This window comes from Rhipicephalus microplus, chromosome 10 (assembly GCF_043290135.1).
Source record: "Rhipicephalus microplus isolate Deutch F79 chromosome 10, USDA_Rmic, whole genome shotgun sequence".
In the NCBI taxonomy this organism is placed as follows: domain Eukaryota; kingdom Metazoa; phylum Arthropoda; class Arachnida; order Ixodida; family Ixodidae; genus Rhipicephalus; species Rhipicephalus microplus.
The window spans coordinates 47345187-47417275 of NC_134709.1; the positions used below are offsets into that span (position 1 = coordinate 47345187).

Sequence of the window (72089 nt, forward strand, 5' to 3'; positions counted from 1 at the left end):
CTAGTTAAAGGAGGCGTTGTGTAGATGCATGTGGAGGCAAGCCGAGGGCCGCCTTCACAGCTGTCCGTAGAAGGATGTCCATCTTTTTGATTTAAGCTAGCGTGAGATTGTGAAAGGGAAGATGACAGGTGAGTCGACTAACTATGAGTGCTTGTACTAAGTGGACATCCTTCTCAAAGAGGCCTCCCTTGTGATTGGTGATGCGTTGTATCATGTGTGTTTTTGAGTTATCTGCTGAGCCAGAAGGTGTGTAGCGTGCGAGGCCTTGCCGTCGGACTGAAGGTAGAGGCCTAAATGGGAATTCGTGGTACCAGAGGGATAGGACGGCCATCAAGAAACAGCGAAATGTCAGGAGAATCAGTGGTTTCGCGGCGCCGCTTGTATACAAATAACAACTCCAACTTATCCACAGAGCACGTAAGGCTGCCGGCAGTAGCATAGTCTTGTACCACAGACACAGCTTCTTGTATGGCGTCCTGAATGGTTCCGTCTGATCGTTTGGTTGCCCAAATTGTAATGTCATCTGCATAGATGGCATGCTGGATGTTGGGAACCTGTTGCAATAGGGAAGGGAGTTTTGCCTACTGCTTGGCGTCTGGAAATCTCTGTTTTTTTTTCTCCGTTGCACGTCTGCTTTTACTTGGCCAGCTGTCACAACGCAACGAGGAGCCATGGCAGGGTCGCAGCGACAACACGGTGGTGCGGTGGGAGGTGGAAACAGACGCACTGCGAAGGCCTTAAGACGAAACGCTCGCGTGCCTTTCAGTCCGGCCGTAATATGGTCTACTGAGTACCCGGCAACTCCGGCAAATGTGACGAAAGCAAGGTGCGAGGTTAATTATCTGCATCAGTGAATCTTCGGCGAAGCAACATGGCTGAGCAGCTGTTTTGCGAAAGCGCCTGACGCAGTCGTCTTCACCATCTTCGGCAAGCCCCACGTTTGCTCATGTTCATGATACACCGGAACAATATAACGCTGACAAACTCGCCGGAAGCGTACCACGACCATCGCATGCAAGGTGTGCTGACAAGACATGCCATGGTTTTCACATTACTACTTGGCATTTATGTTATAGATGCTGTCACGTCACACAGTACCAAATGAGGTGCATACCAACAATGGGAAACAGCCGAGAGAGCACCATGGGCATGCCATCTAAATAATGTTGCACATGACATATATGTCAATATTTTTATTTTATCCTATGTCATTTACGTTCCCTCAGATTTTTCACGCAATACTATATGCAGTGTGTGTAAGTCTAGCAAGCTGGCCACAAGCGCAAGAGGAGCGTGTGATGTAAATCAATTTTTAGCTGACAAGGATACTATGAATTTATTTCTACCATCTTTCACTTATGATCGCCATACTGTCACGTAATGCACTACCAAGTTTTGTGGGCTTCAAGCTAGCGAAGTGGCCACGAGGGCCCCAGGAGCTTTACAAGCACGTCTTGCTTTACCTTACGGGAATGTCTCGATTTTCATAATACTACTTCTCATTTCTTTTAGCCGTAGAGGCTGGTCACACAAGCACAAATATATTGCATATCATGCAAATGGACTGGCCACAAGCCCACTATAAGTGCGGTATGCAGGTATGCTTACATGCATATCATTGCTTTTATACTACCGCTTGCAATTTATGCTCGCCGTATGTATATTCAAGAAATACCAAACTTGGACATCAAGCTAGTGAACTTCCCACTAACGTAACATAGGTATGGGATGTTAATCCTTTTGTCGATAGTACGGATGCCATAATTTTCATTTTAAAATCTGTTACCTATGGTCGTCATATAGACAGACATGCAATACCACATTTGGTTTATATCACTAGCAAACTGACCGCGAGCGCTCTATGAGCGAGACAAGCAAAAAATGCTTTGCAAGTGTGAATGTCATAATTTCCTTTATTCATGCAATTCAGGGTCGTCATACAGTCACGTCATGCAATTCGAAAATTGGTGTATACCGTTATAGTGAACTGGCCGCGAGTGCACCATGAGTGAGGCATCAAGTCATACTTTAGATGCCGTTATTGTATTGATTTTCGTATTAACACTTGTCAATTAGGTTCGGCATTCAAGAACGTCACGCAATACCCAATTTTGTAGATGTCAATCTATCGGAACAGCTGCTGATGCACAATGACTATGGTATATATGTCATGGAATACATTGCATGCAAACCACGATTTTTCGTTATTGTCAACTGTATTTTATGTAGTACAGATTTATTTCATACTACACTTACGCTAGACATTCAAGTTGAGAAAACGACCGTTAGCGCACAGGGGTCAAGATATGGAAACCGTGCAATTGATGACAGCAGTGGAATGGTTTTCTCTATATTGACAGTCATTTACGTTTGCTAAACGTTCATCTTATGCAATATTAATTTTGGTATAAATCCGATGAACGATACTTTCAGGAGAGCATGGAGTGATAGATAGATAGATAGATAAATAGCTAGATAGATAGATAGATAGATAGATAGATAGATAGATAGATAGATAGATAGATAGATAGATAGATAGATAGATAGATAGATAGATAGATAGATAGATAGATAGATAGATAGATAGATAGATACGCACGCTCAATGTCGCCGAGGTTCGCTAAGAAGTATATCGCATTTAAAAAGCGCGCACACCCAACATTCATGGATGCGAGTACGCGCACATAGAGACACAAACACGCACGCACGTAGGCACGCACACACGTCCGATCAAGCTTGCATCGAATGATTTTGTGGCAGATGGCCTTAAATATAGAAGTCACACTGGAAGATAAAAAGAAGCACCTAATCGAAAGCGATCGGTGTTAACGTCGCAGTCTTATTCGGCGCTTTGCCAGACAGAAAAACATGTCAATTTCTCTCTCGCAGGAATGTGCACCCACTGGCTCTAAAGCCTTGACCTTTCACTGACATCTCCCCTTCTCCCGCGGCTTGCCTCGCAGAACCACCATTCCTACTGCACACCAAGCAAGCTTGATCCGGAATCCAATATCCCGGGTGGCGATACGTTCGAGCAACTGATCCGTGACGACACGGGCTGTTGTCCGCATGGGTGCCTGTGGATAGCCTGCGGTGCCTGAACACACACTGTAATTCTGCAAACGAGAAGCAATTGCGTTTTTTTTCTTTAGTACCGAGAAGCATGTTCGCATTTTGCAGAGCCATGAACCTTCCTTTCGCATTGCTACGGTTTAATTTCTTACCCACTATGATATAACTAGTATTCTTTCCTCCATTTCGTAACTGTCTTTATGTCCGTCCACAATCACTTTTCTTGTTTTCGTGGCAGGAAACTAGAGTATAGGTTGACTGGTGCTTCTGGAGGTCAGTGCGAACAGAGAGAATCAGAAATCGAGTGGTGAGACAGTGAGCTCAACAAACTTTTTTCCCAGTACCACCCCGCCGGGTTGGTCTAGTGGCTAAAGTACTCGGCTGGTGACCCGCATCACGGGATCGAATTCCGGCTGCAGCAGCTGCATTTCCGATGGAGGCGGAAATGTAGTCGGCCCATGTGCTCAGATGTGGGTGCATGTTAAAGAACCCCAGGTGGTCAAAATTTCCGGAGCCCTCCACTACGGCCTCTCTCATAATCATAAGGTGGTTTAGGACGTTAAACACCACATATCAATAAAAATCATCAATTCTTCACAGTACCCTAAGTATATTGAGGAAGCTTTAAAGCCAGATTTTTTCGGTAACTGAAGCTCTCATGTGGTTTAGAATGACACATGTACTTTTGCCGTTGCAGACTCATAAATTCCCCAATAATTTCTTGCACAACTTTCACTCTTTCGTCCAATGCAATCTGCAAAAAGTCCTCGACGTCAAGAAATAGTTTCTCAGCGAAGCAGATGACCGTATTAAAAACCGCATGGCTTGCAAACAAATAGTTTAGCTGCGTGAAACCAGAAATTAAAGAGGCAAATGACCACGTAAATTTTTTCACATGAATAAAAGCAAACAAAACACAATCAGTCGATGGCCATGCTGAGGCTTCTCTGTGTTTACTTAAAGCACTTGTGTTATTCTTTGGGCAGTCATAGGTGTTTGTTCTTATTCTTGCCTGTAATAATTCTAACAGAAATGTGACGCCGATATTCGCGTCTTTGTAACGCTTCCTGCACTCCCCAACCTCACGTCGTGCTGTGTCGTAAGCGTGATACCAGCAGATGCTGTAGGCTCGGCCAGTCTTTTTTAAAGTCACTCCGAGAACCAAGACAAAACGAGTCACGAATCAGTTTAGGTAGCTGTCAGAAGTGTTGACCAGTACACACTACTTTGCATATACTGGCTTCAGCAGATACATATATGCTCATAAATGCCCGGACTGGTGATGTCCTTTTCGTGGCGTCGCCTGCATGGGCTACAATATTACTTTAAAGCACAACATAAACGGCCTACATAGCTGCATGTAAGTTGATGCAGAAGTGCTGGTATACTGGATAATGCTGCTGTCTCTTCATGTCTGAAGAAATAAAGCTGTAAGCTGGGTACTCTACAAATAAGGACAGTGGTTCCGGCATAATGCAAAGCTATCACAAGTTGAGCACATGCATGTAGTTTTACTCAAGGTATTCCGAGAAACGTGCCGGAAATTTCGAAAAATCGGGAAAATGAGATATTTCCTCGCGGCCTTAACAATCGCTTATGGAGACGATCAGGACGCAATACCATAAACATCTCTTCAGACAGTAACTTATTAGGTTCAAGTATTTAACTTTTTATCATGTGGAGTACGGCGATTATGTCAAATGATTAGGTTCTTTATGTGAAAATTTATCACAGGTTTGAAATAAAAGAAAAACGGCCACTGGTAATTATTCTGGCGTGATGAATTTCAACCAAATTCTATGGCAAAACTGAAACCGAAGCACTCACGAGTGCAACAAGCGGACAACCGAAACTGCGCTACTGTTCAGAATAACGATGTGTAGTTCTACCACGTTCATTAGCATATGTGAGACATGCATGCCATAATCACAAGGCCAGCCAGATCCCACAATAAGGTAGATTCATGGTTTTTACAATTAGGATCTTTCATTCCAAACGTCTAACACAAGTACGGCAATTGCAATCTGGCACGTTTAAGCTTCTCGGCTGAATTTGGTTGCATTCAGTTAGTTCACAATTATTACTACACGTTGCTTTAACAAAGCCTCAAAGCTGAAGCCCGTTATTCGCGTAAATGACTTCAATTCTCTCTTTTCACATAACCACCCAAGAGCACTATCAACGAAGTCAATTAAGCTACCTTTGTCAACTACTGCCCTTAGTGATGCTTTTGCCTGTCTTTGTAAGCCTGCGGTTGCAGAAGTAGTCATACGGTAGATATCAGAGAAATTTCGAATTTCACTCGTTTTGAGTATTTCACACACAATTCTTGAAAGAGCCGCTTACGAATGAATGGTATATTATTGTATTTGAAGTACGGAGACCAGTGCAGTTTTTAAATAAAGTATCACAGGGATTGAAGAGTAGCTTATCAGCAAATAACTATCCATTCATAAATAATGAAACTGCTTACGATGAGATATATTAAATTTTCTCGGTGCCATTGATAATCGCGTTCAAAAGTTCTATTAGCGAGCAGGCAGAGAGATTATCGGGATGACCGCAGAACAAAGAGCTGCACTTCACAATTCTGTCGTTTCATTATTTTAATTTCCTCTTGGGACACGTACACAGCTCAGTTCAGTTTTCGTCAAGCGAGAGGAGAGAAATCAAATAAAGTAATGTGTCTTGCTCTAAAAAATATTTGCGGAAAACACTAATTACACAGATGAAGAATCTTGCTGCAATAACTCGTGTAGCCACGGCCCTTGGTTTACGTCGGGTGTGAGAGATGGGAGGCGTTGACGGCATCCCGCCGTTGCCACCAGTTGTAAAAGGTAAGGGATGGGGGGTGTACGGCGAGTTTCTTTACGGTAGCTGGCTCCCCGCCGTCGTTCACATAGCTGATCTTTGCCAAAGAAGAGACGAGTTCTTAGAGATAGAACGAAGGTTTACTTACATGACGGAGGAGAAAAATACTGTACAGCGAATCCGCTCTTATGTACAAAAGGTCTTCGGCTTTTATAGCCCGTTAATTCCTTACAAGAATGTCCGAAAAAGCCGCTGACCCCTCTTGTCATGAATCAGGTCACGTGAAGTCTCAGTGATCCATCCACCAGAAATTGACTCGGTGGATGAGGAACGTATGGGCGAAAATTTCAAATGGGTAGCACGAGCGCACCACACCACGAAGCACCCGGCCCACGCCTTGAAGACATCGAAGGGTGAGGAGGTAGACTCCGATGGAGGGAGAAAGTTCAGCTCCTCCGGAGAGGTGACCACCGACATGATCCTCAGCAGCGGTCCATGGCTGCGTTCAGCTACAGTGTTCGAGAAGTTTGTTTGATATTACATTTATATGTGTGGTTAACGTCCCTAAACCACCATACCATTATGAGAGACGCCATTGCAGGAGGACTCCGCAAATTTAGACCAAGTGTTTCAGAAGTTTCTCGAACAAGGCAATTTAGCTTAACAATGGCCACATCAGCTACCAGAATGCAAAAAGGCGGTCGATATGCATTCACTGATTTCTTTTTTTTTCTCAAGGAGGCTGACGAAGGCTACATATTTTAGGGGCGAAGCTCTTTAAGGCGTGGGTCTTTCCATCCCTTGTATGTATGTATGTAGTACTACACGTACCAACCGGTGGCACATAACCACTCTAGAGCAGGTATGTGCCGCAGGCGATGCTAGACGGAAGATGGCGATACTTGGAGTGGTCGCTAGATGGACGCACGAATGGACGGACAGACAGACTAGCAGACGGATGGACGGATAGATAGACGCACGGACGTACAAATAGATGGACGCACGAACAGACAGACAGACAGACAGACAGACAGACAGACAGACAGACAGACAGACAGACAGACAGACAGACAGACAGACAGACAGACAGACAGACAGACAGACAGATGGATGGATGGATTGACTCAAGGACAGACCCACGGACAGACGGGTGGACGCATGGATGGACGCATGGATGGTCGCGCGGACGGACGGAAGCACGGACAGGCTGACAGACGGTTCGTCAGACTCATCATCATTCACTCCGTGGATGTGCTGTAATTTTTAATTAGCTACGTAGAGCATTTATTGCCTGTATAAAAAAATGTTTTGCTTAACACGTGTGAACAAGAAAGTGTTCTCTAAGTTGACCTAGCTCATTTCAGACAAGACACTTCGTAAAGGAGGAAAACGAGCAGTCTATGCTGAGCTGATTAGTCATACACATCAATTTGCAACACACTAGTTAACTGCATCAACCAGAGCGTAGCGGCTGATCACTAAGCAACTACGCAGTTTGGTACGGAAACAACGCACTGCCCAGCGCCATGCAAACGACCGAAAAGAAAGTTTGCGACAAATACCATGCCATTTAAAATCAATCCTCTCGCCCTGTTCTCTGGTACAAATGATGAATGGCGTATCTCATTACCAAGATGCCACTGCTGTAGTAGCATGGGAAAGAAATTGCGGCACAGAGGAGTTGTGGCAAGCTTTCCAAATGTTGACGCCTTTCTATTGGACTCATATGTATCGAGTATATGCATGATCTTTCTAGGTAATACGTCTGCACTGGAATTGCCGGTGTCGCCTGCGACAGCGGTACTCCGATAGCAGCTTCAGAACAGAAAACTGTCACATCGTTTTCTACCCTACGTATATAACTGACGTTTGTCCCGACGTGAAACTGCCGCTTGTTGCACTTTACTATAAGCTAGCCTTTATAGGCGTCACAGTGTTGTCAAAATGCCCTATACACACGCTTCACACCCACAACTACTCGACTTGACGAGCATGTTTGTGTCTTTTAGGAAAGGACCATGCCTGAGCTCTGAAGAATGTCATTTAATAGGCTCAGTGTAGGCTGACTGTTATTACATCAGAAGGCTGAAAGAGAATATGCATATCTATGCGTACGGAGCAGCCTTTCATGTTTCCTGTTTCGCACACGTCATGCGCCAACTCTTTGGGCAAGTGTTCTAAACAGTAGTTTTCTTAATATCTGTGATTACTGGAGTGCCTGTCAGAGTTCATTTGAGTTGTTCTTAAGACGGCACGGACGCAGTTCGGGCACACTTGAGTTCATTGGTATCAAAGCATAGTACAAAGCATCCATGGTGCGCTTAGATGAGTCCAACAAAGAAAACGCACTGATGCATGTGTATACTTCAAGAAACAATTGAGTATCTCAGGAGTTTGCATTTTCACCATGAAACTTCAATCATTTTCGTCACATCATTTTCATCACTTTTCATCCGTTCAATCATCATTCTCGTATGACAGCGTCGAGAGCCGGGTTTTCAAGAAACAAAATGAACAGTCCGAAAGACGATTCTTATTGTCGTGCATAAATACCCCCCTCCCCTCCGAATAATACCTTTATTTTGTATATTGTGAAGCGGTATGAGCCTTGGCACAGGAGAATAAGAAGCATAAGAGCACGGGCAGGAAAGAAGAGAAGGATGATATAGAAGATTAAGATGGACGCCAGTTTTGTACTGAAGTTTTAATGCTGTTCCGTTCATTTAAGTAGGAACACTATATTATTTTGGCGCAGCCGGCCAACGAAGCCAACATGTGGGTGACGTTCTTTGTTGACGAAAGCTCCGCGGACAAGGTCATCTTTTCGAAGTACCAAGTTCAAGATGAAGCAGCGGTGGACCTACCTCGTGAGCTCTGCTCGGAAGAACTCGTAAACCTGGTTGTGGGAAAGGCAGCTGTGGGCACTACTGAACTACGACGGAAAGGTGCTGTAAAAGTGAACTTTCGTGTGGTGACCTTTTACAAACTAGTTCTTGAACCAGCGTGTCGAAGGGACTCAGGATCAAGGTGTTTGATGGAAGAGGTGAGCTTCGTTTTGAAAGCTCTTCAGCTGCAACATGAACAGGTTGTGCAGCAGAACCAAATAATGACATTCCTTGTAAGCTTTCTAAATGCTGAGAAACCGGTGCCTAAATGCGTAGAGCCTGATGCCTTTGACGGTATGTCTTCAGGTCCAGAAAGCTGGCTTGAGTTGTACGAATATTACGCTGAGCAACAAAAAAAAAAAAAAAAAAACAGGTGGCTCTCTGATGAGGATAAAAAAGAACTAACATTCCTATTGAAAAAAAAAACAAAAAAAAAAGTCCGCGCCACTGGGTACCAGCGTCTAGCGCCATGCCTGATTATGGGCCCAGTATGGCGGTGGTACCAGTGCCTCCCTGCGCAGGTAGTGGGACGCTGGAGTGGCAGCTTTCTTGTACTCTGTGCGAAATGGCTTCACAGGGTTAAAACGGGGGTGCCAATTCACCATAAATAAATATATATAAAATTAACATAATGAAACATACCTTGACGGGATTTGAACTCGCCACCTCCTGATTTCGAAATGAGTACGTTACCCATTACACCACGCCGTGGGTTTGTAAAATGACTATGTATCCGAAGAACACGCCGTTCAACTTCATGTTTACAAGTCGCTGAGTCTAGACTGACACAATATTCCTTTCCAAATAACAATTGGGTCTTGATTCCACAGTGATGAACGGCTTCCGGGCACCGAATGACGTGCGGATATTAGCAACAGCGCAAATTTTTTTGAAGCAATCACATCTTAACTCTGAAAAATCTCAAGTTAACTGGAGGAGCAGCCACAGATTGTCAGCTGTTGCTGCCGATTGTTTTTTTCCTTCGATAGTTGGTTCTTGCACTTGCTACTGGTCAACATGTACAGATGATATAAAGGCCTCTTTCGGTAGATATCCACGCACAAGAGTGAATATTGAGTATTTTTTTTTTGCGCAAGCGACGACTTTGACAAGAGGCATCGAGCAGACATTCCAGACATTGAAGTCACCGACCTCGTACAAGTGAGGAAAGGAGTAAGAGATGATGGTGCCAAATTTTACGTTCCTTACTATGTGACCAAGACAGCCACCCAGAACGAAATTTCGAAGGCTGTCTGGTACACTGGTGAACGTGGATCAGTTGAATGTGCTTCAATTGGAAATGTCTTCAAATATTAGCCCAGGAGGGGTATTTAAAAGAAACCGGGAAAGGTGAAGTGGTATGAGCCTTGGGACCAGAGAAGAAGCACCAGAGATGGGGCAGGAAAGAAGAGAAGGATGAAGTTAGGAATAAAGCACATTAAGATGGACGCCAGTTCCATACTGAAGCTATAATGCTGTTTCGTTCTTATAAGCAGGAACACTACATATTGTAGTCAATGTTATAACACTCCGTCGCTTCCCGTAATAAGCGGAGTCAACACGAATCGTCATACACATGCCGGCAGAATCACAATGGCGCCAGATTCTCTATAATACATTAGGAAGTAACACGTTTTGATTTACCACAAAAGGGGGCTCTTAAAGTAATACTTGCCGTTTTTTAAGTAGTGTAGCCTGCAGGTCTGGCAAACATAGAAAAAAATTGTATTTGGGTATTACGATTGCTTTAAACAGGAAAGAATACATCATTGTTATAAGTTAGGCTGAAGCAGAATAAGTTACTAACGAAAGTGTTACATTGTGGGTTTTTCAGTTCTGTAACGCCTAGGCTTAGTTGCGGTTTTATTTGGCCCAGAAGGCATATCTTATCAAGTGTATTTTTTAGGCACGGATATTTTATGTCTCAAGAATAGTGCCACCCTCGGAAGCAGTGTTGCAGGCTCTGGACTGAGCGAGTTTTTCTTCCTTCGAGACCGAAAGATGGAGCGCCTGCAGCGAGATGCGCTCATTCTTCCTCGGAACCTTGGAGGCTTCGGTCTCCCGTGTATTGGTACGACAGCGCAGCTGCTCGCACTCAAGACAGTGCTGGGAATTTTAGGCGACGCGAAGGCTCCAACAAGGCCACTCGTCATGTGTTTTTTTCTCGGCCCGCAGTGCAGAGTGCTGGTCGCCCGAGCACTGAGAAATCTGTACCCGAGTGCTGAGTGCACACCACCCTACTACAAGGCGCTTGTGGCGCTCTCTCAGGAACTCACAGCTTCGAACCCGGACCTCTACCTGTAAGAAATTGCCCCAGCACGGTTGTGTGAACAGCTGGTCTCTGCCAGGGGTACACTAAGACGCCCGCCACCCACGTTCCCATGGCCTGAGTCAACGTCGGGCAAGCTACCAAAAGGGGTAGCTGGCCTGCAATGGCAAAGAGGCTGGTGAATCCTGCCCACTCTAGAGCAATTACAGCGTTGGGGGATGGTGCAGTCCACCAGGTGCCCCAACGGCGGCAACACGGAAACCGCGACACACGCGGTCTCAACTTGTGTGGTGGCAAGAACTTTCTTGCTGCTTATCCACACAACCATGCCCAGCCTGCGTGTCGCTCACTATTATACGAGAAACCGATTCCCCCAGGATAAACTTGGTCGATTAGTGATCGCCGCTGGTGAATTTGTTTTCTGGCGAATCGCTGCAGGATGGTCGTCCGACGGCAACGCCTGCGGCTCCAGTGGCCACTACTATCTCGGTTTCGAGAGAAGCTTGTATGTTTTCTGGAGTCTCAGCTTGCTGAGATACTGGCCTTGCCCTTTCTTGGGAGTACCAGGAGACAAGGTCAAGCTCTCCGTCAGATTCCTCGACTGTGAAGTATAGTGATGTGTTCATTGTAGCTGAGACTGAGGCAAAGAACAACTTATGGAAAGTTTCCCTGCATTTTTGAAAGCTATGATTGTTAATTTGTACAGAATATTTGTCAGTTTTACGGGTTAGAATGTCATAGGTTATAAGCATGTTTCTACTGTTAGTATGTGTTGAAGCGTCAGCAGATATACGCATGTATGCGCAGTCTTAGTGACCAGTAATAAAGTGGTTGTCTCTTCTTTGAAGGAAATAAAACTTTTCTCCATCTGTGCATGTTGTGTTCCGTGTACATAAGCAAACATATCTTTTTGAAAAAAATTTTTATCTGTCTGTGGATGTTGTGTTCCGCCACGATGTTCTGTTGGATTGTAATTGATGTTCACTGTTCGTGAGAATAAATTTAGCTAAACACAACCTGGCACTCTGATTGCGTTTTTCTTTTGCTCTTTTTATCGAGTGCGAGGCCCATGGAACGGCTTTATGCTATCCCGTAGTATAGAGCATTTCGTACTCTAAACCGTTAGCAACGTTTCCTAAACATCGGTACTATCCTTCAATGTCGACAGTTGGTCTACTGCGTTAGTCTTTGTCACCTCGGCCTCATCAAGTATGAGGTTCACGCAGTTCTTCCATAGAACAGTACTTAGTACTGTAATTCGTCTACCATATCAGTCATATGATATTTGACGTCATTATGATCCCTCCGCATACGGAATTCACACGACAGGGGTTAATTCGCGCCACCGGCAAGTATTTCGGCAATTCCCCCTTAGCATCCCAACGGAGATTTGGGCCTCCGTCGTTTGACGCATCGCTAGGCGCGGGCCGAAGAAGGGACGTGAGGACGGGTGACGTAGGACGTGGTCGCCGGGGTCGAATCGTGATTTCGTCCGTCGTGTGAGTAGAGCTTTAAGGAATGCTTCAATAGTAGTGTCCAGAAACTACCGAAAAATTGACCTTGTATGGACGGCTCATGCTATGCCATAGTTCAATACGAAGTATACTCAAATTTTTTCAACACTTTTTATTAAACAAGTATGCAGTGAAAAAGCTACGGGCTCTCCGATATTAGACTGTAGAGATAGGGAAACTACTCCGCGGCAACATTACGTCATAGCACTGTGGAAGCAACAAAACCAACAAGCTTATGCGTGTTATCAAGCCATGAAATGGTAAACAAGTTTGCTCATGTTTATCTGATTTTGCCTTACTGACATTAATAGTGTCTTTTTTACTATGAGATTTGAACATTTTCCGAAAGTTATAGTTAAAAAACAGTCATTGTTCATTTAGCCTTCTTTTTCTTTCCTTTCTTCATAGCACCACATCTTCAGCACGCCATTTTGCCAAACATGGAGTCTGTGACTTATTGGGTCAGTGTGTGGCCGCAAATGCACTGTTTTTTTCCAATATGTATATACTCCTAATGGGGCACTAAAACGCACACTGAACAATCGTAGTATATGTATCATATTCGAAGCAAGTTAACGATGTATATCAGTCAGCGAAATCGAAACCAGCAACAAGCAGCCGTACTTGCGTTGCAAACGATTGCACGAAAGCCCCGCCTTCAAATTCGCTCCGCTCTAATGTAAAGATAAGTTGTCGTGGAGTATTTAGTAAGGATAGGGTACTTTGATGCGCACTTACCCACACGCATTGACACACACTAGGCAAAGACAGTGCACACCTATAAATATACGCGGCTGAATTATAGAGCAAGCAAATCGACAGGGGGCTTCTCTCCCTTTCTTGAAATGCATTGGAACCCCAAGTGGTCGCTAATAGCTAGTTTCCCAGTTTCGGTGTTGGTTTCGTGCGGGCGCAGTTTCAAATGTGTTATATGCTTTTTTTTGCACGTGTGTGTGTGTGTACATCACTACAGACGGTCTGTGGGTTACATTTCTGAATCACGCGAATTTTTTTTTAATGATGATAATACCCGAGATTTCGAAAATTATTCTCGAGCGCAATTCTCAATAAACGGGAAAAGAAAGCGAGAAAAGAAAATGCATGGCAAATATATATTGAATGGGACCAGCGCTCTTGCGCTTTGGCCACACCTAAATACAAAATGGTTGCTGCCACGCGAAGCTCCTCTAATCGGCGTAAGTTAAAAAAAAAAACCCACCAGGCTTGCGAGGGACGCTCTGCACAGTCACAGTGAAAGCCAGAAGAGTGACCTTTCAGAACCTATTCTAAATACCCTTAGAAGCTACAAGCACACTGCTGAGTAGCCAATACGACATAAATAATAATAATAAATTTTGTGAGGTATAGGCCAGCATTCACTATGCTATCCTTGGTCATTCTTTGGAGAAGCGTGGTATCCACTATACATTGTTGTGCAATCCTTAATGAGTGGCTGACGACATTGAAGAAATACGCCGGAAGTGGGTATACGCCAAAGCTAATGGGTGATCAATCGCCAGTTTTCTAATGAGTTGGAGCATCGGACGACCCAGACGTTACGCAATTTGCATTTATTGATCCCTGGCTGTTTCTTTGACGTTCTAAAACAGATAATTGGTCATATTAACGCACTTCCTTTCTCGAAATCAAGCCTTTAAGTTCAGTTTAGGGACAAGTTCATAGCACTGGCGTGGTTCAGTGAGGGAGAAAGACGAAGACGACGTTCTGAACAGACGCGTTTTTCATGTTCTCCGCTTCGAAGGATTTATCGGCCATGGGCCGAGGTGCTGCTCAGGCTTCAGCCAGCGGCAATGACTACCGTGTTGTACTTCCTCGCCTCCCCACCGGTAAGCTTGTTGTGGACTCTGTTTTTCTACATGCGGACTTAGCTGGTCGCCCCTACCGGGTTCAAGATTTTAGAGATACTCCTCGGGACATCATTGACTTGAAGGAAATAAGCTCGATAGGTCAATTTCAAATGTCTCATGTTTGGATGGTCACATGTAAGTTAACGCTGACGAAAACAAAGTTGGTCACAAGAGGTGAATTTTTCGTCAAAAGTCGTCGATGCCTCGTTATAGAACCGGAGCCCACGGAAGTGAAGCTGAAGCTTAAGTGGCTTCCTGAGCGCTTGGAGGACACCTATGTGTGCGAGGCACTGCAAGCTTTTGGGAAGGTCAAGACAATATCACAAGAAAGCTGGAAAGTAGCGGACATGGAACAAATGCGGACGCTAAATAGGGATGTTGTGTTGTCCCTTGCTGATGGAGTTCGCAATGCGGATATTCCTCATATTCTTGTTGTCTGCGGAGTGCAAAGCCTCGTCCTGATACCTGGCCGCCCACCACTTTGCCTTCGGTGCAGTAAGGTTGGACACATCCGTCGAAACTGCAGGACCCCTCGCTGTGACAACTGTCGACGCTTCGGTCATTCGGCCGAAGATTGTGCTATGACATACGCCAACAAGCTGCGACAGCACACAAAACAGCCAGATGATAACCTAAAAGAGCATATTATGGATGCCACCGAGGTTCTGGACGCAACGGGAGACACTCCGTCAATGTCATATGCTGCAGGCTCTACCACAAGGAATCCAGAAGAGGAAAGAAAGTCACTCGCTGTTGACACAGTTGAAACTTCTACGTGCAAAGAGCCAAGTGAATCATGCAAGCAGCATCCCCAAAACGACTCCGCACAACCCATAGCACAAGTAGGAGTTCCTATGAAGAGTGCTGTTGCGCTGACCCATAAAGATGCCGAAGAACCACCAGTACAAGATAGAGACTCTAGGCTGGATGCCGCAGAAAGTTCAACACCTGCTTGCGCTGCAGCTCCGCAGCAGCTTTTTCATCATGGTGCAGTGTCGGAAGATGATATGCAGATCTCTACGGATACAGCAATACTGAAACGTCGCGCATCGTCCAGCTCGGATTCAAGCAAAGGGAGTGACCCAGCGTCAGTGACTAGGGAGTCACGCCGTCGCCGAAAGTCCATGCCAAAGGGGAAGTGTCGCCGATCCTGATCTAGGAGGCCTGCTGGGGGCTCACGGGAAGCCTCAGCGCCAACTCTTGGGACTGATCAAGTGGGACAATAAGCGAACTAGAAGGTAGTCACCATGGCGCAGTCTGAGCGACTCCTATTAGCCACCTTGAACGTACGCGGCCTTAGGTCTTCGCAGAAACAAGCCCAGCTCCGTAGAGTTCTCAATCGGAAGCGTCTCGACTTTGTCGCCATCCAAGAGACAAATATCGAGAGCGAGGAAGAGACCGAGAAGGCCCTGCGACCTTTACTGTCTCAGTTTAATGTGTGTGTCTCACATGCTAAAGGTTTATCTGCGGGCTGTTGGTTGTTTCTGAGAAAAAGCCTACCCTGTTCAGCATTCTGCACTAGTGTTGATGAAGAGGGCAGGTATATATGCTGTGATTTTTTGTTGCAAGGAGTGCCATGGAGAATTATCAATCTATATGCGTTTAATGATGTTCCGAAACTACTTGAGTTATTTGAAAAAGTGCGTAATTTATTTGACGTCGACAGATGCACGGTACTTACGGGAGAATTCAACTGCGTATGTGAAGCTAATGATCGTTATAATTCGTCTGGAAAGAGAGACAGGACTGGTGAGCTTTTATCCGGTATTGTAGATAATGCAGGACTAATTGACATCGGGGTCTCGAATCGGGCAACAGCATATACAAGAGTACAAGGCAGCTCTCATTCTCGCCTTGACCGGATTTACGTGTCCTCATCACTCCTAACTCGTAAAATTTCCTGCAGCACCGAAGCTGTATCATTCTCAGACCATTGTATTGTCATAGCCCAAATTGTTGAAAATCGTCACAAACAATTCCGTCCCCAGTGGGCCTTTTGGAAAATGAATGCGAAGCTCCTCTGTGATCAGGAATTCATGAATCGCGTCCAGATGGCATTGAGGCAATCTTTTTCGATTGGTTTTCATATCTTCGCTGCTTGGGAGCTTCTTAAATAAGAAGTTCGTGCTATAGCTTTAGAAATTGGGGCTGTTAAGTCTTTCTATAGAAAGAATGATGGAAAGATACTTGTTAAAATCTTTGCAATCTTTATGAGATGGAATACTAAATGCCGGGAAAGTACATCCAAGATATTAAGAATATTAAGTGCCAACTACAGCGAGACGATGCTGCTCGCTACCAAGGGGCACGTATTAGATCTCGGAACCAGGGCACTTTATATTCTGAGCAACCGACGCGCCAAGCTTTACTTGATGAGCAACGCCATGCGATTTCTAAAGTTATTCCAGATTTGTACTTTAACAATGTGCTCATAAAAGATAACGAAGACATTACTTTGGCGTTCGAAACGTACTATAACCGCTTATTTAGCTCTCCCTCTGATGATCTTGACGCTCACCTCAAGGCTAGTTTTGTTTCTCTTGTGAACCCCTTGAAGGACAATGATTGTGCAGTCATTAATGGGGCCATTACTATACAGGAAATCGAGCAAGCAATCGACAACTTGCCTTTATTGAAAACACCGGGGCCTGATGGCATCTCAGGCGAATGAATTTTACAAAGCTTTCAAGAAAACGCTTGCTCCTATATTGCTGAATATTTTTCAGATGAGTTATAACATGGGTACACTCCCACAATCTTTTTGCAAAAGTCACACTGTGTTAATACCGAAAACAACTGACAAGGAAAAACTTCGCTTCGTCGAGGGCTACAGACTAATATCGCTGTCAAATGTGGACTACAAAATTTTCGCAAAAGTATTAGCAAATAGGTTGCAATTTCCTATGTCGATCCTCATTGGGTCTCATCAGACATGTGGGATTAGAGGTCGATCCATACAAACCAATATACATGTCGCTCGAACAGTGCTTCAATACTGTTATGGTTCTCAAAAACATCTTGCAATGCTACAGGTAGACCTTGCAAAAGCTTTTGATCGTGTTCGTCATTCCTTCCTTTTTTTTCTCTTCTCGAACAAGCTAATGTTGGCAAAGTTGTTCTTAAAGGCGTTAAATTATGCTATAGTGAATGCTCAACTCGTCTGATAGGTCAACTCTCTAAGCCAGTTTCTATTCGCTCTTCTGTAAAACAGGGATGCCCGATGTCACCTCTTTTATTTGCACTTTATCTAGAATTACTGTGCTTAAGCATAATACAGTCGAGTTGCATTCGTGGCTTTAGAATATTAGGCAGTGAGGTTAAGGTATTGGCTTATGCAGACGATGTCGCATTCTTTTGCACCGATAAACCAAGTGTCGAAAATGTGGTATATACTATTGTAAAGTTCGGCGTAATATCAGGAGCTCGTTTAAATGCCTCTAAAAGTTTAGGACTGTGGTTTGGCTTGTGGGGTAGCACACCGAACCACTTTGCAGGGATTAATTGGACAAGAACTCCCCCAACATACCTCGGTGTACCATTGCATGCATATAGATTCAGTGCGCATTACTGGAAGGAACGCGTCCCTAAGCTTGAACGACGGGCCCAGACGTTTGTGCCCTATCGACTTTCGATTTTTGGGAGAGCTGAAGCTTGCAATACTTTCTTAGCAACAAAACTTTACTGTGTAATGCAACTTATTCATTGCGCAAGATTCTATATACAACGCTTTCATCAGATTTTCGCTACTTTTATATGGTCTTCGACATTTGAGCCCATGCGTCGTGATAATAATATATATTCAAGCCAGTAAGTGAGGGTGGATTAGGACTAAAACACCTTTATCTATGGCAAATAGTGTCCCGATTCTTCTTTTTTCGAGACAATTCGCATCCTGTAATCCGTTCCTTCTTGCAGGTTACATTTGTTGATTGCTTACAAGATTTAATTGTTTCATCCAACTTTTCTGAACGCCCATGCTTGTGGGGATTCATGCAGGAGGTTTACCTCCTTAAAGCTCGCTTCCTTAAAGCTCGCTTCCTTAAAGTTCCTTAAAGCTCGCTTCTCTGTAGAATACCTGTACACAGTATCGCGCAAGGTGCGCTGTAAGGACCTACTGAGTACACTCTTCCCACCTCCATTATACCGTTCACTGTACGCCAGTCTTCCAGGTCACGATGTGTTGAAGCGAGTGCGCAAAATGTACATTCCACCGAATTCAAAAACATTCTTCTATAAACTCCACTCTGAAACATTGGCGGTAAACACATGGTTAGAAAGAAAAGGTATTTTCATTCCGTCTCTTAACTGCCGTCTATGTGATGTGCCGGAAACGATTGAACATTGCTTTGTTAGCTGCAAAGATGCCATACTGTTTTGAGATGTCCTTCAGCGAGCACTGAAGAAACGTTTCGTCATTAATTCTCACACAATACGTTATCTTCTGCCAGCAGCGCCTGATGAAGTACCATATGATATGTTTTTCCTCATGGGTATGCACAGCTTGTGGAAGACACGAATGCAAGACCGCAATGCAGAGCCCACCACTTCTTCAAGCGCACACTTCATTCAAATGGCTATCCACCTAAAAAACATTTACGACGAGCTATACTTCAGACTGGACTGGTACTCCGTCTTAGAGAACTGTTTGACCTCACTCTTTTTTGTTTGTATAACACGATGTGAAGAACTCGCCATGTGAAGAACTCGCGCTGTGTTAGGCATTTAGTGTTTATGAGTAACACTTGAACGCTTACTTTCACGATTTAATTGTACTTTTGTTCGCTTGATTTTGTCATGATTGCCCAAGTACTTTAATAAATACCATGGTGGAAAAAAAGAAAAAAAGAACTAGCGTGGTTCAGTGGTGGAATACCTGTTTCGCACGTGGCAGATCTGGGTTCGAATCCCATTTTGTCATTGGGGTTTTTTTTTTATTTACCAAGTTCCAAGCACTGAGTTCCAAGCAGTAGTAAAAGTACTGAGTTCTAAAGAATGGTAAAATACTGGGCAGGCACGTCATTGTATCGTTGGTGTTTTTTTATTTACTGAGTGTTTTTTGTTTGATACTGATTACGGACACCGGCGGCGGCGGCGGAAAACTACGAGGCAACGTGTGACCCGCGTTTTGATTTCAAAACAGCTTTCGCTGTAAAAAAGAACCAAAAGAATGTGTGACTACGACATTGGGTCGTATCGGAAAAATATATGAGACAGAAAAAGACACAACCACTTTTAACGCGTGTAATAGGTAACAATGACAGTATTTTTTTATGAACATTATATTGTTAAGAATGCTCTATGCTCTCATAATACAAAACGTATCATTACACGACTTTATTTTATGCTCATTCACACCCAGGAAAACACATATGAACAGTTCCACATTCCGCGATAAAAGGCTGCATACTATCAGCACCGCAACGTTAATTGAAAACTTTTTACGACTGCTCAAAGTATAAATTTCTCGAAGCAAGAACTTTCGACGAACATGATAGTTCCAGCCTCTGAAAGATATGTTGAGCTGGATGAAACGAGGGGGACGTGCGTTAGCAATTGAGTACTTCGAATACTCGTTGCATTTCCGACACGCTTTCCCATTTTTTACACCGAACTATCGTAATCTGGTGACGTGACTAATACCAATAGAAATGTACATCTGGAGAATACGAAAATCAGCATGAACCTTCCGTGTGTTGGTGTGGAAGCGCCCGATTACAAGCTACGGCGCAGTTACATCCAAGCCACCTCTGTCAGGCAGCAACCTAGGTCCGTTTAATACTTTTCTGTACTTCTAAAGCCACCTGTGTTCAATCTCTCTGCTATTGCCTCTCGATGCTCTTCTTTTTTAACGCCTTAGTGGCGTTCTTCGAGATTATAAATAGAAGGTAGCTTTCGCCGTCCAGTTGCTTTTGGCTAATGCATTAGTCACCACCGTGTTCTGTGGATGAGATGGCAGACAGTGTATTAAAGAAAATTGATTGCGTTGCATACTTAGCTCAGCTGGATCTTTGAAGTGTGTATGAGTCACAATCAATGAACAGCGATTAAAAATGACCAACTAGTCAACCGGAACATTCGTCCTAATATGTCTTGCCAATATTTCGTTTCCGGTCGCCTTAGCGTTATGCCTAAAGCCCTAACCACATGGCCGCAAATTCCTCGCGGCAGCGACAAACGACAGGGAGGAGTGACAATATTTGCTGTCACGGAGGCCTATCCGTCACTGTGGCTTGTCGCGTCGTGCGTTTGTGGAAAACTAGAAAAAAATCGCTTGTCGCCCGCAAGCCAGCGTGGCAATTTCTGGCAAAATGGCTGCGCCCCTGGTCCTGTATTCGACTGCAATTTGCCCTCGATGCTTGTCATTCACGCGTATACCTCTAGGAATACTAAGTATTGACTACCCTTTAAAGACGATAGTCTTTCTTGGTGATCTTCGACGCGAAAATTTTGGTCTGCCTGCCTGCCTGCCTGCCTGCCTGCCTGCCTGTCTGTCTGTCTGTGTGTCTGTCTGTCTGTCTGTCTGTCTGTCTGTACATTTGTCTGTTTTTACACTCTTAACGGCACCAGGTACTTGAAACGGCTGACCCCACCCGCAGCGCCCACCAATGTTGCTCCAGCTTCAGCATTTATACTTGGGAAATAGCTAATTAAAGAGCGAATATTTCGCATGTCTGGAGCACCATACCGACACGTATATACCCTGAATGTGCGTCTTTCACTAAAAAAGGCATACATAATTAATTTTAAAGACCATAGCGCTTATCACGTTGCGCTGACCATGCAACGCTTGCACGAAAAGGCGAGTGTTTCCAATGCTTTGCTAAGACGAGACGGTGGTGGCACCAAGGCATCGCCTCGTGTTTTACACTTTATCACCTCTGAGACCGTCTCAGGAGACACCACTCCGGATCTGGCATTCATCAGAAATGCGGGGAAAGTTCAGTGGGTTAACTTGCAGGAAAGCCTGGGTAGTGACCACTTCATCCTCGCAGTCACGCAGGAAATCCGGGCGGCTCCACCTAAAGAACTGGTATAGCGCATTACGGGGAAGAAGAAACGGCCGAGCAGACCGACACAAGAGGACAGAGCGCTAAAGAATACTATGTATGTGTATTAGCGCTCTGTCCTCTTGTGTCGGTCTGCTCGGCCGTTTCTTCTTCCCCGTAATGCGCTATACCAGTTCAAGTACGACGAACCAACTCGCCCAATCTTCAACACTCGTCCACCTAAAGAGTGTAGGGTGACGTACTGGGACGAGTTCAGGAAGCGCCGGAAAGCTGATGAGACCGAATATGCCACGTTAGAGGAACTCTTTTCTCGACTCGCGGAGGATGAGCTCCTCGCCACCAAGACTGTCCAAACCGACTTACAGGTAGATACGATAGACTCGCATCTTGCACATTTATTCGAGGCAAAAAAATCGCTGGTTGAGAGATGGCGCACAAAAAAGCTAAATAGGAGGCTCCGCAAACGCATAGCTCGCCTCAATAAAGATATTGAAGAATATTGTCAGGAGCTTTTTAGGCAGCAGTGGAACGAGGGTTGCTCAAAAGTAGATGGGCAGATGCGCACCGGAGGTAAACGGAACCTGTTGAAGGTTCTATATACTCAATCAGACCAACTCCAAAAGTAACCAGAGGTTGGCAATCGACCGCTTAGTTCAAGCACAGCGGAGCAGTGGAGTCACTGACACCACTTTACTCAAGGATTTGGCAGAGCGATACCTTCCGCTTGGCCCCTCCGGGGACTGGGATTACCCGGTTTACCAGGGACGGCCGCTCCAAGAAATCGACTCGCCTTTTACGAACCTTGAGATCGAAGAGGTGCTTCATGCGCTTAATAGCCGCGCAGCCCCTGGTCCTGACGGCGTTACAAACAAGTTGCTGCGCAATCTCGACGGAAAGTCAATCGCTAAGTTAACCGAGGAGGTCAATATCCTCTGGGCAGAAGGTCGCGTACCTGAGACCTGGCGTACCGCCTCGGTAATACTCATTCCCAAGCCGGGCAAGGTACTCGCCATGGAGAACATTCGTCCCATTTCCCTCACATCTTGCGTGGGGAAGGTGATGAAGCATGTGGTACACAACAGAGTATCTCGGTATATTGAGAATAAAGAGCTGTTTCCGTGCAACATGGTAGGTTTATGGCCGGGTCTCTCCAACCAAGATGTGATGCTGCTGATTAAGAGGCAAATTATTGATCGACACACCCGAGATGTTTGAGGAATATTGGCTCTTGATCTCGCCAAGGCCTTCGATACGATTTCACATCAATGTACACTGGAGCAGGTAGAGCTGGTATTAGGTCCCAAGTTCCACGGCTATGTTCGCACCTTCCTCAGGGATCGCAAAGCCACCATAAGGATTGGCGAATGAAAATCGGAGACCTTCACCCTGGGTGCGAGGGGCACGCCACATGGAGCGGTAATTTCACCCCTTTTGTTTAACATAGCCATGAAAGGCCTCTCGGAGCGCCTCTCCACTGTAGCCTATAATACCAACCATCTCTTATATGCCGACGACATTACAGTCTGGTGCATGGGCGGTTTGAATGCTGAAGTGGAGCAGGCACTCCTGTCTACTTTGTCAATCACAGAACGTTTTCTGCAGGGTACAGGGCTCCAGCTATCCGTCTCTAAATCGGAGTTGCTTCTATATCGACCAGTTCGACCCGGAAGAAGGAACGAGTCACCGTTTGATCAGGTGCAGATTACTATAATCACACGGGATGGGCAGACGATTCCGAAAGTCAATTGTATTCGGGTGCTAGGCTTCCTTCTTGAATCTAATGGCAGAAATTCGTAGGTTTTGGCTCGAATCACCTCCAAAACAGAGGACATGCTCGGACTAATATTGAGGGTTTCAAGCCTCAGGCGAGGGATGAGGGAGAGCAATCTCCTTCGGCTCTTTCATTCATTCCTGATGAGCCACAATAATTACGTGGTATTCTCGCTAAATTGGTCTAAACGCGAGGAGGAGAAACTCGATACTTTATTGCGTAAAAGCATCAAAAGGATACTAGGCCAACCTATGAGCACCAGCACGGACCAGCTCATGAGTCCGGGCATGCACAACAACCTCACGGAGGTGACCGAGGCACAAACACTAGCTCAGGTCGCGCGACCCTCCTCCACGAAAGCTGGGCAGCGTCTCCTACAGTCGCTGGGATATCATCATACGGCAGGGGAGGAACAGGAGATCTTCTTATCACAAACAATGAAGGGCACGTACGAGGTGGCACCCTTCCCGCGTAACGTTCATCCACAGTACAATGTTGGCCGGCGAAAGGCATGGGCCAAGTCTCTCCTTGATTTCGTGGCTAAGTCCACAGGTAGTGTAGCTTTCGTCGATGCGGCGCAGTACGGCCGCTCCGATCGTTTTGCAGCTGTGGTCGTTGATTATCGCGGTCGCGTACTCAACTCAGCTTCCGTGAGGAAAGCGTCTGCCTCCGTAGCAGAGCAGGTAGCGATAGCCTTGGCGATGACGGACCGTTGGCGTCTAGAGATATTTACTGACTCCAGGGCTGCCGCCCGGGCCTTTGCCTCGGGGAAATCTCTAGGAAGGCTGCCGCTATTCTAAATTCAAGGGGTGTAGTAGGCCACCACACAATCACCTGGTTTCCGGCCCACATGGCCTCAGAGGTGCATCCGACTCTTCCCAACACCAACGAACTTGCCCATAACCGTGCGCGTGAAATCACATGCCGCGGCGGTCCGGGCGGGTACGGAGATCGGTTCGCGGATAACTTCAAAGATACACTTGGCACCTTTAACGAAGTGACGTCTCATTATCAGTTATCTAGGCGGAGGTATCCACTTCCGCATTCCAAGCTCACTCGGCCACAGTCGTCGGCTCGTCGGATGCTACAGGCAGGTTCATTCCCATCTCGTAGCATATTCAGTCACTTTGCTGATGGCATAACTTCAGGATTCCCTAGTTGTGAGCCACATAACTGCACACTCGCTCACATGCTCTGGCAGTGCCCGGCGTTACATGGCGCAAAGTTCAGCGCAGAAGAAGACTGGGAGAGGGCTCTTAAAAGCCCCGTTCTCTCAGTCCAATACTCGACAGTCTAGGAGGCCTGTGAACGGGCGGAGAGCCACGGTCTTTCAGTCCCGGCGTGGACGCGGCCAGCAACTGTGGCGGACACCTCTAGGGTGGCGTCTGACCAGTTCTCCAGGACCAATAAAGCTCATTTCACTCACTCACATCTGAGACGGGCGCGCACACCAGTCTCAGAGCCTCGCGCTTCGTTTTCCAAGAAAACTGCCAGATGGCGCTCATGCCTCACGTCTGACGTGAATTTATGCGCTTGTTAGCCTCCGCTGCACGCTCGAAGCACTCTAACGCCGCGCCTTCAAAATGCCATGCACCGATTTTCGTGCGCAGAACATCAAATAAATGTTTTGTTCACTCTCTTTACACGCAAGACTATCGTCTTTCGGCGAAATTTGCAGATTAACAAGCAGATACGGGGCCAATTTTTTGAACATGCTCATCTTGGGCAAAGAGTGAGAGAGCGGCCGTATTTAGTCTTAAATCTCGTTATCGAAAGTTTGTTCTGATGTATCGACAGTAGCTTGTGACAATTTGGTCATTTGCCACAATGAGAAATGTTCGTGTGAAGTGCGCTGTAGCATACGCTTTCGAGCAGTCTCTCGTGGGTAAACGGGTAAATTTCCCAAGATTGCGAAAGACAAAAGGTCGTGGGAAGCTTTGTGGCTTCCTAATGTCACACAAGACAGTAATAAATTTGGCATGTTGTGATTGACCAACCTTAAAACATCTTTTCGCAATTTATAGGCGTGCTAGCGACAGTCTTCATTCAAGCGACACTGAAGCTTTGTCACCGACATGCGGTTGCAGCCGTCGCAAAGCGATGGCGCGACGGCACAAGTTTGTCGCTTCCGCTTATCGAAGTCGCGTGCATGCGGTTAGGGGTTTAGAGATCATGGTATTCTGCTGAGGGAGATGGCAGACAGTGTGATAAGCGAAACTCGTTGTAATACAACCCTAAACTTTGCCGAACCCATTAAGTCTGTACGCGCTATCAATAAAGAAAAAGAGGTGAAAGCGAAGAGCAAGTCAACCAACACCTTCGTCGTGCTATGGCTTGCGAATATTTCTTGGTAACTCATCTCGTAAATAGTCCTGCACTTGTGCTGCACGTGGCGTTGCATTCGTTCATGGAGTGAGAATGTTCTTGAAGCGTTCGTTTTATTTGCTGCAATCGACCACCTCTGTTGCCTTCGTTGAGTAGTACTGGTACTCTAAATCGTTACCTACTTTTTCTAACTCCCCCCCCCCCCCCGTTGAGTACTCGAAAGCGTTAAACACGTTCTCCAAACTTGTCTTTTAAATGCGAAGCATTTCTTAGGGAACTTCGGCGACTTTGAGCGCATCTATCTGTCTGTCTGTCTGTCTGTCTGTCTGTCTGTCTGTCTGTCTGTCTATCTATCTATCTATCTATCTATCTATCTATCTATCTATCTATCTATCTATCTATCTATCTATCTATCTATCTATCTATCTATCTATCTATCTATCTATCTATCTATCTATCTATCTATCTATCTATTTATCTATCTATCTATCTATCTATCTATCTATCTATCTATCTATCTATCTATCTATCTATCTATCTATCTATCTATCTATCTATCTATCTATCTAGCCGCCTACGACTTTTAGCCCTCCTGGCCATTTCGAGAATGGTATCAATACCAAACTTTGTAAGGCATAACATGACTGCATAAAAAAACATACCTTACTATTTATGACATATACGTAATGAATGTCATGATTTACATTTCATGGTCCTTCAGCACTTGCGGTAGATTCGTTCAAATGCCATGTTGCAAAACCGGTATGTTATGATATGATTGCATGGCCAACACAAACGACAGACACTAACATAAATATTATGACATTCCTGTCATATAACAACATCACTACATGCCACGCTCATGATGCGCTCACGGCCGTTTCGCTTGCGTCACATATACCAAATTTGGTATAGCGGTACGTGAATGGATGACGAAGGTAAGCGACTGGTGCAAACATAATAATCATTAGATGCGTGTCATGTAACAACATGACTACATGCCACGCGCATGATGCCCTGGCGGCTGTTTCGCTAGCTTCACTTATACCAAATTTTGTACTACGGGACGTGAATGGATAACGAAAGTATGATACTGGTGCAAACATTATAAATATGAGATGCGTGTTATGTAACATGACTACACGCTACGCTCAGGATGCACTCGCGGCCGTTTCGATATCTTCACATACGCCTAATTTGGTATTACGTGACGTCAATGGATGACGAAAGTACGTGACTTGTGCAAACATGATAGTCATGATATGCGTGTCATGGGACAACATGACTAGTTGCTGCAGTCAAGGCGCCAATACGTTTCGACGTGATGTGGTGCGCGTGCTCACCAGCGTTTATTTCATCGCGTCACGCCAGCGTTGCGACGCCAGGCGCCGGTTTTGCCATATATATACTCGCAGGTGTGCGCCACGATGCGTTGCTTTGATGCACGCGCTTTTCAGCGTGTCCGGCTTCCTTCCGTTGCAAAAAGATGGAAGAACAGTGTTGTCTGGGTAACCTATTGGCGGGAATTTCGTGCCGGTTGCGTCGGGCCGCGCCGACGGACGCTGGTGGCACCAGTCGTGCCTAGCGTCAGACTATAGAGTGCTCGAGTTTTGCTACGTAGCGTCGCTGTGCCCAGCCTGTGAGCGCGTCAACGCTACATTGGAGTATATTGAGTCCTTCATGACACGCTCGCGGCCGTTTTGCTAGCTCCACATATACAAAATTTTATGTTACGAGTCGTCAATGGGTTATGAAATATATGACTGGTGCAAACATGATAATCCTGACACACTTGTCATGTAAGAACATGGCAACGTACTACGCTAATAGCGTGCTCGCGGCCATTTCACTAGCTCCACATATACTAAATATGGTATCGCGTGAGGTGAATAGATTACGAAGGTAAACAACGCATCCAAAGATGACAATCATGACAGGGAAGTCATGGATGGCATCATTTACCTCCACCTCGTAACCTTGTGCTGATTTTAAAGTGACATATCAACCTTTGTTATTCGTGCTTCACATATCATCGATTCCCATTGTACGTGGGATCTGCCAATTTTTTATTATGTTTTCAAACTGGGAAAGCCTAAAGCTCTCATATATAGTTGAGTATATCTTGCTGTAAATCGTTGGACATTTGTTTCAAACACAGATGCCCCATAGTAGAGTAGAATTGCGTCTTAAATTGTTAACAAATCTTTATAAACACCGTCCTGGGGTAAATGTGTTGAGAACTTTTGACATAACAGCCGCTTTGCCGCTTCCTCAAGTCAATCCGGCCCACCTCACTCGCTCTATAGTCGTGTGCACTGGATTACACTGACGGCATTTTTACTGCCTGGTCACATCCGTCACTTCATTGAGCGGCTGAGGTGTCGTGAACATTTCGCGCTTGAACGCTGGTGGCCTCAGATTATGACTCAGCAACATGCCCGAACTGATCTCTACGGCAAATAAATCTGTATGTTTGAAGACAATGCGTAATTCTTCGTGTTTTTGAAGGTTCGTTGTGAGCTTGACTTCGCCTTCATTGGAGTATATCTCTTTGCTTCTTCTGCGCGTTGTTCTCGAGGCCACTTGGCCCGCCCCTTTTCATTGTTGCAGTGCTTTTTGTCGCTGGCGCTACCACTGCGCGGCGGTTGCAGCAGGCCGTTGCAGTCGCACTCACTTGCCGATCTTGAAGGGATTGTACCCAAAGCTCCTATCCGTCCGGTTGGAGGAGCTCTTCTTTTTCGGTGGGGAATTTTTCGATGCCGCATCTGTCCTTTTGTGTCCGACTGTGGCAGAAGCGTGAGCTTGTTTTTAGGCATGCCTGACTTTGCTAGGCTGACGTCTCGTTTAGTACCCTCACAAATGCCATGAAAATAGACAAAATGCACAAGTTCACGTTTTTAGTATAGTTTGTGTTTAGCTTGTGATGTAGACATGCATAGATATTTCTTGTAACAAAGTTTTGTGCTTCTGAACATGTCCTGTTCTGTCGGAACATTTTGCTGAAATGTTGATCTCCTCTGTCGGTGATAATGTTTCTAAACACTGCTGTCAAGGAGACTGAGTCGCTTGATGGAATGCTGGAAAAAACATAATACATGAAAAAAAGTACACAGCGTTTTCTGCTTGGAGAGCCTTGTTGCTTTCTATCTTTTTACGGGTGTCTTGTTAATACTGACGTTGTTAATGTGGCATGACTAAACAAACTGTCAATTTTTAATGCAGGCTTGCTTTATTTCGACAATCTTATGTTGCCCTGCCCTAGTGTTCTAGTGGCTAAGGTGCTTGGCTGCTGGCCCTAAGGTTGGGGGATCGAATCCCGCTGCGACGGCTGCATTTTCAATGGAGGCTAAAACCCTGTAGGCTCATGTGCTATGATTTGTGTGCATGTTAAAGAACACCAAGAGGTCGAAATTTTCGGAGCCCTCCACTACAGCGTGTCTTATAATCATATGGTGGTTTTGGAACGCTGAACTTACATATTAATCAAACAAAGTTATTTCATTCGTATAAAAATTACCTGTACGAAAAAAAATTTCAACCACCCAGAAAAAGAACACGACGGGAGAAAACGGAGTAGACAAAGACTGGCGTTGACTTCAAAATATTTTAAACTGGTAAAACACTATGACCCCATCGCACTAAATTTTATGTCATAAAGTTCAAGATACTTGGAGAAAGACAACTCAGAGTGTGATCCGTCAGAAATAAACATTGTTCCCATCTATCACGCGTAATTTGCCCCGTAGGAAAGAGGGTGTGGATGCTCGGTCACGTGCCCTTATCTCGCGCTGGGGCGGATCGTACGTCTTGGCTGGCCTTTGGTTTCGTCGGAACGATCCTGTTGTGGTTACCAGGCGCACAAAGGTCACTGCAATCATTGCGCAATCTCCTTTTGCGAAAGGAGCGTGCTTCTCAGAAAAAGCGAAGTAACAACTGAGACACTCATTCGCGTTCACCTGTTCCTGTGAAAACGTTTCGTGCATTATTATCGCGTGAGAAACGCGCGGCACGTTTTGATCTGCTTTCCATTCTGCGTGCGACCTGCCAATTTGTTGTTATCACGTTCATTACTTCGCCTGTGTGGCAAAGCTGTCCCTTTGAGTGGTGAAGCTCCTTAAAGAGGCACCCGTTTGTCCCTCGTCGTAGTCATAGTGCTTAATCAGTCTAACGTTTTGACCTGCAAGGTGGTGCTGGTCGGAGATTTCTCCTATGCTTTGTTGAACAATAAAAAATTTGAAGCGTACGCGTTCACTAAAAGCCGAAATCTCCTGTCTATTATTCCCCATTAGCAGCCATTGGCATGTACATTGAGCACTATCTGACAAGAAAGGGTTGCTACGCTATACTCGCTTGGCGTAACCTCCTTAGTTTTAGAAAGGTTTAGCAAGCATTGGGCAGTAGTGCCATGAATACTGTGAACTTGTATATACCATGAACTCGAGGTAGTTAAAGGTGGGAAGTAGACGCGAAGCGCAAGTCGTAAGAAAGTGTGCGTGTGCCACCTCTCGTTTAGTCCTTCGAATTTCCGCTGGATGGCCGTGCTTCTATATGCGGAATGTCTGATGAAAAGACGCGAGATGGTGATACTAGGAGTGTTGACTAGATGGACGAACGGACACACAGACAGATGCATGAACGGGCGCTCGGATGGCTGCATTGACGGACGGGCGCATGGACGGACGCAGGGGTGGATGCAATGACGCAAGCAGGGGCAGCCGCACGGATGGACATGCGGAAACACGAACAGACGCTCGCACAGACGGGCGGATGGACGCATGGATGGTCACACAGACGAACGCATGGACGGACGGAAGCAAGAAAGAATGAACGGATGGATGCTTCGCCCCACTCTCCATCATTCACCCTGCGGATATGCTGCCATTTTTTTAGAAGTTCATCTTTTTCTCAATCGTCTCCACGGAAGTACAGTAATATTCTACTTTCATAATATTAAAAGCATGAAGGCACCTGAGGGATGCACTTATTAAGAATCGCGCGGGTGTCTGTACGTTATGCGGCACAGCTGTTGCACAGATAATAAACCAACTTTGAGCAGCGTTGTGTAGGAAAGCGAATTTCGGATGTGCAATAATTGTCATGTCGAACACGTTTTATAAAAAGAGTATTGAAAATTAGAGCTAAATAGCGTAAGCCCGACTTTGTAAGTAGGCTACCGTGAATTCAATATCACGGGGCGGCGTAGAATTTGTTGTAAAGTGCGTCAATTATGAAACAGCCCTTTTCGGCTGTTCAGCTTATCGACTTCCTGCATTAGTCTCGAATATGCGTCTAAGTTCATTGTAATAGAAACTTACAGAAGCTAACAATTAAGATTCCCGTTATATTACTGGTCCTGTAACGAGTGATGGAAGCTATCAGCTGCTGAGTCCTACTGTTATTTATTTTTTATGTTATGACAGCAAACATGCCTCAATTCAAAACAAACGCACCGCGAAACCGTAACAATTGAAATGTTAAGAGCAGAGGCTGTTTGTGAAAAGGACTTGCCGAAATTCAATGAATAAATATGCGTTAAGCCTTTTTCCCCTGCTGTGCAGAAACATTGGTCTAACGCTGATCTTATGTAACAACACTGGTACAGGGAACAACAAGTATAAATATTCCTTCACATCAATTTCACTTTTTTACCCTGGTGGCAATGATTGCGTGATATTATATATATGCAAACGTGTACCTTTATTATTGAGCGACTCCGCAAACAAAAATTCGGCAGATCCCACGTACCTGGGAATCGACGTTATGCGAAGCGTGCGGAGGGAAGATGACCATGTTGCAATTTATTTTATTGAGTGATGCGTCATTAAATGATGCTAAATATATGTACAAATGTTGCACCCACAGACATATGTTGAGTTTATTTACAGTACCTTACAGAGCCCTCGAGGGGCATTGTGTAAGGGGGGCGGTACAGATAATATGTTAGCAAAATATATATAAATAATATCTACACATGCATAGGCAAATAATGAATATAATAGAAAATGCAGTTCAACTTATGATCATGTAAGCAAAGTACATACTAGAAAAGTGAGTTACAGTATGTGAAGGTGAAATACAAAAAAAAAACTATTATGACTGTAACTACAACCTAGCAATAGTGCAAAAACATCGGCAACAGTCCTGTAAACACTGATGGTTACGAAGATGCGATAGAGCAGTTTTTGGTGCATAAGTATTTTTTAAGAGTATGATAGAACTTTGTGTGGTCTTGTTCTGACGCAAGATCATCTGGCAAATCATTCCACAAACGAATAGCTCGTGGAAGAGCCGACTGGTTGAAAGCGTTAGTATTGCCGTACATGCGTGATAAGCTAAAGGTGTTATGTAGTCTGCTTGAAGTTCGATGTGCTAGATTAAGGTGAACAGATGGCATCATGCTGGTGTGGATGAGTTTGTGAAATAGTGATAAAAGTGAGATGTCGCGGCGAATTTTCAGTGGCTCGAGTGCAAGGCTATGTTTAATCTGTGTTACTCTGGACGGGTAGCTGTGATTACGCGCTATGAATCGACTAGCTCTGCTCTGTATACATTCTAACTTATCTATGAGGTATTGTTGATATGGTGACCAAATGGAGGATGGGAACTCCAGTTGAGGATGAATTAGAGCAAGATAAGCCAGTTTGCGCACATCGGAGGGAGCACTTTATACATTTCGGCACAGGAAACCTAATGATTTTGATGTGTTGGCACAGATAGAAGTAATATGTGTGGACCACGAAAGTGTAGAAGTTAAGTTTAGGCCTAGGTATTTGTAATGATCAGTGCGTTCTACAATGCTGATATCAATTATGTATTGGCTAATAATGTTATCACGTTTGCGACTAAAGGTGATTAGTTTGAATTTGGAAACAATAAGTGTCATCTGCCATGTTTTGCACCACTCAATGATAGAAGTGTTACAGATGTTTTTATAACCAGTTTTTTTCTTTGCTTTTGCACAACGATGTGGACTGGAACATGCATATCGAACCACCAGAAGCTGATATGAAGCGCTCGTGCTTGTGAAGTTGCTGCCCTGGACGCTGCTACATGTGCCAAATTTCACATGTACAAAATTTGGCATTACAGTACGTGAATGGATGACGAAGGTATGGGACTGGTGCAAACATGATGATCATGAGATGCGTGCCATCTAACAACATGACTATATACCACGCTCATGATGCGCTGGCTGCCGTTTCGCTAGCTTCATTTATGCAAAATTTGGTATGGCGTGACGTCAATGGATGACGAACGTATGTGACTGGAGCAAACATGATCATCATGAGATGCGTGCCATGTGAGAATATGACTACATGCCACAGTCAAGGTGCCAATACATTTTGACGTGACGTGGTGCGCGTGCTCGCTGGCGTTCATTTCGTCGCGTCACGCCCGCGTTGCCCCGCCAGGCGTCTGTGCTGCCATACATACGCAGGTGCGAGGTGCGCTGCGTTGCTTCGACGCATGCGCGCTTCAGCGCGTCCAGCGTCCCTTCGTCAGGAAAAGAGGGAGACGCAGTGTTGTCTGGGTAACGCATCGGCAGCATGCAGCATGTCGCATTTCGCGCCGGTTGCATTCGGGTCGCGTCGACGGGCGCTGGTCGCGTCTGGCGTCAAACTATAGAGCGCTCGCGCTTTGCTAACATAACGTCGCTGTGCCCAGCGTGCGTGCGCGTCAACGCTACATTGGAGTATAATGGGCGCTTCATGATGCGCACGCGGCCGTTTCGCTAGCTCCACATATACCAAATTTGCGTTACGTGACGTCAATGAATGACGAAATATATGACTGGCGCAAACATGATAATCCTGACACGTGTGTCATGTAATAACATGACAACATACCACGCTCATAGCATTCTCGCAGCCGTTTAGCTAGCTCCACATACACTAAATTTGGTATCACGTGATGTGAACAGATCACGAAGATAAACAACACATCCAAACATGAAAACCATGACACGGAAGTCATGTACGGCATCAATTACCTCCACCTCGTAACGTTGCGCTGATTTTAAAGTCACATATCAACATTTTTCATTCATGATTAGCATATCATCGATTCCCACTGTATGTGGGATCTGCCAATTTTTTTTTTGTTAGCAGCAAAGAGACATTTAGGGGCGAAGCTCCTTAGGGCGTGGGTCTGACCATCCTCCATTGCATTCGTACGTAGCCGCCGGGGTGCGAGACGAGAAATGGCGGTACTTGGAGTGTTCGCTACATGGACGCACGAACGGACGCATGAATGAATGGCCAGAGAGACTAGCAGACGGATGAACGGACGCGGGGAGCTGGTATGTACCACAGGGGATGCGCGATGGCGGTACTTGGAGTGATCATTAGATGAACGCACGAACGGATGGACAGACAGATTAGAAGACGGACGGACAGATGGACGGAAGCGTGGACGTACGGATGGGTGAACGCACGGACAGACTGACGGATGCATGGATAGAGGCACGGATGGTCACGCGGACGGACGGAAGCAAGAACGAACGGACGGACGGAAGCACGGATGAGCTGATGGACACTTCGTCCCACTCATCATCATTCACTAAGTGGATATGCCGTTTTTTTTTTGTTCCATTTGGGGGTCGGGTCCCCTTTTCCTTAACATCCCTCCCCCATGAAATTTCACTTGGCTCTGCAATGTTCATTCTTTTTTCAAATTGTCATTGTCTGCTTGTTTTTATGGTGTGGCCTGGCGATTTAGTTGTCCTTCCTCACAATAAAGAATGGCTAGAGGACCGCATCTCAGTATTTGTACTTTGAACTTCCAGCGCATATATTGCGATGTCTGTACCACAGAATATTAAGTGTGAATACACTTTATAAGCGACCCCAAACCATCCACCGCCGTCGGCGGCGTCCGCAGTCTTCTCTCTATCTTTAAAAGAAAGAGGACTTGGCAGGCCGCAGAGCGACGCTCTACCGAATAAGCCACGGACGCGACGCTGATATCGGTGTCGCTCCTCCGCTCTCCTCGCTCGCTGCAGCTGCGCGCGCACCCCTCTCTCTCGCGCGCCCGCCTTCTCTCTCAGTCTCCCGTCGAGAGCGGGTCGTGCGATGGATGTCCCGGAGGCAACGCTACCATCTGGATATAAGGGGCGTTACTGACATCGATATATATATATATATATATATATATATATATATATATATATATATATATATATAGAGAGAGAGAGAGAGAGAGAGAGAGAGCGAGAGAGAGAGAGAGAAAGAGAAGACTGCGGACGCCGCCGACGGCGGTGGATGGTTTGGGGTCGCTTATAAAATGTATTCACACTTTATATATATATATATATATATATATATATATATATATATATATATATATATATATATATATATATATATATATATATATATATATATATATACTGGTTTTTTTCTGAGTTTGCCTGGAAGCCCTGAGCAACATCTGCGTTTGGTCAGCGCTACCTCATCGATCTTGTGGTCAGCGGCGTAGGACACTGCCGTATGGGTCCTTCTGTACGTGTGGGGAACTGTTCGACAATCTTCATGTGCCACCGACACCCTTTGGATAAGACGCACCAGCGTCTTATCTATGGCGGCTTCTGTATACAGACTTGAAAAAACTGATGGGCTAGGCCCTGTAATCACAAAATGTCCTTACGTTACAAATACTTATATGAGGAAGAGAGAGAGAATGCTAGAGAAGGAAAGGTAGACACGTCAACCAGTCTAGGAAGTCCGGTTGTCTACCCTACACGTGGGAAAGCGCTGAGGAGGTGGAAAGAAGGAGCGGAAAGCACGGAAACGAACAGAGATAGCACATCAAACAGCACGTGAACAAGCACCTAGTCGGTAAGAGTCCAATAATCTGGCTTGGAAAACGACATCTATGTGACAGCCGCTTGTCCATGTCTGTATTCCTCAAAGTATTCAGCAGTTCCTTGGGCACCTTCAGCTGTAATGCCCTTTGTCAACGACATGTTAAGCATTGTTAATGTTATATATATTATAGGAGGCAAACTGCAAACAGTAGAAAGCAATTGCGGGCGATAGTCACAGTGAACATAATCCAATATTGCCTCTGTTTCTACAATGTAAAAAAAATTGTCAGATCACACACACAGTGGGAATCGATGATATGGGAAGCACGAGTGAGAAAGGTTGATAGGTTACTTTAAAACCAGCACAACGTTACGATATGGAGGTAAATGATGCCGTAGATGACTTCCGTGTCATGATTATCATGTTTGGATGTGCCGTTTACCTTCGTCATCTATTCACGCCCCGTGACACCGACCACATTTAGTATATGTGGAGCTAGCGAAACGGCCGCGAGCACAATATGAGCGTGGTTGTTGTAGTGTTCTCACATGACGTGCGTATCATGATTATCATATTTGCAATAGTCATATACTTTGTCATCCTTTGACGTCGCGTAACACCAAATTTGGTATATGTGGAGCTAGCAAAATGGCCGCTAGCGCATCATGAAAGGCCCAATATTCCCCAACGTAGCGTTGACGTGCACCCATGGTGGGCACAGCGACGCTACGTTAGCAAAACGCGAGCACTGCATAGTCAGACACAATGTGGGTGCGACCGGCGCGACTGGCGTTCGTCGGCGCGGCCCGACGGCAACCGTCGCGAAATGCGACATACTGCATTCCGTGCCGAGGCGTTACCCAGACAACACTGCATCCCCACCTTTCATGATGGATGGACGCTGGACGTGCTGAAACGCGCATCCGTCAAAGCAACGCAACGTGGGGCGCACCTGCGAGTATATGGCCGGACCAGCACCAGGCGTGGCAACGCCGGCGTTACGCAACTAAATGAACGCCGACGAACATGCGCACAGTGTTACGTCAAATTTCATTGGCGCCTTGACTATGACATGTAGTCATGATCTCACATGACACGCATCTCATGATTATCATGTTTGCAACAGTCACATACTTTCGTCATTCATTGACGTCCCGTAATACCAAAATTGGCAAATGTGAAGCTAGCGAAACGACCACGAGCGCATCATGAGTGTGGCATGTAGTCATGTTGTTTCATGGCACGCATGTCGTGGTTATCATGTTTGGATGTGTCATTTACCTATGTCGTCCATTCGCGTCGCTTAATACCGGTTTTGATAAATTTAAAGCTAGCGAAACGGCCACGAGCGCATCATCAGCGTAGCATGTAGTCATGTTGTTACATGACACACATCTCATGCTTATCATGTTTTCACCAGTATGATACCTTCGCAATCTATTCACGTTCCGTAATACCAAATTTGGTATAAGTGAAGCTAGTGCAACGGCCGCCAGCGCGTCATGAGCGTAGCACGCAGTCGTGTTGTTACAGAACATGCATCTCATGATTAACATAATTACAACAGTCACATACCTTCATTCTCTATTCACGTACCGTAATACCAAATTTAGTATATGTGACTTTAGCGAAACGGTCGTGAGCGCATCATGAGCGCGCCATGTAATCATGTTGTTAGATGACACGCAAGTCATTATTTTCATGTTAGGGTCTGTCGCTTGTGCTTGCCGTGCAATCATGTCATACCATACCAGTTTTGCAACATCTCTTGTGACCAAAACCATCGCAAGAGGTGCAGGACTATGAAATGTAAATTATGACGTTCATGACATGCATGTCATAATTTTCATGTTATAACTAGTCAAATATCTTCTTCATACAGTCATGTTATGCCCTTCCAAGGTTGGTATCGATACAATTATCTAAACGGCCTGGGGAGCTAGAAGTAGTAGGCGGCTAGATAGATAGATAGATAGATAGATAGATAGATAGATAGATAGATAGATAGATAGATAGATAGATAGATAGATAGATAGATAGATAGATAGATGCGCTCAATGTTGCTGAAGTTCACTAAGAAATGCTTCGCATTTAAATGATTGGCCAAGTTTAATTTTCCGAGACCCGTAACCTGGATTTTTGTTGCGTGTTTAGCAGGTTTGCCCCGGCTAGGAAAAAAACATTTATATTATCTGTTTGAGATCAAACAACTTCCGCCCTCATAATTTGCAACGGAGGGTAGGGGAGGCGCGCTTCCCCTCTCTGCTTATGGGTCTCTAATGACTTCACGCATATTAGTCATCCATGCCATGGCGATGACTTCATATCGAGCCATCCATGCAAGATGACAGTTTGCTGCGTCATAACAGCTGATACTGATGATGACAGTCAACTTTCCCTTTTTAGGGGGCATTGAAGGCTGTCACCGAAATTAGTTCTCGACAGCAGACACGGAAAGAAAGCCCTTCCATAAATGAAACCTGGACTGAGATTTTTAAAGTAAGGTTAAAGTACTTTGGTGGAATGTCTGAAGTGCTTTCATAACGTCACAATAAAAGCGGCCTATTACAGAATGAAATGTGTCCTTTGGCTTATGATGTTTCATGTCTTCTCCAGAAAAGCCTTCCTAGGCTTTCAAAGCATCATCGTAAAAGCAGAACTACAAAGAGGGGCATATTAAAGAATCCTTGAAGACTCTTCCACAATTACGCTGCAAACAATACATCTCTTTGTAGCATTCTACGCCCTCGTGTTCCGGTTGGGTACGAAGTACTCGAAATCGTTGAACATTTTTTCTAAACTCGTGTTCCGGTTGAAGAGTACCTCTTCCCGCTCTCGTATAGTAGAGTGCAAAGCACTATAAACCGCTAAACACTTTTTGTAAACACATCTCATTTTAAATCAACAAATCTAAGGACTATTTGAGACAAAGGTGTAAGCGCATTTGTGGTAGAGTTCGTAGCATTTACAAAATGCGGTGCCATAGCACAAGGTTGAAAGAAAACGTCTTGTCATAAAAATTAGGTGTTGGTAAGTGCGAAAAGGAGCCAATTGAGCGTAAATAAATATTTCTATTTATACGAACAGCGCAAACTTACAACAACAAAAAATCGCAGTAGGACACCGTGAAGCAATTATTTTTAGGTATTCAACAGAAACTGCCTGTACACATAACATAATTTAGATGAAGCTTCCTGATCTGCTTCCCATGCTGTTCATTATGCAGCTACATTGCTATCAAGAAATCAAGAACGAACCCTGCCAAGAGGCTTGGTTAAATCGCACGGGAATTGACATGCGCACTAAAGAATTTCGACGGAATTTATTTGCGCCCATCTTCCCAACGTGGACTCGAATCTACAGCTTTGTTTCCGGCAAAGATACCTAGAGCTGATGAGACGCTCCTGAGCCGCCTGCCAAGACATGCCACCAGGATTGTTCAAAAGAAAGTATTTCCATTGAAACAAGGGGGGGGGGATGCCTGGTAGTATAGAAGGCACCTAATTATTGGTAGTAAATGGTGACACAGTGGAATGCGGCACAGGAGGTGCTGTAAACAATGATGTAATTAAGTTTTTGACACTGCAGTAAAGCTACTGCATGCGCACAAGTAAGAATTCAATACAACCGTATCTTCTTGACCAAAAAGTGCCATGCAACGTCACTGATGGGAAAAGGAGTGATAAATAGGGAAAAAAAGAGGGTGGGAAACGCGAGGGTAATCAGGCACCCACTTACGTATAAGGATAGAGACAGATGTACACTTTATTATTTCCGGCAGATTGCTGGGATGGGCTCCCACCTAGGGTCCAACGGAGAGACCGTGTCTCCCGACAGCTTCTTTGGCCTGCTGGATCGCCCAAAGTTGCTTGTATAAGGGGCAATAAATAATTTCGGACGGTTTCTCAACCAAACTTCTCACACTCTTTCAACAACATGCCTGCAAAAAAGAACGTCAGCCATTTTATGGCAGCAGTATTAAAACAAGGAACACCCACATTCAAGAAAACAAATCTAGTGGACAACAACAACAAAAAGAAAACATGGATGCTCTCTTGACACAAAACACAGTGTTAACATTAATTTAGGAAAACAATTTTAAACAATGACATTGTGAATGGTTTTGCTTGAGAAAAGGTCAGTGCAAAACGAAAGAAAAATGAAGATCTTGCCTGGAGGAAGGCAGCCTTGCCACCACAATTTTCATTCGTCGTGGTTTATTCATAAACAGTGATAATTTCATTAGGACTGAGATGCATCCGACGAACAGGTGTAAGAACGAGGAGGTTCACCAACTCGTGAGATGCAGTGTTCCTTGAATGTGTGTTTCTTCTTTTCAGTGTCGAGAAGCTGTGCTCTGCAGCAGAAACAGTTAAAAGGTAAAATTTTATACGATTTCAACGCACAAGTCATTTGAAACAAAACCTACAACTGAACTTGTTAAGCCTTAGTCATATGCAGCCTCAATCTTTCAGATTGAAAAGAATATTCGTAGTTTTGACTTCCAAACCAGCGCCTGTTATTTTACTGGCAAATAACAGAAAGACTGTTTCTCTCTCCTTCGGTCTTCTTGCCATACCTCCACAATGTACCAGACATATATACAACAGAAATTATATTTTGCCTGAGGAGAAAGAAGAAGTGGATCTGTTCAGTCGCTGTTTCGGTGCACTGTTCAATTTCTGCTCTTTCTTGGACTATTACGCTGACATCCATTTCTTCGCGGTGTGCCAACAAGACGCCGGGTGAAGACTTCGAGGGCTCGGCGCCCTACAGGTACGAGGTTGCTTTATCAAAGACTTGGCTAGTACGCGACCGCTACGGTGGTTGGTAGCCATCACCACGAGCCTCATGCTCGTCCAAGTACGTTAAACCACATGAGTGATACTGCAGGACACAATGAAAAGCCTGGGGGCTTGCAGCTGTGCCCAAGCATCATAATGCTGGCACGTTTGCAAATTCACAACCGCAAAATGGCTCCAGTGAGCACAGAGGCAATGGAAGACGATGAAGCTGAGACCAAGAAGCTTCGCTTAGAATAGAATCTTCTCGACGATAAAACGTCAACTTATTACCTAAGTCATGAAGAAGACATGGGCGAAGATGAACCATTTACGTTGGTTACTTATAAAAAGAAACGAGCAGAGGGTATCCCAGTCGTCTTTCGTCCAACAGCTGAAGGTGCTAGCTTCTGGAAAGTGAACCCCAATCGAGTGTCAGCTGAAGTAGTTTCCGCTGCTAAAGAAAAAGTGCAGTCATTTAGAACGACCAGAGATGAAAGCTTCAGTGTCAGCGTTGCTTCCTTAAGTTCAGCCAAGCGTCTTCTGATGCTTTCAAATGTAGGTGGCCTGGATGTTAAGCCTTTCATCCCAGAGTCATACACTCGGAACGTTGGGAATGTAAAACATGTTCCTCTTCAGTATTCAAATGAACAACTCTTAGAGTACTTGAGAGATGCAGGGGTTATATCGGCGCGACGGCAAATAAAATACTACCGCCAGGAAGATGGAGGAGTAACGACGCGTCCACTTCACTCAGTAATCCTGACTTTTCGAGATGACCGCCCGATTCCAGGAAAAATCTACTTAGAATTCACCAGTCACCCAGTGGAAGAATATCTTGGTCTAGCACTTCGGTGCTATAACTGCCAGCGACTCGGACACATGGCGAAAAGTTGCCGTAACACACGCCAGTGTAAGATCTGCTCAGAAGAACACCATCATAAGGAGTGCAAGTCTGTTCTTCAGCCTAAGCGTGCAAACTGTGCAGGTAATCACGCTGCCTCATATTCAGGCTGCCCGCAAAGTAAAGCTGCTGCAAAAATGCGTCGGCATGAGCTCATCCATGGAAGAAAACCGCGCCCCAGTGAACCATCTCTAAACCTTGAGATTGTTCATCCTGTGCGTGATCCACCTCAGCGGCCACCGCAACAACAGCCGACAAGCACGCCAAGAGAACCGCCAGGAGAGCCACCAAGAGCACACTCGAGAGACCACTCACGAGAAGTACCTTCAAGTAACCAAACCTACGCGTCAAAGCTGCGAACGCCCACGGGACCTCTGCCGGAAAGTAGCAAAACCGACAGTGCCAGTGTTCGCCCCAACTACATCATCGAAACATCACGTCATTATCAACAGGCCTCAGAAAATCAACCATTCAATGAAGACCGTGCCTCTGCATCAGTCATGCAATTGATTCTGCCAATGCTTTTTGCAGCACTTAAGGCAATCCTGTCTGCTCTACCGAAAGCAAACAACTTTCCAGAAGTAAAAGCCCTGCTGCCTCTGGAAGCACTACTGTGTCAACAGTCCGGGTCAAACCTGCGACAAGTAACATATGAATAAGCGCCACAAAGATGTCTCCATATACCAGTGGAATACCAATGGTCTTCGAAGGAAGTGTGCTGACTTCCGTAAACTCCTTCTGCAGTATAATTTTCCAATACTTTGCATTCAAGAGGCAGGAAGGAATGATGATTTCCGCCTATCCAACTACGTGATATATGAGTCATCTCGTCGAAGTGGTCCTAGCAGAGCACATTTGTGCGTCAGAAAAGACCTACCTTCTCATCAAGTTCACTCAAGTGATTCGGACTTCCCGGAATTCATCGCTTGCAAAGTATCCTTTGGTGAGCAGTGCGTTACAGTGATCAATTTTTACCTACAACCTTCAAGCCGCATTTCGGTGGAAGAGCTAACAAATATCTTCAACATTTCTAATTCATATACTTTTAAATGCGGAGACTTTAATGCGCACAACATATTCTCGGGTAGTGATTGATGTGATGCACGGGGGAACATTGTTGAGTGTGCCGCAGACAAATGCTATTTGACAATTTTAAATTACGGCTCCCCAACTTTTCTCCGAGGGCATAATTACTCTAGTTGCATCGATGTAACCTTGTGTTCCCAAGATCTAGTCAATGGTGTGGTATGGACAACGGATGTAGAAACACGTGGGAGTGACCATTTTTCCATTCTAATAAATCACCCCTACTTGCGAAAAGACGACACCAGACGCTGCAGCAAACTGACGAACTGGAAAGCTTTTCGGCACCACCTAACAAACCAAAATAGTGAACTCACGACAGTTGAAAGCTTTACTGAATTTCTGCAAGATAATGCGAATAAATGTACAAAAAAAGTCCCGATTCCAAAAGACTATGCTGCAGTCGATGGAGGGTATGAACATCTAAGAGCCATCAGACGACGTTCAGAAAGGGCATATCGACGCAGGGAAGTTAAGAAGCCTACAAAAATGCACAGAAAATCCACAGTGTAACGCGCAGACGGCTAGAAAATTTAGGTAAACGACGCTGGCGTGATTTCTGTGGCACGCTCTCTCCCCACACACCTGTTCCAAGAATTTGGCTTGTAATTCGAGCACTTAGTGGCCCTGTATCAGAGAGCTTCCCATTTCGTGCTGTTGCTGTAGCCTTGGACAAACCGGAAGCTGTGGTAGCAGATGAATTTTGTCAACTTATCAGTAGGCCGGCTGCATCACAATGTGCCTTATTTGATAATTCTGTCGCGTTAGCCAGCCAGAAAATTAACGCTTGCTTTTGGGCCCAGCATCCTCAACTAGACCCTGTATTTACGTTAAGGGAGCTGCATTGTGCTAGAGCATCATGTCGTCATAAATCGGCCTCTGGACCGGACGGCATTACGTACAATATGCTAAAGAACCTTGGGCCCACAGGCACAACTATTCTCTTAGATATTTACAATAATCTATGCACGCAAAAAATTGTACCCGAGTCTTGGAAGTCTGCTCGCATCATTCCGATCTTAAAATCGGCTAAGACGCCCTTGAACCTTGAATCCTTCCGTCCAATCAGTCTGACAAGCTGTTTATGTAAGGTAATGGAAAAAAAATGATTGATGCGCGACTTCAATGTTGGAGCAACAGAACTGGTGTATTCTCCAACTACTTGACAGGTTTTAGGAAACAGACATGCACAATGGATGCAATACTGGACTTAGTAACGTATGTGGAGCATGAACGCGCCTGTGGTAGTTTGACGGTCGCAGTGTTCTTGGACATCAAAAGAGCATTAGACACAGTCAGTCACACTCATGTTCTGCTGAGTATGTTGGAACACGGACTGTCCGGCAGGTCTTTGCGGTGGGTATCCAAATTTTTATCAGGTCGTAAAATATTCATTCAGACGAGCGAAGGAAAAAGTGCAGAACACGATGTCAGACATTTCCGAAGCCCTCCACTACGGTGTCTCTCATAATCATGAAGTGGTTTTGGGGCGTTAAACCCCACATATCAATCAATCAATCACGATTTCAGACAGGGAGTGCCAAAAAGAAGCGTACTCAGCCCTCTTTTTTTCTACTGTGTTATGGCTGATTAAGCTAAAAGACTGCCTTCCAGGTTGAAATACTCCTTATATGCAGATGATGTGTGCATTTGGGCATCTGGCACGGACATATGGTTAATTCAGATTGCATTGCAAGGCGGAACAAATATTATCAACAACTTTTTAAAAGAAAGAGGAATGATTCTATCGCACGCAAAAACAGCTGTATTGCCCTTCACCCGTAAGAAGTTAAAGAACTTCAATCTCAATTTAGAAGAAGAACCAGTAATGATTGTGACAAAGCATCGGTTTCTCGGAGTAATACTTGATAGGCAGCTATCATGGGCACCTCACATTAAGAAACACGAAAACGAGGTGAATACGCTAGTGAATATACTCCGCAGAATTGCTGGGACATCATGGGGCGGATCTGTATCATCCATGCTCGCTGTTCACAATGCTTTAATACGACAAAAAGTTGCATATTCTGCAGCAGTGTTACACGGCCTTTCCCGCACTTCAAAGGAGCGACATCAAAGACTATTAGCTAGGGGACTGCGCGTCTGCATAGGTGTTCCACAAGCGACTTCAAGCAGCCTTGTCATAGCAGAGACTCGACAACCACCCTTTCCAGTCATGAGAACAATTGAAACATGACGCCATTTTTTTTTCGCTTACAGACGCAACACAGGGACCACCCATTGGCACTGGAGATTTCACTAAGAGATAAAAGCAGTGCTCATAACGATGTACAGAGTAATGTACATATATTACCCAGAAATAAATTTTGGAGCTCTGAAATGGACTATCTTCCATGGCTGCTTGTAATACCAAGCATTGAATTCTCAGTGGATGGCAATATCAGAAAGAGAGACATGTTCATCCAAGCTGCTCAACAACTAGCGCTTTATCCAGATACACAAGCGGTATCCAGGGTACATACATATTTACGTAGATGGCTCAAGTACTACAATGTCTTCAACATCGGCATTCATTATACCACAGCTCAATATTCAGGAATCGTTTAAATTATGTCGCATGACGTCATCTACTACATCTGAGCTCTTCGCTATTCTGTATGCTCTAAAGTTTATAAACTCGGTAGCAGACGCTAGAAAATGGGTACTTTTCAGTCACTCACAGGCCGCATTAAGATCACTCTCCAGTACAAACAGGACAGTAATAAGTGATAGTATGACATACGAAACGCTGAAGGAGCTCACCAAAGCAAAGAAGGCGCAACATGAGATCAAATTCCAGAGGATACCTGGCCACTACAACATTCCTGGAAACACAACTGCCGATGAAGCAGCACGACAAGCACATCGTAAAGACGTTACTGTTTCTTTATCAATTTCGAAAAATGAATTGCGTAGTATAATAAAGAATACAACTTTCAGAATGAGCAAAACTGCTTGGTTTGACCAAAGTACAAAGAGCTGCGATTTATATCACATCGATTCATTTATTGAATTCAAAATTACGCTGGCATTAGATAAAAGGATAGAAACTCTAATTCACCGATTGAGGCTAGGCACCGCATACACAAAACATTTTTTTTGCACAGAATCGGCAGAGCTGAAACTCCCGAATGCGAATGTGGATTTATAGATGAAGACGTCTGTCACCTTCTCATAGACTGTCCACATCATGACACGCCGAGATGCCGTCTTAAGTGCGAACTGTTCGCATCGGACCGCAGACCATTTAGCATGAAAAAACTTCTGGGCCCGTGGCCAACTGGAGTTTTACAGTCCCACGCTTTAAAAGCATTAACACGTTTTTTATAAGACAGCGGGATTGCTGACAAGTATTAACAAACAACAAACTTCCATTTGTAACACATGTACTTATTATGTACAGTATCATGTGACACCCATCACGTGTGTGTTGTGAAATGAATGACGTGTCGACTATTGTGTACATACGAGCGAATACATCTTTATAAGGACCAGACGTGTGCTTTGCTGTTTTGTGCTGGTGGACCGAATATTAACGAGGGAAATTTCCAGAGACTTCTTACATTGACTTTCGAACATTTAGGTACCATTGTGATACGTGCGTATAAGTGTGTCTTTGCATATCTGTGCCCGAGTTTTCTATTTTCCATGCACTGCTTTGTATGTTTTGCTTCAAGATACGTGTTCAAGTTTCAATCAACGGCTAAGGAGTAGCCGGCACCATAATGGTGCGCCAACATCTCCTTATATATCATATCAATAAAAAAATATATATTTTGCCTACTTTTTTAGTGACTATGCGAAATGTGTAATCGGAATTCACAGGAAAAGTATTTGGTAGTTACTACACCTGAAAGTCGACGTCACATGACTCGTCAAAAGTAGTGGAAAGATGTCTCGTATAAAATATTGGTGTTTTAAGGTGAAGGCCTTACATGCCTTATTGAATGGGAAATTGAAACCTGCCTTAAATCGGTCTCTGTGGCTCGTTTTCATTCCATTCTCTAGCTGCCGAACTTAGACTCAAGTGAAATCCTTAGTCATTAGCGAAGCAATAATGAGGTACACGGTATTAACAACGTTGAAAATATATTAAGCAGTTGACTGAACTAAACGTCTCCCTGGAAGTGATGATAATTTATGATGTAAAAAAATTGCTTTATGGCTCAGCTAAGTGGCAATTTTTACCATTTTTTTCCCAAGCTACAGCTTCAGGAAATGGTGGCCCATTTTTGAAACAGCATATGACTGTTGTCTTTCTGCCAACAAATATATGAGTAGTGTAAAAAACGTATATCGCTTAAAACTTATACGAACGAAGGCCTGAATATTGTTTTGAATAGGCTCGTAACCACAAGTGTTTAAAAAAAGTTTATTCTCTCATGGGACGCAACAAAGCTAAGGGACAAGCGTCTGTATAACAGGCGCAATAACAAACAAAAGACAAAGCACAACATGCATTACACATTTAAACAAAAGTGTCCAAGTCCGTAGGATGTCCATAGTCCAGGGTACTAATAACTATCCATACACTACATAAATGCACTAATCACAATATGGACAATGTACATGATGATATATGTGCAGAATTTACAAGATTGGTGAAGATGTTAGAAAATATGTACAACAGGTATCAATATTCATAAAAGTTACATAACTTACAGCGTTAGAATGAAGTGCATATATAGAAGAGCTCACACCAATATGGAACATACACAAACACATAAAATAGTAGACACATACTGATTACCTGCACCAATCGGACATTGACAGGTGACCTGGCTATAGGAACCAGGCCAGGTGGAAGACTAATCGAACGCGTCTGTCAACTACAGAAAAAAAGCGGCACGACCATTGTCGCAGAAATTCTTTCTCCCCAAGGAAGAACAATTCCTCCGACAGAAACGATAAGAGTTCAGAGTACAGGTGTTCCAGAATCAGAAAAAGAGCACGACGACGATGACCCGCCGCAACAGCTTCGCACCTATTACGCCATAAACAAAAGGCTCCCGCAGCTATTAGAAGGCGTGCAAAGCGACTACGCGAGCAGCGACCAGATGTTACAAAGCGATTAACACCTAGGCCACGAAAACGAGCGTTAACTGCTTCCAAAACACCTTTGCAATGACACATTCCTTCAGCGTATGCTGGTTAGACTCCTGTAACGGGCAGTTAGGGCAAGTGGAAGATGGGACCACGCCCCGCCGTGGTGGTCTAGTGGCTAAGGTACTCGGCTGCTGACCCGCAGGGCGCGGGTTCGAATCCCGGCTGCGGCGGCTGCATTTCCGATGGAAGCGGATATGTTGTAGGCCCGTGTGCTCAGATTTGGGTGCACGTTAAAGAACCCCAGGTGGTCGAAATTTCCGGAGCCCTCCACTACGGCGTCTCTCATAATCATATGGTGGTTTTGGGACGTAAAACCCCACATATCAATCAATCAAGATGGGACCATGCCCCACCTCTCCAGTCTGTCCCGTGTTGGGAGTACTCTCCATCCAAGACACCACATAAAGTCACGGAGGTGACCAGGCAAAAACGATGCCGTTATCGCGCTCCACGAGACATGTCTAGATCGTGCTAGACGGGCTGGAGGAACCAGAGGAAGCAGAAAAGTCGCCGTTGTATCTACAATGCGGCTTTCAAGAATGTCCACATCGGGACAAAATTGTTGCGCGTGTCGATAAAATGCTACTGCCGTTGAGTAAAATGCAGGCAGGTTAAGTGTTTGCGGTGCAGAATTAAGCCGTGCATCTGGTAGTAAATAGCGTAGTTTGGTGCCTAAGAAATAACAGGCAAGATCACGCGCGGGGCACTGATCACCATGCAACAACCGAAGTAAGAATCGTAGGGCAAGCAGCCGGCAGCGAACAGAGACGGATGAGAATGCGAATCCACCGCAGTTTCTCGGTTGCCCAAGAGCTGCTCGGCAAACCAGCTCTGTTCCACCCGACCAGAAAAAGGAGCCAATGAGGGATTGTAACGACCTGGTGATTCATAATGGGGGCTGTAAGACATGAAATATGTACCACGCATGGCCGCAAAACACCGTCTGTTCTAAATACCTTCTTTCGAGCATCGGTAAATCATACTCTTGTGCTTCCCGGACGTGTCGTTTTACATCTTCGACTACTGAATTCCACAAGGAGGCCGTAGTAAGTATAATCAAGCCCCAGAATGCGAATAGAGTCACTTTTTTGAAGACCGAAAAAGGAACTTAGACATGCGTCTGGGGAACCAATGAATAAATATCGACATTTGGAAAAATTTAAAGCAGCACCTGAAATCGTGTCATACGTTGTAAAAAGTCGTAGGCTACGGGATAAACTGTCCTCATTCTTCAAATACAACGTGATGTCATCAGCAAATGCTGTCACTGTCACGGTACCACTACCTGGAAGAGGAAGGCCTCTAACGTAAGGGTCAGCGATTAGCGATTGAAGGAATGGTTCGAGGCTGAGTACAAAAAGTGCAGGGGATAAAGGACACCCCTTGCGAACACCACGGGTAACCGGAAATGGTGCACTCTCTAAACAATCAAGAAACAACGTGCTGCGTATATTTCGGTATGCGTTTCTGAGAAGCTCAACGAAGTTTTGTGAGAAGCCAAATGCTGCCATTACGCTAAATATAAAGCTATGTTCGAGGCGATTGAATGCCTTTTCCTGGTCAAGTGAAACCAAAAGTCCCTGAGCTGATCTTGTTAACGTGTACGCAACTATATCGCGCGTAACAAAGGAAAGACTGTGGATTTCTCTTCCAGGAATAGAGCACACCTGATGATGACCTATTAAGTAGGGCATCAAGCTTCTCAAACGCCGAGTGATAACTGCCACGAAAGTTTTATAATCAACGTTGAGGAGCGTTATTGGTCGCCACTCTCTGGGTGAACTGACGATGGGTCATGTTTAGGTAATAAAACAATTCCACCATCGCGAAAGCTATCAGGAAAATCAAAGTTCTCGAAACAGCGGCAAATAACAGAGGTGAAAAGAGCACCAATGTCGTCCCAAAACGTTAAATAAAACTCAACAGGCAACCCATCGGGCCCGGGGGCCGAGCCATGCTTCATGGAAGGCAGTGCCTCTTTCACTTCGTCAGCTGACGGAGTTGTGCACAGTTGTTCAGCTACTTCAAATCAAATTTGAGGTAGCCTACTCAACATTGTGGTTGTCTCGGTGTACCGCGATGTGATGACATTGTCGTACGAGCCATGTTGGCAAAGTAAGCTAGGAAAACTGATTGATCACGTGTCGGCGGCAACGCAGTGTGTAAGAATCTGGCCGCCGGAGTTCCTAGTCGACTCGACGGGTTGAGAAGCGAGCTTTTCGCAAAGCGTAGAACCTTAGGGTGAGCACATGGATTACGTCTGCAACGCCAAGCAGCCGCCGTCAATGACGAAGCTTCAATGAGGCGTTGAAAACGACCCCTTAACTCTCGCTGCCATGCGCGCATCAAGGGAGTTAGTCTATCAACCCGAAGAGCAATACGCAGCTTTGTGGCAGTGTCCGCTAGTTGTTCGGACGTACGGCGTCTAAGGGCCCGCCCTGCTACTGAGCAGTGTAAGCGCCACTGTGTCTTGAGCGCGTCCCACACCTCCGGACCGCATCCCAAGAGAGAGGCCCGCAAGCATCTAGATAAATTGGAGCGTGTACGCGCGTCGTGCAGAATGCGGATGTCAAGACGCCAAGGTTTCACTGATGATGAAAAGGGAAAGTGAGCCTCGAGCGTCACTGTTCGGTGGTCTGATGTATAAACAGGCGATGGTGGTAATGTTACTGCATCTGAGTGCGATACGTAAGAAGCTAGTGCGCTCGGCACATAGAAACAATCCAAACGACTAGACGACGTGCTACGCCGCCAAGTCCAGGCATACTGTGGTCCATGCCCTAGTCTGTACGTATCTATCAAAGAGAAATGTTGCACTAGGCGACGCAGCTCTCGCACATTCCAATCAGAGCGACCCCGTCCTGGACCTTGCACGTCAGCTCACGTGTCTAATACACAATTAAAGTCTCCAGTGAGTATTACATGACGACCTTCTAGAGAATACACGTCCAGGTCACGGAAAAAATCGTTAGACATCGCTGCTTGAGCTGGCCCATAAATACACAAAACACGCAGCTTGAAGGATGATAGGACGCAGTCAAAAGCTAATACCCGTCCGAACGCGTCATAGAAAACATAATGATTGCGCAGAAGAGCGCGGTTAAAAATAATAATTCCAACTCCAGAGAAGCGAGATGTCGCGAAGGAAAAATAACAGTCTAAATCAAATGCGCGTTTGAATGCACGAACGTGGCCAATGGTGAAAAAATTTGTTTCGTGTAAACACAGAATATCACAATGTTCCGCGCGGGCTATGCTGATAACGTCGGCTTGCTTTACTGGGTTACGGAACCCTTGAACATTTAAAGAGAATTTTCAGGGCGTCAGCCATATTAAAAAAAATATAGGTGACTGACCTGGTCGTGTTTTTCGATTTGGTATACCCCGGGGATCTGTCCAGGGGAACTGGAGAACGTACACTACACAGCACAATTCGACCCTCTAGAAAAGGGTCGAGGTTTCTTCGGTTGCTGGAATTCGGAGCGGCTGTCTTGGGTGCCGTCCGAGCTGGTGCCAGACTTGTGAGCACGCTTGACCTCTCGCGGGGCATGCATTTCTACGTCACAACTGTCTGGGCTAGAAGGGAGTCCGATGCTACTGTCGACTTCGAGGCTGAAGCTGCTGTCTGACGAATCAGATGGTGGTAGGGCTGCAGCGTTAACGTTGTCGCCGCCTCCAACGACCTTGATCACGGATTGCTTGTCGAGACGCGTCAGTCAAAAACTCTCATGGCGTCTTGCTACTTGTTCAAGGAAGTCACGAGCCTGGCTTTCGGAATGATCTAATGGGCTTTGCTCATTCGGTTTCAATTCTGTTCCAGGCGAGGCACCAGCGCCCGTAGATCTCGCAACGTCGGCGTTTTCTGGGCACTCAGCTGCTAGGTTTAACGATGAGTCCGGTGCCTCGGTGCCTACCAGCGTTTCTTTCTCGGCTTGCGCCGATGTCGAACATGGCACGACATGTTTGCCGGGGACAGACGCGAGGTCAATCGCGGTGGCTGTTTCTATCGCTGAGATTTGCAGACGTGGCGCGCTCGGGTTGGCCAAGCTGCACACTTCCTCATCTTTTAATAGAGCTCTCAGAATCGGATTCTGGCGTTCTTCTAATACAGCTCCGGTTTCTCGTTCATCTGTTGCCGTTGGTGACACGGACGGTAGGGCAGGAAAGGTCCCCACAGTAGCATCAGAATATGAACGACGTACAGGGCAGACGGTGGTAGGGTGGTTATCTCCCCAACGTCGGCAGGGGCGGTCGCAACCTTCGCTTTCGTGTCCGTGCACACAACAGCGACCACAGAATGGTGCTGTGCACTGTGCTCGATAATGACCACTAGAGACACACCGACGACAAACACGTTGCAGACCGCGGTAGTCGAAGGTGACTCGATGACCAGAAACGCGAAGATAGTTGGGGACGCGATTTGTGGGACTCATTTCCATCCGGACATAGCGTGTGCCTGTGAGAACGCCACGTCTTGCGCTCATGACGCCAGCGGTCACAGTCAATACCTTGCCGTATGGGGACAAAGCCTGGACGAGTACCTCGTTGGAGACGAAGGCTGGTAAAAACAGGCAGGCGACGTTAGTTACCTGCGGGCCGACGGGAACGACAGGGATACGCTCGTCACAGATGGTCAGGTAGCCAGCGTCGACGATGTGAGTCATCGAAGCCATGCTCTTGACAGTTACTTGGAAGTACATGCCTCCCATGTGCTGAACGCAGTGTACCTCTCAGAGGCCAACTATTGAGGCCATCGCGTCGACGACGGTCTCCGGACTAGTCCCCGCAGGGACGACAACGTCGAAGGCCTGCGTCTTTGAAGGCGTCCACGACGTCGATGGCGCCATGGCAAGATGAGGAGGACGTCCCTGACGTGGAACATGCAGGGACGTCAACAGGATCACTTGCTCTTCGTCTTCCATCCCAACCTCCTAACCACGAGTGGCACATACAGTGGCACATAATGTTTTGAATAGTACGTAACCACCAGTGGCACATACCCGAAATAGGTATAACATTTGACCTCCAAGGTGGTGCCGGTGAGAGATTTCTGTGCGTTGTTTAACAATAAAAAATAGTGCTCAATGTACATGCCAATGGCTGCTAATGGGCAATGAGAGACAGGAGCATTGGCGTTTAGTCAACGTGCACGCTGCGATCCCCGTTAGGAGCCATTGGCATGTACATTGAGCACTATCGGACAAGAAAGGGTTGCTACATTATACTCACTGGGTGTAACCTCCTTAGTTTTAGAAAAGTTTAGCGAGCGTTGAGCCGCAGGCCATGAATACAATGAACTAATGTATAACATGAATGAATTCGAGGTGGTTAAAGGTGGGAAGCAGATACGAAGCGCAAGCCATAAGAAATTAAAAGCTGAATCCTCCAGTCTCTCATTTCACAATAGCAGCCACTGGCATGTACATTGGTCACTATCTGACAGGAAAGGGTTGCTACGTTTTACTCGCTGGGCGTAACCTCCTTGGTTTTAGAAAGGTTTAGCGAGCATTGGGCCGCAGTGCCATGAATACAGTGAACTAGTATATACCATGAACTCAAGGTGGTTGAAGGTGGGAAGTAGACCCGAAGCGCAAGCCGTAAGAAAGTGTGCATGTGCCACCTCTCGTTTAGTCCTTGGAATGTCCACTGAATGGCGCTGCTTCTATATGGGGAATATATGATAAAAAGATGCGAGATGGTGGGACTTGGAGTGTTGAATAGATGGACGAACGGACACACAGACAGATGCATGGATGAACGCATGAACGGACGCAGGGGCGGATGCATGAACGAACGCAGGGACGGGCGCACGAACAGACGCATGGACGGTCACACAGACGGACGCATGGACGGACGAATGCTTCGCCCCACTCTCCATCATTCACTCCGTGGATATGCTGCCATTGTTTTTTTCATTGCACACACGTTGACAGGAGCATATATCGCACTCATATATTGTAGCCTTTGATCAAGAATGTTGTTCTGTGTTGCTTCCTGTGTGATTAACAATAGATTTGAACCCTAGGCGTACGTTTCGAGAGTTCGTTCAATGCCCAAAATAAAATGGTGTGAATTTGCTCATGCAAGTGCTATAAGAAAAAAAATCACAGATATCCAGAATGAATGATGATGAGTGCAACGAAGCGTCCGTCAATCCGTCCATGGTTCGGCCCATGCGTCCATTCGTAGGTACAGGCGCCTGTTCGTGCGTCCATTCGTGTGTCCTACCGTTCGTCCGTCTGAACATGCGTCCATGCGTTCGTTCATCCGTTTATGTGTCTGTCTGTCTGTCTGTCTGTCTGTCTGTCTGTCTGTCTGTCTGTCTGTCTGTCTGTCTGTCTGTCTGTCCATATGCTCGTCTGTCCGTCCATGCATCTGTCCACCAATGTAGCGAATACTTCAAGTACCACCACCTTGCTCCTTTTTATCATATATTCATCTTATACGAGTACCGCCAGCCAGTGGACGATCCAAAGACTAAACTAGAGCATGTACCACATTTCTGCTGTCAGCGCTCTGTTAACACCAGGAGCGTAAAAAGGGCGCCATGCTACGTTTTTCGTAACATGTGGAGATGCGGATATATGCCCGAAGGCTGGTATGTGCCACTGGTATGCGGGTATGTGCCAAAGGTTACGCACCTGGGGACGCATGAGCCACGCCATAAGGAGCTTCGCCTCTAAAAAATAAAGGCTAGGACAGGACTTGATGAGTAGAATGCGCAGTGTAATTGCCTTAGTCTTAATTAGCTTCTTTTGTGAAAAAGGGAAGGTGCGTTGACCTAACTGGTAGTGATTCGTTACTTGGCTAAAAGTTGATAAACTACTTCCGAAGATCTAGTGATCAAGTAACAGATCTTTGTCCAGGCGCAGTGGGTCAGTGCGCTCGCCTGGGAGAGGGCAAGCCAATAGAAAAGATGCAAGGTAAAGCAAACCCTATTGGAAAAATTGCCATGGTGGATACTGGAAAACATGGTGGGCGTAGTGGAAATAATAGTGGGCATGGTGGAAATAATAGTGGGCATGGTGGAAATTATGATGGCTATGGTGGGACGTAGTGGAAAATATGGTGGTTATGCCGGGACATACTGGGTGGTATGGTGTACAGATGATGGGTAAAGTGGAAATGATGGTGGAAAGCAGAGGCTAGATAGTGGGCAATAATGGGACACTCTGCCCATCATTGCGATAATGCTGGGAAGCCCTAAGCATATGGTGGGTGGTGGTTATTATGGTGGGCTACATGGTGTACCAAGCAGAGAAACTCTTCCCACCATTGCGATAATGCTGGGAAGCACTAAGCAGATGATGGGTGCTGCTTGTTATGGTGGGCCACATGGTGTACCAAGCTGAGAAGCTCTGCCCACCATCGCGATAATGCTGGGAAGCAGTAAGCAGATGATGGGTGGGCTTATAATGGCGGGCAAATTATATAGTGTACCAAGCTGGGATCTGTACACTACATGTTCTACCATCATAATTTCCACCAAAGGTTAGGCCTACTGACCGAGCCCGTACAATTGTGTTATCCGTGCTTCCGGGTTTCAGAATACACGATTACGACGATTAAGTATGACAATGCAGCGCAGCCATATGGCATCAATTAACCTAAATGAAGCATTTTTAATTGTGTATGCTGTTCGCTCAAGAAGCAACAAACATCGATGCGACGCGATTAAAGCACTCCCAGAGAACGTAATTTAGTGTCTTCTCACCGACAGCCGCCGGTCGCACTCGCTGGCACTTCTCTAGCTTTTGTACGAGAACTCAGACGTGGCAATTCGTGTGCTTGGTGAACCATTATGATAGCGTAATGTTTCCGGTACACTGCATTCGTTTTGGCCAAGCCGTTATGTAGTTGTTGCTCTAGCGAAAGAGCAACAGCATTGCGCTGGCGCGACCGCCCTCTACATTGCGCGAAAAGCATCCCAATACTCACTCAAATAAATTAGGCGGGCGTATCTATGAAATGAGCCTAGAAGCGTCATAAAGCGTGAGCAGATGTCGCCCTTTAGAACGAGCGCGAAACGGATATTAAACTTGGCAGACCCCGCCGGTAAACTGTTGCTGCTCCCCAGTCCACTTGGTTTTTTTTTTCCTTTAAGTTGTGAATTGTCAAAAAAAAAAATAGCACTAGTGCCAATAACATAGTGGCAATCGTTACAGGGCGCAGTTGCTTGTGTTTAATAAATGTGCAACTTTAGTAGCAGGTATAGATCTTGTCTATGTTGTGTACACGACAAACATAACTTAAGTTGAACCTTAAATTTGTACGCCAACTAAGTATTTAACATGCATCCATCGTCATGTTGGTGTGGCGCAGTGGTTAGCGTCTTCGAGTGGGAATCCGCAGGTTGCACGTTCGATCCTCCGTGGCGCCTTGTTTTTTTTTTTTACGGGACGGGTGTTTTTTTATACCGTTTTTATAGAATACTTTTTTTATTTTTTGTGGCAGCTCGTCACGGTGATTCTGACGTCATTTTGCGCTCAAGTGTTGCCGGCACTGCAGCACCCACCATACCCACCATGCGCCATGGTGGGTGTTTCCCACCATTCACCCACTACATTAATCCACTATAATGGTGGGTGGTGGTTTCCACCATGCCCACCATTCGTTTTTTTCCGATAGGGAATATATTTCTATTCAAATTGGAAGAAAAGTGGGTACTGAATGAACCACTAAGCTGGCAATTTTGTCAACGAATACTAATACCAAAATCAGTACTTGGCATTGGCGCCGGCTTGCCGTTACTGCTGCATTTTGCATAAAGTTAATTTAGTGGCAAGTATTATAGAGCCCAGAGTGGTATTAAAGATAGTTAAAATGCGTTTTATTAAACGTACTTGTCAAAGAATCGCCTGCTTAGCCGACTTGTGTATTAATTGGACACTTTATGTTTAAAGTTTGAAAATTTCTCACTAGACCCATTACTCAATATAGAGTGTGAAAAAAAATACAAAACGAAAAATAACCTCGTAATAGGATAAATAATTGTGTTTTATGCCATGCTGATATGAGTGTCCCACACACTGCAGAAATTTATTATTCTTGTGCATCTCATCTGCAAAGTGAAGCTAAGGCTTAAAAGATAGCAGGATGAAAAGAATAAATCTGGTACGGTAAGCATGAAGATACTCAAGCTTATATACATATACAGTCTAGCTGGCTTGATGAAACGTCTCACCTGCACCCTATGTACATTTTCACGCGGAAGCTATAGAATATGAAGCGCCTTCATTATCTTGCACAAGAAGATGGCCTCAGCAATTTCTTGGTTGAGGAGCGAACAGTACTGCGGGAGATAAATTGCCCGATTTCTGGAAGTTGTAGAATGCAAAAAAAAAAACGCAGCCGGTATGATCTATTTTGTACGTTAAGTATTCGCGTTTAGGAGCCCTCGTACGCGAATTTCTTACGCCCTTAGTTGTCACTGGAGGCGTGAAACTTCAGATAAAAAATGTATTACCTACCTAGCTTCCTTATCTTCCTTCGTAAAGCTAAAGTTGTGGGTAATAATTTCACGAAGGCAGATCCCGTGTCATAAACTTTGACAAACGATAGAGATGGATAGATGAAGTGACAATAAATAAGCACTAGGCGCTAGGCAAAAACTTCTAACGCAACTTCTCCGACCTTTCTTGAGAGCGCAGTTTTCATCTTTGGATTTATTTTCCTAGGTGTTTGTATGCGGTTGCGCTCGGCGATGGACGAGGTCTGTTGTGCTTGTGCGGTCGCTGTGACCGCAATTCGATAAAACTTCTTCATATTTTTTTGTTTTGTCGTTTTTTTTTTGCCTCGAACCTGCCACGGTGGCATAGTGACTAAAAGACTTTGCTGATGACCCGCTGATAGCGCGATCAATTCCCGGCCGTGGCGGCCGAGTTTTTGATGGAGACAAGAAATTTCTGGTGCTCTCCATTCTCCACTGGGGCGTCTCTCATAACTATATGGTAGTTTTAGAACATTAAACCCGGGCAATGATTATTATTTCTTGTTTCGCCTTTAAGGAATGTACTCATCACTATCTACGTTCGAATTTATCTTCATATTTACTACAACTGACTGGCATCGCGCGTGAATGAATGCAGTCTTACCACAATGTAAGGTGGCGTCAAGAAAGGCGCTTCTGCATCGAACGTTTGAAGTGTAATGCCATATAGATAACAGTTCACACTGGCACAATTTTGGGTACCTTAGTCCAGTTAGCATCTCACAGTGAAGCGTACAAGCCCAAGCACTTCGGACATGGATGGCCTTCCAAGATGCTCATCGACAGTGTCAACTATTGTTATTGCACAAGAACAACCGGTCACAACGCACATCATTGTCGAGACGCTGAGAGCGCACATTCGGCATTTATCACGGCTACCGTCACATCATTTAGCGTGGTTGACAGCTCGGAGGCCCCATTCTTCGTACTGCGGTATCGTGACAAAACATCAGGACATACTACCGGCTGGCTTCAAACTTGCGATGCATCCAGCAACTGCGCCATGGAGTCTTCGTCAACCTGACGTGCGCTTATCAGTTCCTGGAATCTTTAAGAAGGCACGCATGTCAACGCTAGCCCTAAAGCAATTGACTTTGCGTCTGTTGGACGAAAGGTACTTCGACCGCATACATGTTTACACCGATGGCTCCACTAATTCCAACAGCTCCGCAGGAGCAGTGGTTGTTCCATCTGAAAATGTGTTGCTTCAGTACAAGTTTTCTCACACCACGACGTCGACAGCAGCAGAGCTCGCAGCACTTCAAGGTGCAGTAAAGTACATTGTTCGCCAGCAACCTAACCAATGGGCCATCTTTTGCGACTCCAGGTCAGCCTTACATTCACTACGGTTTGTTATGCAGCACGGGTTACATGAACAGTTAGTATATCAGGTAAGGCACGACTACCACGAAGCGCTCACGGAAGGTCACGATATTGTATTTCAGTGGTTGCCGAGTCATTGCGGAATCGTCGGCAATGACCGCGCGGATGGAGCTGCTCGATCGGCTCATGACGAAGACCAGCGCACGCCCACACCACTCTTGAGAACGGACGCTGCAAGGCTACTACAATCACTTGCTCGCCGTATATCTCTCCTACAATGTAATACGCAGAGTTTCTCCAACACGCACCTGTATTTGATCGACCCAAACTTGCAACTTCGTTTGCCATCAGGGCTCCCACGATGCGCTGAAAGTCTACTGTGTCGCATGAGGTTGGGCGTGGCATTTACGAATTCGTACTCTCGTCTCCTTGAAATGGCGAGCACTTCGGCATGCAACATCTGCGCCTGCGAGGAAACGCTTGAGCACATTCTATGTCAGTGCCCAGCATACCAGACCGAACGACGTATTATGGAAGCCAAGCTCTGTCAGCTGGATTCACGGCCGCTTACAGAAGAGAAGATCCTGGGACCTTGGCCGACGGCTTCCCATACGCGCAAAGCCACGAAAGCCCACTTGTACTTTTTAAGCACCACCAAACTTCACGACCGCTTGTGAAAGAACTGTGCGAGGCCGTGCTGTGTAGTTTCGAGCTGACTATTTATGCTTCTCTTTCTTACTCCGCTTCTTTTCTGTCTCTTTCCATTCTATTATTCCCCTTTTCCTCCACCCCAAGTGTAGGGTAGCCAACCGAGCCAAGCTTGGTTAGCCTCCCTGCCTTTTCTCTCTATTTATCTCTCTCTCTCTCTCACAGTGAAAACAGAGTGATTGAAGGCGTCATTATAGTGCGACAGTGCTAAACAGTCCAACTTCATCAACAACTTTCGTCCCACACTCTCACTGACTGATACTTTTTATTTACTTTCCCTTTCTCCTAGCGCGATGCAGGCCACCGTATTTTTTTTTTTGAGTGATTTCGCTATTCAATGCCTCTGTGTTTGCGCACGTCAATTTTTTTTTAGCACTGAGCTTGCAACTAATTTTCCAAGTGTCCCTCAGAAGTAGCTGCGTACGGCAGTTAACACGTTGGCATGCGCCTTCCTGTGACAGTGTTTTCTCCGACAACTGCGCGCGAACTTCTTCATCGCCTCAAACTCCTACATTAGGACTCCGTCTTCATTTCCGTTGCGCGGTGCGCTTCCATTTCCGACGCGCCACGCAAGTAGCGACTCCAACTTCACGACGGCCTATATACGCTGCATCTTGCCGAACTGCGCGCCGCACAAAAATTCTTCCTGCGCCATATCGAAAAGCATTGGTCGACATGTACGAATATATGCTTCTGTAATTAAGTAAATGAAAATGAGGAGTAATGCTTGGTAACACCACAAGTGAAAAAAAAACACAGTCTAATTGTTCACTTGGAATGATTTCTGCAAAATGAAGTGCCCTAATTTAAATACAGGTACCACATAGCTTGTACAGGCGAAGCTGCACTTCCTGTTGTATCCGTAAAGAGCACGTGTGTCTCCTTTTGTTTTTTTTATCTAGCGAACATAAAGGGCAACGAGAAATGCGGCCTTTGAAAATAACTTCAACTAGAGATTATTACGTGGTCAAAACTGGGTAATAAATGCTTAATTAGAGCCAGGAATGCCACCCCTGACGCCGTCATGGTCAGATTGGGCTTCTGCGTTCACGTGTTCCCTGTCCTGAATTCCGGAATGATTTGGCGACCACGTGAATATTATAATCTCTTTTTTCTATCTCTTCCTAGTTAAAGTGCCTGGTATGAATTGTGCTGGTACATTGAAACCGTTACGAAATCCGTTCATTGGTAAAACACGTCATCTTTCGCACATAAATGATCCTACCTTCTATGGTTAACTATTGTGAAGTTCAAGGTGTTTAACGTGAAGGAGCTCTTGCGCATATATATATATATATATATATATATATATATATATATATATATATATATATATATATATATATATATATATATATATATATATATATATATAAAGTACAGTAGATTCTTCGCAAGCAGTCACAACATGGTTTATTTTGACATTTCGACCTAGAGTCTGGCCTTCATCTTGCTTTCATCCTGATGACGGCCAGACTCTAGGCTGAAACGTCGAAATAAACGACGTTGTGACCGCTCACGGAGGATCTACTTGACTACTTGCAATTGCTACGGTCACTCAACCACCTTGCCTGCCTATGTATATATATATTCCCTCATGAAGGGAGGACCCCTCCCGAAACTGCTGGGAAATAAATATATTTATCCTTGTTGACAACGCTCCCGTTGTGCCATATCCCATACCTTCACGAAGACTAACTGGTCCATTGAATTATTACTCCCACTGATATATATATATATATATATATATATATATATATATATATATATATATATATATATATATATATATATATATATATATATATATATATATATATATATATATATATATATATATATATATACATATATATATATATATATATATATTGATGCAGAAAGGCTGTGTACATTTTTGTACGGTGGATCCATGCTCGCAAAAGACGCAAACCCGAAACGCAGTAAACAACATGAGGTGCAGTCGCACGAGTTCTCTCTGGCCAAACGTGCGCTGACATAGAAAGAGCCAGAGGCTGGAAATATACCCTGTGGGCTTCCCAATGTTTGCTTCCGAATACTGGAAAGTACGCCCACCCTGTTTTCCCATGCGAACGAATGCATCGTGCAACCCCGCAGGGTGCTCTATTCGCGGCTCTAGTGTTTATTCTACATTTGAGACATTCAAACTTTCAATATCAGATGAAGCCAGCTGGCTAACTGTGCTAGCCGGCTAACGGGCTAACTGTGCTGTGTGTGATCAAGTTCCTGAACATTTATACCCAGTGAGCTTCTCCATTGAGTCAGCGTGCATGGTATTGAAATTTTGGATGTTTCGAATATAGTCGTAAGAACTGGGCTGCGAATACAACATTCTGCGTGATCTCAGACTGCATTATGTCTCAAAGACACACGGGGTGCGCGTGTTTCCCGGTATTCGCAAGCTGATATTCAGACAGCCAGCATGCCTTTTGGCCTGGGTATATTTCCAGCCTGTGTCTCTTTCAGTGCACGTTTCGCCCAGCAGAACCCATGCAAATGCACTTCCGGTTGTTTCAATCATTTAGAGCGCGCATTAATTTCGAACATAAATCTAGCGCGAGGCTCATATATGTAAAAAAAAGGTTAACCTAGAGCAACTCTTCTGAATCTCCCTTTGTGAGCTGAAGAAGACTAATAAGTTGAATTTTATATCACTGTTTTAGATAGTCCAGAGAAAGCTTCCATTTCCAGCTTCAGGCTCATGAATGAAGCAAAAGGACAGATTCCCACGCGTGAGAGACACTTGAGCATAATTTCCAGCTCGGAATTTCGAGTTCTTAGCGCAGTTATGCAGGTACGTGATTTTAGACCCGGAAGTTAGGTTTGATACGTGGCATTTCTGAACATCTGGTCTTCAAGTAATAAAGAGAAAGAATAATACAAGTTTCATGTTTTCAACCCCTTACGCTAAACGTAGTGCGTGCTACCTGAGCCTATTGGTATAACAGGTAAAAATTTACCCGATGATGCAGCCCGCTCAGCCCGTGAAGCAATCACTGTGGTTCAGTGTGGTTCCGATCCCTCTCTCAAGAACGACTGATGCGACAGCCCCGCAGCGGTGGTCTAGTGGCTAAGGCATTCGACTTCTGATTCGCAGATCGCGGGATTGAATCACGGCTGCGGCGGCTATATTTAAATGGAGGTGAAAATGCTGTATGCCTATGTGCTCAGATTTGGGTGCACGTTAAACAACCCCAGGTAGTCGAAATTTCTGGAGCCCTCGGCTGCAGCGTCTCTCATAATCATATGGTGGTTTCGGGACGTTAAACCCCGCATATCAATTAATGAAAGACAGATGCGGCCAAACACACGTATTCAACTTTTACTACTTCACAGACCAGAGTGCATGTGAATAAAAGCTCGACAGAGTTTGACAAGACTTCCCAGCCTGTTACAGTCCAGCGTTAAGCAATCGCAGTACACACATTCCGTGCAATACAATACACACAAACAAAACAAAAACAAAAAGAAAATGAAAACATCATAACATGCAGAGAGTCATCAGCATTTGAACACAATAAGCACTCGGATTAATTTATGAATCTTACTCATGAGTCCCAGTCCAGATAAAAGCGTCAATAGAAAAACGCTATAGAAGCTCAGACCTACTACACGCAATATAGTCAACACCATTTCGTGCTAAAACACTTATAACAAAGGATAAAGTAATTCTTAACATTTGGGTGCTTTAATTTGTGCGTGAAGACGTTAAGTTATCTTTTGAATTATCCTCAAAGAGTACATAGAAATGCATTCTGATAGTTCTGCTATTTCGTTAAGGATCAATTTATTTTGTTTCATTTCATTTTTTTATGTCGGACAACTAGGTGTAATTTATAATACTAAGTACTTTTGGAATAGCAGCGGTTTGTAAGAGCGGCTTCGAAGTACAATCTCTAGGAAAAGCGTAAGTGAGGCGTAATGCTTTTTTTTCTTTTGTATAATATAAACTTTTTCTAGACGTGCGGACGTGGTAAAGCCCCGTACAAGCTGGCAATAGGTAATCTGTGACGTAAATAAAGATTTCAAAGGCAAAAACTTGATTTTCGTAGGAAGGACATGATTATTACGACATAAAAGACCAATGAAGCGTGAGACAGCTAAGAATACGTGATTAAATTGATCATTCCCCAGCAATTTTTTATTAGAGCAAACACCAAGGGTTTTTGAAAGCTGGCGCAATTTTAATGTTTTCGGATCCATAGCTTATAGATTAAAAGCTTGGTGCAGTTGTACCTTTGGGACGAAAAATAATTGCTTTTGTTCTAGTCGGAATGTTTTGCAAAGCAATTATTTTGACAATTGCTCGACAATGCGAAGCATTTTGTTTACTTTCCTCAGTAATTCATCAGCATCTTCCCCGCTAAGGTAAATACTCATGTTATCTGCCTATATAACAAAAAAGGTGCTGGAGTGAATGTGTACAATATCATTATTATTTAAATTAAAGAAAAAAAAACTTTACAGCATATCGTCCGTCAGCCCATCCATGCTTCTGTCAGTCGGTTCATTCTTGCTTCCGTCCGTCCGCGCGGCCATGAGTGCGTCCGTCCGTCTGTCCATGCACCCGTCCGTGAGTCCGTCTATCCATCTGTCTGTATGTGTGTTCGTGCGTCCATCCGTCCGTACGTCCGCGCTTCTATCCATCCGTCCACCCGTGTGCTATTCTGTGTGTCAGTCCGTCCGTGCGTCCATCTAGTGAAGACTCCTTGTGCCGCCATCTACCATCTCGCATCCCCTTTGGCCATACCCGCTCTAGAACGGGTATGTGCCACCAGTAGCTACCTACTACTACATAACAAAGGATGAACAGACCCACACCTTAAGGAGCTTCGCCTCTAAAACACGCCTCTAAACACTGTGCCTTACACCTGGCGTAAGGCACAGTGTTTGTGAGGCGCACCTATTGAAACTAACGTAATGGCGCCTATGAGACAAACGAGATTTAAACAGTTCCAGAGCTAGTCCTTTAATCCCACAATTTTTAAGCTTGGCGAGAAGCATTTTATTGTTAAAGCTGCCAAAATCTTTCTTGAAGGCAACAAACAGGGTTATTATCAGTGTTTTTCCTCGAAACTTTGAAGAATCAGTTCTTTTTGGGCGACTGGGGAGCTTACAACTGAAGCGCAACTAAATTACTTAAACTCAACAAATCTGTGTGACTACCCCTACACTGCACTAGGTCACCCAAGTGTGCTCGTAATTTTGAGTAAATTATTTTGTCTGAAGATCCTAAAATTATCTGGCGACTACCGTTTACGTGGCGTGTTTGAGTCGAGTTGACGCAACGAGATCAAACGTTTTTGTATTAGCTTCGACATATACTATCTGCCTCAGTTGAAGAAACATTTTGCCAAAATTCGAGTGCTTGTGAGTGGTTTAGGGAGCATTTGCAACACTGCCCACCGTATTCACAAACGCTCCTCGACTTGACTTTCACCCTCCACTTGACAGAGTTGAGCGCTGCGCCACAGCTCGGCTCAAAATGACGCTGCGCTACTGGAGAATCGCAGCAGATTATTGCTGATATGCAGTGACTTGTCGTGCATAGAGATGGGGCTCCCATCGGCTTTCTCAAGTGAAGGAGAAGCGTTGAGTGAATGGACGTTCTAGAATACGGGGGTGCATTCAGCAATCTGTGCTACCACGGCAATGCATGCGCTCCGATAGCTCTGTGCTTTTTGTAGGAAACAACCACGCTTGCTATTGTCATAACTGAATATTTCTGCACTTTCGCAGCGAAGAAAAAGAACAATTATACTGGAAGAAAAACTACGGAAAAAAGCTCGGATCCTTAACTCTCTTTCGAGCACACGAGGAAAAGAAATTTGGAAAGTGGTCAAAAGCATGTCCGAACTCATGGTTAACAAGACAAATAGAAACCAAAGTGAAGTGGGCTGTTTTGCGAAAAGGCATTCAAGAGTAATGTGATTCAGCCGCTGAAAGGTTTTTAGGGGATTACGTATGGAAATAGATTGCGTGAAACTTGTTAAGTTGTTACCGCATTGAACATTGATAAGAATTTCGTAAAGGCGTTGCAGAATGCGACTTCGTGGAATGTAAAAGCTAGCATCGCAGATGAGTGTTTAGTATGTTTTTTGTTTTCTTTTTGGTGAATGATGCATGCCTCACGTAGCTTTAAAGATAACTCAGCAAAAATAAACTAAACAGTTCGGACGTGTGCGGTCATTGCTGGATCTATTTTGCAATTAACTCCGAAGAAAAAAAATAATGAAACGTGAATATGAACACATAGCTGGTTTTTTGCAGTTTTTACGCAGGAAGGCATTACGGGTGCGTAAGATTCGCTCTAGAAGAGTCTTCAGGTGTGGTGCATTGTTTAGAAGTCATCAGTTAGCACTATTACTCGGTATAGAAAGAAACCTCAATTTCAGGTTTGCAGAAAAGTTAGCCGAAACTTCGTTTTCTCTGGCTAATTTAATGGCACATAATTATCAGCCACCCACTTTCCAATTTTCATTTAACATGTACTAAGAAAGATAATGCAATCTATCGTTAGGCGGCAGAATTACGCAATGTCACCTTTACTGGTCAGTGCTACCATCGTTTTACTTCTTGGCAACAACCAGAAAAACCGCGACCATTCAGAGACTACCTTATGCGATCGCCTAAGACGTATTGAAGTCAAGAGCCACCTTATTTTTTTTCTCTGAGTTGGTGTATCAGTCCCCCCTCCCCCCTCCCTGCAAAAGCGTTTAGCTCCTAACACGGCCTGCATGATCTGCCAACCTGGAACCATGTGGCCGTGTCGTGTGGTGACGTCTCTAGTGACGCCATGATGACGTCAGGAAGATATGTTTTTCAGCTTTCGAATTGTAGTCGATAGAAGGCTGTTTTCGAATTTTTTAGATGTCTAGGGCTTTGGCCCTGGTAATGACGTTACTAGAGGAGTCTGGGAAAAAGTGTAAGAGCGTCGGAGGCAATTGGTGAATTTACATTCCCTGCAGTTCATGAAATCTCCCCTCAAAAACGCACAAGGTGTCACGAAATTTATTTATAAATCTATATGAGTGGGACACTGAGCTGCGCAGATATTAGGGCTAGTTGCTATGAAGGCATTTCTATCATTATCTGGTAAACGTGATTAAATGGCTATAGCAGGCACTGCAGCTAACAAAAGGATGAAGAAAAAAAAGCCGTTTATATACGCCATGAGGCAGGAAAGCCGCTGGCCGTCTATCAAACCGACATGAGCGTCAGACGTACGTCTTTTCTAGCATTTTGCTATTACAAACGTCCACGAACTTCTATAACAGATTGTGACTTGTGAACACGTACAGCTCAGCAACACGGTTTCACCAGAAGGTGAAACTTATCAGTGTAACCGTAATTAGGCTTCGGACACTTGCGTCTACATTGTGCACTGCATAGCTGCGTAGAGAGGTCAGATTCTGCAGCGTCGACGCACTCGTAATCTCCTCGCCCGGGCTCCACATCAGACATTAAGTCTTCTCACACAGTATAAAGTGGCGCTCGCGCTTGAGTGATCTAATCTCAACTTTTACGAGAAGCTGGAAATGTAACAAGGACCCCTTTACCACCCATCTTTTTAATGAGGTTTGGAGGTGTTGATTCGGGCAACCTTCTTAGAATATACCACTCAGAGGCTCCATTTGTTGAGCTGTAGAAAACCAGTATATTTAGGACAAAACAAGCTTCTACTTTGATTTATAGTTTGGTTTCGTCGAGTAGGGGCCATGGCTCGGGGCAATTGGTGAGCAAAATATTCAGACATCTTTTTCGGGCTTTTTTCGCCTAAACACCGAGAACACGTGTGTGTTTTGGAGCTACATTGAGCTTTGGGAGAACACAAAAGCACTTAAGGAACAGTAATTACGGTTAGTAAACGCGTAAACTCTCTTAAATTTAAGAAGGAAAAAAGTTGAGGGAGTCAATAATAAGGCACGCTTCAACGTGCCCTCATTGTGCTTGCACCGTGACGAATGAAAATGACCTTGATTGAGTATACACAACACTTAGAACAGTTTCAAAAACATTTTTTTTTCAGGGAGTGCCAGCAGATTGTCTTAAAACTTTTCATTAGCACCAGCAGAAAGGGAATGAAATGCTTTGAAGGGGCGTAATATAACTTCAATATAAAACAGTGAAAATTTAAGAATTGCCGTTGCGAAATCTTGGTTCCATCGATGTGAATGGAAAACTCTGATTTAAAACAAAGTTGTAGATGCTCCAAGAAAAGCTGACTTGTCTGACGGACCAAGTGTTGTCAAGCTGTCACAGGACCTATAGGTACAACAAAATGAAGAAAGAAATGAAATGGATCTTTTTGTTTTGTTTGTTATCTTTTTTTTTTGCTGCGTCGTTACAAAAGACGTTATAAAGATTGCAGGAATTGTGGAATTTATCACGTAGCTATATATCTGTCGCATATTTTGCGAGTAATGTGTAGGAACAATTAAATACAATAGAGTGGCTACTAGGGCTGGTTGGTATTGCTATTTTGAAAGAAATATACTTCCTTAGTGCGCAGGGAACGTTTTCAGAAGAAATATAGAACAGAGAGATAGGAAGAGTAGAGTAGAGAGGTTTGAATAAGGTAGTCTGGCGCATGCGCCATCATTTGTCCTGTCATCTGTGTAGTCTACTCGCCCTCTTGACTGTATGTGTATTCCCGTCATCTGTGCAATAAAATTGGTTGTAAGTGTGCGCTCTGTCCTATTTCTCGGCTCTATCTTCCTTCTGAAAACGTTCCCTGCACACTAAGAAAGTATGTTTCTTTCAAAGTGAGCAGCTCAAGAACCAACATTTTCTTGCACCAGAATACATTTCATCACGCGTGGACCACAACTTTAAGCTTGGTGTCCCCCTTTGCTGAAGTAACCTATACAAAGACTGTTTTATCCCTCAAACCAGCAGAGAATAGGACCACCTTCCCGCATCCATCGCAGCAATTACTGACACCAATTTCAAAAGTTCCAATCACGGCGCGATAAATTGTTAATTTGTTTTCTTGTTTTTTTTTAATTGTAAATCGTATAGGTGCCCATTTCTGCATGTATATTGACCACCCCTTTCTGTAATGCCTCCGGGCTCTGAAAGTAATTGTAATAAATAAATCAAAATGAATAAATCAAAATAAATAAATAGTGGAAGGGAATGTTTTCTTTTCCCCTGTGCAGAGTAGCAAGCCAGAGTGCACTAACTCAGACCAACCTTGTGGCCTTATAATAAAATCATCTTTCGCTCTTTCATCTGACTGACCGGTACAGTACCAAAATTTGAAAGATGAAACTGTTATACTTATACTGTAACAAACAGTTATACCGTAACTGTTATACTTATGAACTCTTAAATCGTAACAAAGCAATTTTTGAGAGTAGAAACACGGAAGATTTCCAGTGAATGCACCACACAAACTAGAAGCACTTAGGAGACACGCTTTTAATGACTAGTCTTTCTTGGGTGTACCTTCACGAAAAATTGTGGCCTGTCTGTCTTTCCGTGGGTCTGTGGGCCGCACGATTCAGCCACCCGGTGAACGAGTAAGGACATTTTGAACACACAGCCATATTTATATGCTAGCTGCGTTCATACTTGTGAACATTGTCAATCAAAAAGCAAGTGTTTCACATATTTGAGGTAATAATCAATGCATAAGTACTAGGTAGTGCGTTATTTTATTTCTGAATTGCATAGATACGTAAATTGCAGTGCTTCTTACGCTGCACTGACAATGGAACGCTATGAACAAAGTGGGTCTTTTCTACGCTTCACGAAAATGACATGGTTCTGCCACCTACAAGTTGCTTTGTTTTCTAGAAAAAACTATCGTTTTTTTTTAAGTTTCTGCCAGATGGCACAAATACTGGCAAATTGTTTACTCATTATTTACGTACATGTAGCAGCACAAAGGCTCTGGGAACTTAAAATTAAAAGGGACAGTATGCTTTGCTCTCTAAGACTGCTCTCTCGAAAAAAAAAACATCGTTGTGCTTTGTCTATCAGGCAGTGAGCAAGAGGCTAACCGGAACAATTATTAGTTGTACTGTACGGTGGCTAGCTTTTCATTACTCAAACGTCACAGCCAGGCAGTCTGCGGAAGCCCATCAGCGTGCGTGACCATCTACTAAATAGATTCGTAGGCTTAGCTGTTGGCTATCTGCACTACCATTCGGTAAGGTGAGCTAGCTACTTGCTAGCTACAAAGAAATATTACGCCCACGACCTACTGATAGCAAGGTACTTTATTGAAGGACGAATGTCTGCGTCAAAGACTTTGCTTGAAGTTTGCGCTGCTTTTTAAGCAGCCTGAAACTGCTGCTATATTACTGGCACTGCTGGTGTATTACTGGCAATACACGAGAAGGAAAAGCTAACTGCGGAATAATCTTGTAGCTTGCACTTTACCTTGAGGACGTATTGCCACATTTTCTTTTGCACATTGATATAGATGGCAACAGGTTTGCTTGCGATGTCGTAATTTTGTGTACCAGCCAATAAAATATTTATATTGATACCTCTGTCTAATTTTTTTATTTATTTACTCACTTCGCTACGTTTTCGGCTTGAAAGAGTTACCGGAGAAGGTAGGTAACAGTATATACAATAAACCGATAATAAAATGTTTTGAAGAAATGCTTATTGATTTCGAGCACCTGGTACTTAACTGTGGAACAACAGTGAGCCGTCTCTTTTATGAAGATCGCGATGATGGGTATCTTTTTACCACAGCTCAAGCCATAGATGGAGAAAAAAACTGCTATAGTATAAACATTGCATTCAACAGTAGCTTGAAAAGCAGTGACATCGGTCAGTTTAGCATTATAGAGGCAGGTAGGTGGTTCCTCTTATTGATGGTGATGAGAACGAAGGAATCTTGAAAGAGTTTGGCATATTCAAGAAAAATGCTTAGATTGTGGGGATGGTCAGGTATGCTTCATATATAGTATGGTGTGAAAGATACATTAGTATATAATATGTAAAGTAATGTACTAAAGAAAAAAAGAACTGAAGAAAATTTGCCATGAATATGTTACCTTTTTGTTTTCTGCAAGAAATTCAATTAGTTTGTATGACCCTCTTACGAAACATTGCAAAGGTGGCCCTAAACAGCAATTTTCTCCCCATTGAAACTAAACCTAGTTGCATTATACTTTCTGTGGACAAATTTGTCATGATTCTCAATCATATGCTTTTCCACCTATTTTTTCTACCATATGCTTTTCAACCTTTATTGAGATTTTCATAAAAATAATATGAGCATTTCAATGCAATTCATGGTGCGTAAAAAAGAACAGATAACAACAGAATTTACTGAACTTTTTTGGACACGTTAAGAAGTAAAAAAGTATATATTTAATGTAGGAAATGGTCCTACAATGAAATCGCGAAGCTCGAATAACGCAGAAAAAGCAAGTGCTGAAAAAATGCCTGGATAATTCGAACTTAGTTTACCAACATCTCAGAAAATGCAAAAGGCACTCTTCTGCCAAAAATATCTGTGCAGTAATTGTGGAAATAATGTCTATATTTGCGTAACTTTCTTAAAATTTCTTTGAAGGAAATAATTTGGTGTCGAGTGCTCCGATTAGGACAGTTGCGTTGAATGAACCAAGTATATCACTCGGTTGAAAGCTATTGTGCTGTAGATAAGTATGCAACATATTTCCACTTAAGAAGAGACGATATTCCTAAACTGCAATTTTCGGAAGCATCACAGCCAAGTTATAAATATTGCCACGCTTGACATATATGAAGTAATACCCTTTGTTAAAAAACGTTCCAACGCTAAACAAATATTTCGCAGATACAGGTCGTTGCGACCGCCATCAAGGACACCTAAGCGCCATTTGTCACTCTTTACGCTGGTAAATTTAACGCTGCATTTTGTGTGCACTCTCTTAGTAAGGCGACCCGCAAACTACCAGCAGACTAAGCGATGAGGGTGCAACCAAAACAACATCAATCATGCAAGTGCGTAGAATGCGATAAAAAGGTGTGAGTAATAGTGTTTCCATGGCTAAACTTAGCCGAAGGAATCTCAGAAATGTTGCGAGAATCTTTGCGCTGAGAAATGACGCTCGTTTCGCAGTAACATTCGTGAGGGCATAAATCATCACAGAAATAGAATGCTAGAAACCGTAAAACCGCTTGAAATATACTAGCATAACCTACAGAATTTTGTCGAGAACACGTATGATTCCGTTAGAGGGTCAGCAACACTGCGCTCGCCTTGATTAATGAAAAGCGCACGAACAAATAGTATTCTGTTGTCTGCTAGTCACGAAATACATATGCACGCAATCTGTTTTCCAGCAACAAATTTGCGAGCGCCTTTTTCTAAGAAAATGCAGGCTCTACTTTCATGCATCGCAATATGTGTAATGCATTACCTGTTGCGATAACAAATCTCATACGCTATAGAAGGATGGTGGAGGATTTGCAGCCATTTATTCCCTGAACAATGTGGACCATCTTGTCGGTTCTCATAATAATCTGTAATTTGATATTACCACTGCTAATTTAATGCTTACGATAAAGAAAGACATTTTTACCCCTGAGGAACAGCCTGGCAAACACCGTCCAAGCACTCCGTATAGGGGGTTAACGAGCCAGGACACTTGTGTCCGTGTGCTTGCAGTTGTCGATGAATTCATCCTCGCGCTGGCAATCGCTGCCTTCCTAGTTTGCTCAATTGGTAGAGCGATGACTCCGCAAAGGCGTTGGTCTCGGATTTAAACCACGGACCAGGACAAATGTTTTGGCAACAAGGAGACTTTTCCTTCTGAGAAATTCGTACTGATTTCCTCGTGGATTTGTGTTTCTCTTTCTCAAACACAAACGTTGTGCCCTGACCAAGCGTAAGTTAAATTTATTTATTAAATTTATTTATTAAGCACCGGCTTCGCCATAAGGCATTATAGCAGGGTGGGTACAGTACATATAATCAAACACACAAACACATTCATAAAGCATGGAAAAAATCATCACTTGAATGAGTACAGACTATTTCCGGTGGCTCAGTGCTCCATTCTCCTTTAGTGCGGACAAAGAGTATATAGCGGAAAGCGTCACCCCCAAAAGGAATCTCGCGTATTTTTGAATGATGATCACGTCTTTGAGAAACATAGTTCGGTGGTTGATAATACACTTGCCTGATGATCCCTGTTCTCTAATGATAAATGCTATGAAAAAAATTTTAATCTGAGATTTCGACGACGGTTTTCAAGAATATCCCAATTTAATGTTTTTCTGCTCTTGTCACACTAAGCATTCTGTCGTAATTTCCAAGGTCAAATCGAATTGCTCTATTGTGCACTTTTTCAAGTTTATCTGTAAATTCTTTAGTATATGGGTCACAGCA

General features: G+C 44.5%; 2 protein-coding genes across 2 annotated transcripts; both read left to right on the plus strand.

The window, feature by feature from the left end:
- The first annotated feature begins 14275 nt into the window (after positions 1 to 14275).
- LOC119181403 (uncharacterized) lies at positions 14276 to 40370 on the plus strand. Its single transcript, XM_075874620.1, has 3 exons — positions 14276 to 15171; positions 22036 to 22554; positions 40251 to 40370. Exons 1-3 carry the CDS (start codon positions 14296 to 14298, stop codon positions 40368 to 40370), a joined length of 1515 nt encoding a protein of 504 aa, XP_075730735.1. The 5' UTR covers positions 14276 to 14295.
- Positions 40371 to 40421: 51 nt separating this feature from the next.
- On the plus strand, positions 40422 to 41672 carry LOC142774230 (uncharacterized). Its single transcript, XM_075874621.1, has 2 exons — positions 40422 to 41228; positions 41523 to 41672. Exons 1-2 carry the CDS (start codon positions 40422 to 40424, stop codon positions 41670 to 41672), a joined length of 957 nt encoding a protein of 318 aa, XP_075730736.1.
- The last annotated feature ends 30417 nt before the right edge of the window (positions 41673 to 72089 follow it).

Bases quoted from the DNA above. Each gene is read 5' to 3' on its own strand.
- LOC119181403 (XM_075874620.1), top strand. From the start codon at position 14,296: ATGTTCTCCGCTTCGAAGGATTTATCGGCCATGGGCCGAGGTGCTGCT. The intron at 15,172-22,035 runs GTTGACACAGTT...ATACTCAATCAG, and splicing joins AGGAAAGAAAGTCACTCGCT to ACCAACTCCAAAAGTAACCA. The intron at 22,555-40,250 runs GTAGGTTTATGG...GGGGGCTTGCAG, and splicing joins AGCTGTTTCCGTGCAACATG to CTGTGCCCAAGCATCATAAT.
- LOC142774230 (XM_075874621.1), top strand. From the start codon at position 40,422: ATGGGCGAAGATGAACCATTTACGTTGGTTACTTATAAAAAGAAACGA. The intron at 41,229-41,522 runs GTGCGTGATCCA...GTCATGCAATTG, and splicing joins ACCTTGAGATTGTTCATCCT to ATTCTGCCAATGCTTTTTGC.